Source organism: Manihot esculenta, chromosome 13 (assembly GCF_001659605.2).
Source record: "Manihot esculenta cultivar AM560-2 chromosome 13, M.esculenta_v8, whole genome shotgun sequence".
NCBI classification, from domain to species: Eukaryota; Viridiplantae; Streptophyta; class Magnoliopsida; order Malpighiales; family Euphorbiaceae; genus Manihot; species Manihot esculenta.
In genome coordinates, this window is record NC_035173.2 from 5,402,361 (window position 1) to 5,466,000 (window position 63,640).

Here is a 63,640-nt window from a genome sequence, read left to right on the forward strand (position 1 = left end):
ATCTTCACCTGGGAAGCTGAAAAAATCCAAAAATCAACACAAAATCAGGTAGCCAATCACACAAATCTAAAGCAGAGCAGCGCTACTGAGAAGAGTCAAGTACACGCGTCTTTGATATCACAAAGATTAGAAATAAACATACACTTCTCGATATCATACTTCATTTCGACAGAAGTCAGTCGAATGTACCCGACCTGCTCGGTGAGGCTTAGCTGGGGTAGGTCATTGCAGTCCAGTGGAACATCCTCCCATGAGAGCTCTAAGTCCCAGACAAGTCCGGACTCCCTCTTGAGCTCCACTACTGCAAAGCCCTCCATCTAGCCCTTTATCGAGTCTTTGTGACCCGTGAAAATTGAAAGCTTCCCATGAGGGGAAAAATAATAAAAATTTTGGATTCCCCTGACCAATCGAAAGAAGGACACAAACAAAGACACCGTGGGTGTAAATCCCCAACTCAGACACACAGATTCAAAAGAGGACATGAACAAGATGGAATTGGGGACCAACATCCGAGGGGTTATACGAAAGTGTCGGAAAACCTGGGTAAAGAAAGGCGAAAAAGGAAAGGTTAAACCTGTAACGACCCGAAAATCGGACCGCTACCGGCGCTAGGATCCAGATCGGCTTAAGGCCGCCGGGACCCGTAGCAAGCCTGACATGTAACCTATAAACCTGTTTAATCCCATACATGATCAACAATCAAACATAAAAATTAAAATTTTTCTTTCATTCATTTCTCATACACCAAACTCAACCTGTGCATGCACTGAACATATACATAATCATAAACTTGACCCCTCAGTGGGATCTCATCAATGCCCCCAATGGGTGGCATAACATGTGTTGAGTTGGTTAAACATAAACATCAATAAACGTTAAGATCATGTATCAACAAGGGATTACAATAAACTATAGTCAAGCACACTTCTAAACCTCAATATCATTATACATAACATAACTATTCAACTTTATATCATCTTACAATTTATCATGTCCACTATCTATCTATTACAAACATAAGACTTTACTCTTCTTGACTTCTCTGTCTAGCCCGTACCTGCAATCCTGGGGGATTAGGGAAAAGGGGTGAGCTACTAGAGCCCAGTGAGCAGAATAATAGAAATCAACATTTAGAATCTCATACCATCATGTAATGCAACACATCACAATAAATCACATCTCGGATGGTATTGTCACTAATAGTCCTCTACATTCCAAAGTGCCGGGACGTAGAATGGGTACAACCGGTCTTTCTCTTAACATAACATATCATACATACCAATGTGCCAGGGACGTAGAATGGGTACAACCTGGACTTTCTCTTACATAGTGCCAGGGACGTAGAATGGGTACAACCTGGACTTCCATACCATATCATGCCGTAGCATCATCATGCCATATGAGGACTAAAGGATCATTCAATAACCAATCCACATCAACATCATAAATGCAATGCAACATATTCGTGAATTCTAATGCAAACAACCTAATTCATCACATGGCATTCATGATGCATGAACATGCTCAACTGTATAATTCATTTGCTTTAAAAAAAAACATAAAGGTTTATTCTACTCACCTCTGGCTGAAGCTCTACTGACTCAGAAGCAGCTGAACTCACTGCTGGGGTCCTCGGTTCCTCGAGTCCGAACCTACACAGGTGGACTCAAATGAGGGACCAAACAACTAGAACATAACTCTAAAAATATCCCCCGAAAACCCCCTAAAACACCTCAAAACAATCATGCAAAAACATGCAAAGGAAGGCTGGACAGGGCACTTTCGACGGCAGGTTAGGCGGCCGAAAGTCCCTCCAGAGCCGAAAGTCAGACAGGTTCGGCGGCACCTTCGGCGGCCGAAACTCCCAGACAGAGGCGAAACTCATGCATGTTTGGCGGCACTTTCGGCGGCCGAAACTCCCAGACAGAGACGAAAGTCTCCTTTCGGGGGCAAGCTTCGGCAGCCGAAGGCTGCTTCCACAAGAGGGATCGGCGGCCGAAAGTCCTTTCGGCTGCCGAACCTGGTTTCTCCCAAAGGGCAGAAACTTGGTTCAAACATGCACAAATGCCTCCTACTCATACCATCATGCATTTAGCTCAACCAAAACATGCATACAAGCTCCTAGGGGTCTCAAACTACCTTAAACCCCAACTACAACACATCAAACAACACAAATCTAACATACATTGTCCATAAACCAACATAAACCCAAAAACTCATAAAACCCTACACATGCATTTCTACTTCAAGAATCAACTTAAAACTTGTTAAAAACATGTAGTGAGCTCAAGATCGGCCCTTACCTCTTGTAGATCGAGAGGAAGACGACCCTAGCTCGGAGATGGGAGAGATTTGAGTTCTTGAACCTCAAAGCTCCAAAACTCGCTTTAAACTCGAAAATCTTCAAAATAAAGTGAAAACTAGTGAAAATGGTGAAAGATTTGAAGGAAAGAACTCAAAGTTGGTGAGGAACGGCGGAAGGGCTCACCTTGGCCAAAAATGGGGAGAAAGCTCGCCCATTTCGGCTAAGGGGCTCTTTTATAGTGGCTGGCCAGGCCACATTCGGGAGCCGAACGTGCCTCCGCATGCATGCCATGTTCGGCGGCCGAACTTGAGGTTCGGCGGCCGAACCTGGGCTTCCCTCACTTATGCCTTCGGGGGCCTAAGGCTCACCCGAAATGCATGCATGTTCGGCGGCCGAACCTGAGTTTTCCTCCAATATTGTTTTTATTCAAAAACTCATTTCTTACTTAATTAAAACCATAAAACTCATTAAAACATTTTATGAAAACAAGGTTTTACCCTTCTAGAGGTCTCCGACACTCGAGTTTCCACCGGACGGTAGGAATTCCGATACCGGAGTCTAGCCGGGTATTACACATACTCCCTCTGTTTAGCGAAGAATATCAAGTTAAGACCCTCATGAGGATCAATTAAACCAGAGGGAGGAGGATCAGGAAGAACGATCCTTTCATACGGGAGGGGAGCTCGAATGCGAAAAAGGGGAGTATCTAAATACTCCCGAGAGAAAAAGTTTTTTAAGGAAGATGGGGTAACGTTAGACTTGATTCGGAGAACATCGGGAATTTTGGGGCTATCCATGGGGAGTGAAGAAGAGAAGCGTACCTTAACAATGGCCGAAGCTATGAGACGAAGTAGGCGAGTGGCGTAAGGAATCAAAGATGACAAATGCTCCAAGAAGGCAGAAAGAGTTCAAAATTCGAAACGGTAACAAGACAGAAGGGCGTCCAAGCGTCTTAGAAGAAACTGTCCTTGGGCGGCGCGGTCATGATGGTCCTCGATATTTACCCCCGCGACAGTCAGATAATAACTGCCGAGAGGGTAAAGGGGCAATTGATGACCGCGAGATTTCTTCGTCCGAATCAAAGACGAGGCCCACGATATCGGCCCATTACTCAAATATCTTCGAGCCCTTAGTATGAATAAGGTCTGGTTCATTCAAATGGTAAGGCCGGGCTCCCTCCTGACGCGCCTCAACCGGGATGGCCCATTCCCCAGTTCCGTAGGGGAGCCCCTCTTCAGCCCAATCTTGTTCCCTTCACCCGGCCCAGCCTGGCCGGTCCATCCAGGAACCCAGAGTAAGACCCATCCGTTCATCTTGCAGACCCGCCCATCCGTGCCCAGGGAGAATCAGAGGCCGTTACGCATAGGGCAGAGATTTGATTCCCACGTACGTCCGAATCAGCGTGGCAGGGACAGATGGTCTACTGGTACTCGTTCTTTTGGCACGTCACTAGCAGACAAAAAGAAACCTATAAAAGGAGGAATACTCTCTTCTAGGTTTAAGTTTGGAAGTTTTACAGAGCCCATTGTAAAAACCCTATTTTTCTGGATCTCAGATCATCTTTTTATTATAGATTGTGAAAAATAATAAAACTAAAAAATATATATTATTGATTAAGTAACATATATAATATAATACTAACAACTATATCAATAAATTTATAAAAAAAATAAGTATAAATAATATATTCAATAAATTTATAGTTAATCATCAAATCAAAATTAATCAAATCAAAATTAAAAAATTTAAAATTAAAAGCAGTAATATTAAAATAATTGAATTTCATATATTCGGTAAGTACATATAAAAATATGAAAAATCAAATTTTAAGATTTTTTTATCAAAATATATAAAAGAAAAAATTATTTTTTATTTACAAAAAATAGCATAATTAATAGATTCATTTCTCTATTTTTATAATTTAATATTTCAGTCTCTATCAAAAATACTATTAGTGAAAGAAAAAATAATTAAATTACTCTTTTTAAAACCTAACATTTTACTTTTTAAATTTTAATTTTTATAAATTTATAAATTTTTCTCTTAAAAAATAAATCAACAAAACTCCATTTATAAATTAAAATAACAAACCAAAAATTTTAAACTCAATTTTTACAAAAGAATAAAAATTTTAATAAATTCAAAATTTAAATTAAATAAATATAATAAAAATTAAGTATTCTTTAATTAGAGACATTACGAGTTTTTTTAAATAAAAAAAATGAAAAATCAAAGTATTTAAATTATAATTATGAAAATTAATTGATTATAAAAAAATTTAAATATATACTTTTAAAAATATAACAATCGATACATTATTTGTATTAAAATTTAAGAATTTGAGTTCATTTAAAAAGAAAAATAAAATATTTTTATATTTTTAATGATAAAAATAAATTAAAAAATTTATAATTTAAACAAATTAATTATAAAAAAATTTAAATATTTAATTTTAAAAATATAAAAATTAATGTATTAATTATAAGAAAATTTAAAACATAAAATATAAGTTACCTTTAAAAAAAATTAAAAAGACCTGTGGCTGTGGGCCAGGGCTCCCCTTTGCCCCATTGGTTACGCCCTTGCTAGAACTGAAAGGTAATTTTATCCTCCAGTTTTTATCTTTATAATAATTTATTTTAGTAAAAAATAGAAAGGACAAAAGAGTTATTTTATTACTAAATATCCATTTTTATCTTTTATTTTTCTTTGAAACATCCAAGCAGAAAAAATATTTATTTATTTATTTTTATTTCCTCTCTTTTATTTTCTTTCTCTTAAAAAGGTTTTCAAATATAGTAGATATTCAAAGAATTTAAAAATAAAAAAATTATTTTTAATCTTTATAATACAAAAAATTTTATAACTTAATTTTTCAATTTTAAAAAATATATAAAATTTTAAAAAGGAGATTGATTATCTGTAAATTTTAATTGTTAAATATAGTAAAAAATTCAGAATTCATTCAAAATAAAAAGATTAATTAATTAATATTTTTTATAAAATTAATAAATTAAAAAATAAATTTTTTATAATATAAATATTAAATAATAAAACTAACTAAAAATATTAATTAATAGAATTTTTGAAATTTTAGAAATGTGTGATATATTTTTTAAAACCAAACATAGAAACGGGACTAAGTAAATTTTTTTAAAAAAGAACTGTTATTGCTATTTAAGTTAAGCAGAATTTTGTGTAATTTGTTATATTTATATATATCATATAAAGTGATAGAACGCTGGGCCTCACTGTGTCGGTACGAGGCTTAGCTTATGATAGTGGGCTTTGATTCAAAGGTTTTGCTGCCTTCTTCATGAGCCGGCTTGAACCTCCCAGCCAAGAGCACGGGCCTCTCGCGGACCCAATCTTTTCATATTAAGCTCGGCCCGGGACGTGACAGAAAAAAGAACAACCGGCCCAATCACTTTGAAACCCTATTTGCACGTGCACCGGAGAAAATTAAATGGTCGCCTGTTATGAAAAGGGCATCTGACAGTTTCGTACGTACGGACCTGCATGGCAGAGACAAGTGACACTGTAGTAGAAAGGCCGCTAAGCATCACTAGCAGACAAAAAGAAAGGAATAAAGAGGAAATGCACCTTCTCTCACTCAAAACTGACCCAACCATTATAAACTCTATTTTTTTTAGATATCATATCATCATAAAATATGATTCAATGATTTTTTTAAAAAAAATATTTTTTCTCTCTCGATGATATTTATTAATTTTCTTTTCTCAAACTGTATTGAAATTTATTCCTTAATTTTTTGTTTAAATTCTAATTTTGAAAGAATTTAAAAGAAATAATTTTTTTTTAATTTTTATATTTGACAAAACTATTAGTATAAGAATTTAATTTTGGATAGAAATCATTACAAATGAAGAAATTTTGCAGCAACCTTGAAGACAACTTGAAGGTTTCATATGATAAATTTTTGAAAGCACTCTTTTTTATTTCAAGTTCTATCAAACAATGCAAAATTAGAATAAAAATTGAAATTTCTGGAAGAGCTTCAAACTGAATTTGAAGTTATTATTGCATCTGATGCTCAAAAGAATCCGGAGTTTGAGGAATCAATTCCAATGTCAAATGAAATGGCGGAAATTGCAAATCTTAATTAGACATTGAGACACAATTTTTCACAGTAGAGCAGAGGAATCCCTTTATATCTATGTTATGAATTTAATGAGTAATATATAAATTCTCGCGTAATATTATTAAATAACTTATATTAATCATTTTAAATTGAGTGTAGAAATAAATTTAAAAGTTATTTGAATTCGTTTGAATCAAACTATTTTAATTAGTATTAGAGCTATCTGATCGAAAAAATTATAGTTAGTGTAATTTTCAAGAAAGAGTTATTTATGAAACTTATTCATGGAACCGTCCGAATTACTAACTATTACAATATCAGTGATATAAAGAGTTCGGTCTTATCGCAAATTTAGCTGAGAAAGGGAGAGTTTGATTATTGAAATTAATTTGAGTCCATTTGAATTCAACATTTTAAACTAATGAATTTTTGTATAATGTATAGATTAAATAATAATTTTTTTATAAAATAAAAATTTATATGTGTTATTTAGTGTTCATTATTTTAAATATTTAAAAGTTAAAATAATTGAGTAATAATTTGTTTGATAAAAAGACTACACAACCGGAGTTTACAAATTAGAGGATGTTTTAGTTAAGAAATTTTGAAAAAAGGACAATAATACTTTTTTTTGAAAATTCAGGGAGCTTATACTAATTCTCCCTGATAACAACAACCATCAGAAAACCCTAGCCACCTTCCGCTTACATATAATTCAAAGAATCGGAGAGAGAGAGAGAGAGAGGGTGCAAAATGGTGTCCGGATCGGGGATATGTGCGAAGGTGGTGGTGGTGGATGCGCGGCATCACATGTTGGGGCGACTGGCGTCGACGGTAGCGAAGGAACTGCTGAACGGGCAGAAAGTGGTGGTGGTGCGGTGTGAGGAGATTTGCATGTCCGGAGGACTGGTAAGGCAGAAGATGAAGTACATGAGATTCCTCCGCAAGCGCATGAACACCAAGCCTTCTCATGGACCCATTCACTTCCGCGCCCCTGCTAAGATTTTCTGGCGTACTGTTCGTGGGTTTGTTCCTCCTTCGCTTTCCTATTACTTTGGGTTTAGTGATGCCATGTTTTGGAAAATGGAACATTGACCTTGGCATTAATTTGCTCTGCTAAGCATTAGTCTCAATTAATTGCTGCTGGTGTTAGAATGAATTTGGAATTTCTTTTTTATTGTGGGGCAAAAGCTCTACTTTGGATGATGAAAGAGTTTAGCTGCTTATTTGTTTCCTAGGAATCTCGATTCAGCTAAGTTTTTGGCGTTCAAGAATCTTGGACTCATTTGTTTTGCTGTTGTTGCCAGAATGATCCCACACAAAACTAAGCGCGGGGAAGCTGCACTTGCACGTTTGAAGACTTATGAGGGTGTCCCATCCCCATATGACAAGATGAAGAGGATGGTTATCCCTGATGCCCTTAAGTAAGTATTCATAGTCTAAGTCTCTATTGTGTTTGGTGTTCTTTCAATTTTCTATGTTGTTTTTGTTTTCCTAACTTAGTTATGAAAACTAGGGTGTTGAGACTTCAAAAGGGACATAAGTACTGCCTGTTAGGCCGGTTATCATCTGAGGTTGGATGGAACCACTATGACACCATCAGGGTGAGTCTATTGCTTGATTCTCTTACCATGCTCTTGTTCTTGGATTAATTAGCTAAGCATATTGTAGCTGATGTTGGCACTTGTCTGACAGTTTGTTTTTATATTCTAGCTGTTAGAATGGCAACGTTTGACGGATTTGCTGTATGTGATATTTGTCTTTATGTTCTGCTTCTGCTTGCAGCTTATTTTGTTTGGGAAACTCTACGATCTTGTTTGAGTTAATTGGTTTTTCTACGTCACTATAGATTTCACCTTGTCTCTGCTTATTAGTGTGAAACAACTAAGTTTACTTTCTTTTACTATTCTTTGCTGATAAATTTTATTGATATCAAAGCTGTTATGATATATGTACTTTGTTATGCTTCTTAGCACTTTAACTAATGTTATTTGTGGTTTGTAAGCGTGCCAATAGTGTCATTTTCGTATTTGGCATGTCCATTTTGTTGGCTGCATACTGTCTTATAGAATTTCGGCCTGATAGTTGGTATCAATTTTAATGGCGGAGGGTTGTTGCCTCCTCTTCTCCTTTCTTGCTATTGTGTTTGGTGCAAGTGATAAGTAATTCTACGTCTAATGATCTTCTTGTCTAAAGGAGCTGGAGAAGAAGAGAAAGGAGAGATCTCAAGTTTTGTATGAGAGGAAGAAGCAACTGAATAAACTTAGGGTGAAGGCTGAGAAGGTTGCAGAGGAGAAACTTGGTTCCCAGATTGAGATACTGAGTGCTGTTAAGTACTGAGTGCTAGGAGCTTAGCTAGTTGCTCACAATTTTGTTCAGGTTATCGCTTAATGGACATTTGCTATGGTTTTACTCATGGAAGAAATTAGATTTAGAATTCAGTTTTTTCTGTTTGAATGATTTTGATATGGGACTTGCTATATTTGCGAATGCATCTTGGTGCTAAAGATTCCTTCTCTAAGGTTAATTTTGTCACTATTTCAAACTTAAAAAATGCAGAATGTATTTTCTCGGAAAATATTTAAATGGTTTCTTAATTTAACGGTTATTAAATTTACATAACACAACACATTTTCTATGTTTTAATTGTGGCAAAATTTCTTAAATGAAGCAATACGTTTTCTAATATTTCAATGCAATAAACTTCCATTAATCCACTAGAATCAGTTGTCTTAATGTTGTTAAATGCTTCAGTTGACAAATTGAGTTCATTTATGCCATCATAAAGAGTTTCTCTTTATTTATAACTCGGAAAGTTTTTCACTTGAAAAAGGCAAAGGTCCAGCTAAATCTTACAATACAAAAATGGACAATTTGAAGCTAGTGAAAAGAAAATTGATTCAACCAGAGAAACCTACCAAGAGCAGACGCATTTTCCTATCAAACATAGACTTGTCTCTTGTTACATATCAAGAATCCGTCTCATTTTTTGATCCCCCAAAGAATAAAATTAGCTTCTCTGAAACCTGCAATAGCCTGTACACTGCACTCGCTCAATTGCTAGTGCCTTACAACTTCTTTGCAGGCCGGCTTGTGCCTGCATTAGAGGATCAAAATCGCTTCGAGATAGACTGTAATGGTGCAGGAGTTGTTGTTGCTACAGCAAAAACTAGCTCCACTCTGGGCCAGCTTGGTGAGCTTGTAGCACCCAAATCGGAGTTCATGCAATTTGTCGCTTTCTTGCATGAAGAGGAAAAAGAAGAAATGCAGCTGCAACACATGCCTCTTCTGCACTTACAGGTTCTTTGCTAAACCATATTAATCTCGATTTTTTCTAGTGCTTGATTTCTTCATTAACATGGCAATTTATTTATGTAATGGCAGTTAACAGAGATGAGATGTGGAAGCCTGGCATTGGCCTCCAGGTACAACCACTGTATCCTTGATGGCATTGCAGTGCGTGAATTTTCAAAGAATTTAGCTGCTTTAACTCGAGGAGATGAAATTGTGATACTGCCAAATCCTGATCGAACAATCTTCAAAGCAAGATACCCACCAAGAATCAGTCATCCACACCACGAGTTCTCCATGACAACATGCGAGACAGACAACTTATTCACAGTTTGTGGGACAAGTGGCATCAATGTCAGGGCCTGGTCGCAAGACAATAACAAGACTTTCTCGATCTACATGTCTCCCAGAAAGATTGCCAGCTTGAAGAAGGCAGCTCTCCGTGATGGGAAATTAGAAAAATGCAGCAGTTTCCAAGTAGTGGCTGCAAAGATATGGAAAGCAAGAAGCATTGCAATGAAAATGGAGGAAGAGACAAACAGTACCATGTTGTTTCCAGTGGATGTTAGACGAATTGTAATCCCACCAGCCCCATCTGGATTTGCTGGAAATGCATTGGTTCCTGGATTTGCAAGAGCAAAAGTGAAGGAATTGAAGGATAGAGAAGAGTGTTACCTGGTGAGAAAAGTGCAAGAAGGGATAGAAAGATTGGATGATGAGTATGTGAGATCTGGGATTGATTGGCTTGAGATTCACAGAGGGTTGCCTTGCAGAGAAAACAGCTTTTCAGTGGTGGCTTGGTTTAGATTGGGAATTGAAGAAGATGTGTTTTCATGGGGGAAAGTTAAATGCATTACACCAATTTTGACAAATCCTAGTTTGGTCATCCTCTTGCCAGGGCCACCAGGGGAAGGAGGCCTTCATGTCTGCCTGCAACTGCCCGAGGATCAAATGAATGAATTTTGTAGATTGTTGATGGAGGAATAAGGAGATATTCTCCAACTATACCCTTAAAAGTTTTTATATGTTTAAATATTTTCATTTTCACCTCTTTGCCAAATAAAAGTATGAATTTTACATAAAATATTATTTTTTAATATTAAAATCTTAATATTTAATATAAGATTTTATTGTTAAAATAGTTTATTAGATTGTAACTTATTTAAATATAAATGTAAAACTTAAATATAAGAGAGGATAAAAAAAATTAAATTCTCTACTATGAGTGGTCAAAATGCAAATAATAAAGAGTGAGGGGCAAATGAAACATTGTGTTGTTTCCTTCGCTCACCCAAGTTCTCTCCTTCTCTCTTTGCATTTTTTCTTCGGCTATTCTATAGTTCAATGCTTAGCACTTTTTTTTCCTCTTCTGTGAATCCCAATTGGATTTTCCTCTTGTTTAGAGGTTGTGCTCCTTCCATAGCACGAATCCTTTGTTTGTGGTTTATTAATCTTCTGTGCTTGCAGGTTTTGAGATTTATGGATCTTCTGTTTTGTCCATGGTTATCATCTGGCGGATGGCATAAAAAGCATGAAGCTAGTAGTATCTCGCGAGTGAGACGTCAAAGAGCTCTACTACCTCCACCCGTCGTCGGCGCATAGCAGATCTGGTGTTTCTCTCCATGGTTCATTGCTCTGTGGCTTTTACCTTGCCTTGCTTCAGCCTCTTTTTTCTTCTTTGCTCCTCTTTAGTGTTTGCTTGCAAGTCTGCTATCATCGGCAACTCCTATAGATGGCTTTGTTGGTGGCGCTTGTCTCCGCAAAGGGCCAATGGCGATGACGCCAGTTCGTTGATTTGTTATGCTTAGAGTTTCTTTCTTTTCAGTGGACTGGGATGACTTGAAATGGGGATGGTCTTCTTGTATTTGGACTAGGCTTGGGCTAAGCTTGATCAATACTGTATAATTTATTGGGGATTTGGTTTTTTGCCATTATTTTTGGTTTCTGTTTGCAAATTCGTTTGCAAAATCTAAGGCCCAACATAATGGCCAAGCCCATCTTTGAAAGAGTTTTCAATCATTGCAGAATTTTTTTTTTTGGCCTTTCAACATTTTAAACGTTAAAGTTTATATAAATTTAATTTAAGTTTTTCAAAAGAAAATCATAATTTTACAATTAAATACTTAAATTAAATAAATCTCAACTAAGTTTATTTTATTTTATTTTTTGATTAAATAAATTCACAACTTTATATATATAGCGAATATGTTTTAAAATATAAAAGATTAATTTTTAATAATAAAATATTATTTTTATAATTTTAAGTATCAAAACTTATATACTAATTTTAATTCTCATAATTTTTTTATTCAACAGGAAAAATTAAAATAAATTTAACTGAGCTTTTAGAATTTGGTAGAGAAATATAGGAAGTGATTGTTTTTGTTTTGGTAGAGAGCTTTTGCCTTCTAAGACACTTCCAGAACCGTTAGGAGAGGACTCGTTTTGCAACTATTAAAAGCCTGTTCTCATCTGTTACAGTCTGAGATTGATATGTCAGGGACCGATAAACCCAGAACGGTGAAGTTACTCTGCCCGTCTCTGTCCAAGACGGTGGCATTCGCCGCATGGGATGACCAGAAACTGGACTTGGGATCCATAGCCAGGGCCTTCGGGCTAGACCCATCAACGTTAAAGCTCAATGGTCACTTCCTCAGCAGAGGGGTTGATCTTGTATCCTCCTCTGTTACATGGAGATCGCTTCTCAGGTTCTTCTCTTCTAAAGGGTTATCTACTGGTAAAGACGATAAGGATGCTCTTATTGTCCATGGAAAGCTCTGCAAATCCGGGAGTAAGCGTATGTCTTCTTTGCTTTTAGAATTTGGGTTTCTTGGAGTGTTTGGTTGCTGACAAAATTGTGAGAAAAGAAACAAGGACTTGATTTATATTTCTTCTTTTAATTTCTTTTATAGAGGAGAGATACTAGAGTTAATAGCAGAATCGCCTATGAAATTTGGCAGACAAAGAATCCAAAATTTTGTGGGATAATTTGAAATTTATATAATCTTAAAGATTGTACTAAATTGCATTTAATCATGGAAAACTAAATATTGAAGAGGTCCATTTTCATTCTATTTTTGGATTCTTAACTGAACCAAACATGCCCTTGAAGAATTTGAAAGTTGGCATTTCAGGAGCAAATGACTCTCAAGATGCTGCTCCTTCTAGCAGAGTAAACTACAGGACAGAAACAGAGGAAGTTAGTACAGGGCCACAGCCTGAACTTGTTATTAACTTCCCCATGAATAAGAAGTTAAAGGACAACAATTCAGGTAAAGGTCTGAAGTTTCTGTCATTCCATAAGCCGGTGTTTCAATGTAATTGACAAATCTATGGTTCTCCAGGAAGCGAGGATAGTCATCAAGTATTCAGATGCAATGGTCTGGGCTTCAAGAGGAAGCAATTGTTGGAAGATTTCAGTTTATTCAAGAAGTTGAAAATAAATGAAGCCAACTCAGGTAATTTCCCATATAAGCTTCATCCTGTAACTTGGATGCTTATGAATATAGGGCATCTCATGAAGGGATGTTTACCTAACTTATAAACCTGTCAAACTAGTATTGACCTGTTTGTTTTAATATTTTTGATTTTATAAACAAAAAAATAAGTTGGAGAATTGGTTTTTCATTTTTGGTGTTTATAAGTACTAAATTTATTTGACCTAACAAATTACAATATTATCATCATTTAAATTAAGAATTTAACTACATATTTTATTTAATATATTTTTTAATAATTTTGATAATAAATGGACTTTTAAATTACTTATTGAGAAACGTATTAATTGCTTATTAGTCACTTATAAATATTTTATATTTATATAATTTAATTTTTATAAGTTAAGTCAAACAATCCCTGAAGGCAGCAGATACGTGTTACTCTTGATTATCCTGATTTCTTGCTGTTGTTGCTTTTGGCTTTTGCTTATTTTGATTTTTCCCTTTTTCACATGTGAAATGTTTTTGCAACACCGTTTCTGTTCAACGCCCTTTAACTTTCTTGATCCGAAGCTTAGCTCAGAATTCAGAATAACAATTTGTGTGAGCCATTTTCCAGAACTTGGAGAAAGAGGAAAAAGCTACCCCAGCTTTGTTTTAACCAGCAAATTGAAATGCAGCTATATGGGCAGCAATGTTAAACGGATGAGAGAAGATGAGGTGATCCTGGCTGCTCCTTGCAAAAGAATCAGATGAAATTTCCATTTGCTTAACAGTTCTCGGCTGCTGCTTATATAAAATGGGAACTTTTCTTGAAGATTCGTTGGGTTCCAGATCATCGGATCCCAAATTTGTAAATGATAAAAATTACAAAAGGAGGAAGCAATCTGGGTTTTGTAAACCTTGTATGCATTTGTTCTAGAAGCCACATTGTGATTGATTTGTGAATTGTGATATTGAATCATGCATGTGGAATGTGGAGATTATCTACTCAGAGAACTGGATTTCAAAAAGGTTCGTGTAGTATTCAAATGATACAAAATTGGCTGCAAATGAAATTTCACTCGACTTGGTGGTAGAAATAGGAACAATCTTTTTACGGATCCCTAACTAGAGTATACTTTCTGCTCTCTTGTGCTGCAAACTGAAGCTCTTAATTTCAGTAATTAAAGGTTTCATTCAAAATAGTATTGCCAAGCAACAGCTAACACAGCCACTAAAAAGATCTTCAACAGTAATTTAGAACTAATAAAGGATGATGAATTTGAGGGTGTCTCAGGAGTTTCCTGTGGTTTTCTTCTTAGCTTTGCGGATAACTTTGAAAGCAGTCTAGAAAGCCGAGTGGTTTTGCCAGCTACAAGCAGAACGACAAAAAGCATAGATCAGAAGCAGCAAAAATGAGCAAGTATTTTGCAGATATTGAAAGATGATCAGACTCGAGAAATAACTAAAGATTGTCAAGAAAACAATCAATGGCTGTACATAGGCGTAATTCTCTCACCCCCAAACGAAATAAGCATTTTTACGAGAAAATAATTGCCAAATCATTAAATAAATTAGCGTCTATCACATTAATTAAAAAATTGCACAATATGAGCTACTATCAATATTATAATTCTTGTAATTAATACATGAGAAGGCTGCTCATGTATCATTATAGACTCTTTTCAATATGAAGCATTTTCAACCGGATCAAAGAGATAAAAGTTACCTTTGCTTTTGAGAAGCCTTTCTTCCTCATTCACACGCCTTCGAAGAACATTTAGTAATGAACCAAAATACAACGCAAATACAGTGCATGTGATTGTGATGACATTGTATGGCATGCTAAAATCAGGCGTTGTTAAAGGCACGAGTAATACTTCTGTGTAAGAGAGAACAGGATTTTTTTCCTGCATCGCAGATCCATGCTTAGTTAAAATCCAAGATGATGCACATTGAAAACCAATAATATTCTGGAGATTAGCTACCTGAAATTTCATCAACACAGGTGACTTGTCCACAGAACCATTGCCAGGAAAAAACAAGCTGGTATAAAAGTTGGGAAAGCTTATTGCAGCTGATGGAATATCAAATCCTTGATTAGCATCTGGAGGATATTCGTCGATATGTAGGAAACCCTAATAGAGATATCATCAAGTAGATGAGAAACCGAATGCCAGCACCTTCATTTGTCTAGCAATAAAATTTTAAACATTATAATCTTCATTCTGTAGTTATATTTCTCAGTCATTAATTGTATTAACAAAATTCATCATCACAAAGAATTTTTAGTTTGTTTGACACCCAGGCAAAAGCATTTCTGTATTTGTATAGTGTTTATAAAAGTATATCAGTATTATTTTCTGGGGAGCACTAAGGACCATAAATGTGTTACTAAAAGCATACAGCAGCAAAATGCACTAAAAAAATATCACCAATGACATTTTATATCAATTATTAAAAATTTGGAAGGCCCAAAAAGGTTCAAAGAACTAACAAAAATTGTTGAAATTGATCTGTATATTGGTATAAATACAGATATCAGATGTGGCACTCCTGTGCCACATGCAAGGAGGAAGGTGGTGTTGAGGATGCTCCGGTGTCAAATGTATTTTATTAAATCCTAACCAAATTAAAATGCAAAGTCAAAGCTGACACAATTAACTGCCAATCGTACCTTATCAAACTCTAATGTTAAGACAGCTGATTTCACATCACAAGGAAATTGCAAAACCATCTCCATGACTCCTGGTGATATCTTGTCTTTGGAAGGTGAAACATGAATCTTCTCGATAACATCTCCAACTGCCTTTGGTTGGCCATTCACATACAACTGAAGAGTATGATAGTATACCTTAACATACCAAGGTACAACTTGAAAAACATCAACTCGGAATTTATATCCATCGCTACTGCTACAAGTGCCCAAGGAGGCATCGTGTAAGTCTGCAGATTTCAACAGGATAGCAATTGCACCCCTTTCATTCCCACTTCCCATCAAGAACCTACTAGCGTGTAATGGTGCTGGTTTGCATGACCATATTACAGGAAATTTCCATGTAAGGCCTAGATCAAAAGGCTGAGAGTCACTGTATTTATCAACAGAGAACTCAAAAAGGACAGAAGAGTCCTTTCTATGGCTGTTATTCTCTTCTTCAAACACCCTGTCTGGTCTAACTGACAATTCAAAACCAGTTTCACTCCAAAACCCTTCAGAAGCTATATTGTCAGCCCCTTTATTCTTGTTTTTCTTTAGTTTGGCAACTAGAGCTCTCTCCAGCTGAAGGTATACATTACTAGACTTGGCAAGAACACATTTCCCACTAACTTTCCTTCCAAATATGGAACTCAAAGACCAGCTTGGTTGAACGTTCTTTTCACCAGAAAAAGTCATACCAGTTCTCTGACTGTTAGGCTGAAGAACAACAGTAAGTACTTGTTCAAGAACTATGCCTGGGTTCATCCCCTCTGGACCAGATTTATTAGAGATCAAATGCAACCGCTGAGAATGATAAAAACTCCTATAAATTGATGGTCTGTCCATTAATGCAGAAATCCCAGCTTTGTCTCGACAAGGGAGGAGCTTCAACCATGGCGTTAGGTTCTCAGTGCAAACTGCTTCACGGGGTAGCATACCATACCTTATATTGCCTGTAGCTGGCCGGAAGCTCCACTGAGGAGCTGAATACATTGTAGAGGACTCAAGGAAGTTAATTGAAGCACAGAAAAGACCTGAAAGAGTGTGCGTTAAGTTCCTCCAAGAAGCATCAACTTGGTCTTGAGGGACATCAAAGACAGCCCACAACTCAACTCCAGGAGGCTTAGCATTGTTGCTCGAGATTGGGTCAAATCCACCCCATTTTTCATAGTTCCAACGACCTTGTGTGAAAGATAATTCCATTTCCTTAATCTGAAATTTTTGTACCTGTCCAAGTAATGCTATTCTATGCGTTATATGCTATGTCCAGTACCAAGGAAATATAACACATCCTGTCAATGGTTCAGCTTATTACCGCAACCTATGCTAGAACCAACTTATTGAAACAAAACAAAAAGGCAAAACATAAGTTAAGAGACTTAGAAAATTAAACAAGTCTACAAACTCCAAGCCTAAAACTAAGCAAGCAAATTGATTAATTGATTCATAGTTATAGTTAATAGGTAAAAAGATTGAGTCAGTTTTTCATGACTTGCTAAAACGGGTTTCCTGGACCGCGCAAGTTACAGGATGCCATGTCTCCGCAAAAAGGATATGGGTTTTTTAATAGACTATGCTTCTTCTGTGATCACTAGAAAAAATAGAACGAAAAATGGCAGGATGCAAATTATCCTAATAGAACAACTTAAACGAGGGCTAGAAGTATAAATCCCATACTAGCTCAAATTGAATACAAAATTTACTTGAAAATTATGCAAAAAAAATCTGAATAATCGAGATCTCAAAAATCCCTAGCTCTGCAGCTTGATACCATTAAGTTAAATAGAAGTAAGGATATTCAAATCCCTAATCAGTCCACTAAACTCCACTGGACAGAAATCAGCACCCTGTATAACTAGAAAAGCAAGGGCACAACCAAGTTTTCCTTTAACTAAAAAAACCCATCACCCTATATTTTCTCAGCAGCCAAACAAAAGAAAAGAATATTAAAAAAAGAAAGAACAAGTACCAGCTGAGAAATGGCTTTGGGGAATAGATGATGGTGGCGGCCATTGGAATTAGAAGGAGGAGCAGTGCTTTGGAAGTGGAAATGCGCCAACACTTTCCGATCAGGCAACGGCCTTAACAACAATTCTTCATAGAACTCTTCTCGTTCTTGGTCTATGGACGATCCAAAGGAGATTATAGGAGCAAAGATGTTGGATACAAGTATTAGAAAGAGTAAGAAGAGAGTCGATTTTAGTGGAAGCGCCATTACATCGATTGAAGTAATGCTCTAAGCTATAAGAGGGATGCAGAGTAGACAGCTTCCACCATTGCAGTGCAGAGCTCTCAGAACTAAACTTCGTCGAGCTTTTGGGCAAGCGTATGCTTAGATCTCTTCGACGTTTTATGTTTTGGGCTTTTGGGCCCTTTTGTTATTGACACAAAGATCCAACTATTTTAAAAAAAAAAAACCATAAATATTTAATACTCCTCCTACCTATAATTTTTATTTATTTTATTTTTTTATATATATTAAAAAATATATTTTTAATTATTTAATTTAAATTTAAAATATAAAATTTATTAATAAATTTATATAAAGATCTTAATAAAGACAATATTATTCCCAAACTTATTGAGGACATTCTGGTGGGGGAATAGGAAATCTAGGGTTATCAAGACAATAATCATAAGTGAGATGCTTGTTTCTAACATTGTCATAAGCCTTCTGTTGTGAAGAGTTGAGTTTCCAAAATTTGTCCAAATTCCACCAATACTTTTGAGAAAAACAAGGTAGAATGTTTGAGATGTCAAGAACTGAGCAACCACTAATGTCAAAACCTTGGAAATTAGCTTTAAATGGAGCATAGCTCCAATTAATCTTTGTTTGGCCTCCATCTGTTGCCCAACTATCTCCATCCCACAAACTTGCCTGTACTTGCATTGGCCTTGATGGGTAGCTTACTCCAATATTTGTTTTGTTCTTGAACACTCTTATGGGAATTTCATCCACAAAAAATCTGAATCATATTTAAGAAATCAACATATTACAAAACTGAGTAATAACATAAAATTTGCTTAAATTATTTCAGTTTCTTCCTTTATTTCTTTTATTGAGATTGAGTGTTCTTACACAATCTGATGTTGGTTCCAGAGAACTTGGTAACTGTGAAAATCGGCAGTAGGGTCAAACCAAAGATAAATTCTTTGCTCCCTATTACCCATACCGTTTGCAAACACATTGGTCTGTAAAGTGATTGGCTTTCCTTCGTTGTTACCCAAGAACTCAAAGTCCAACTCATCATGATTATTACCATGTGAAGACAGCTGCACATGCAATTGAAATTAAACCCACCAAACTGGATGCAAAAATTCTTGAATTTAAATAAATATTTTTTATTTATTATTTTATTAATTTTTTATTATTATTCTAAAATTATTTTTAAATTAATTTATTCTTAATTATTATTTTTTTAAATAAGTATTTAAAATATTTTTTAATATTTAATAAAACTTAATATTTTAAAAAAATATAATAAAAAATTTAATAAAATAAATTATTTTTTTAATATGCGTAAAAAATTAAAATAAATAAAAATATAAGATAAAAAATATACAATAAATATATATTTAAAAAATAAATTTTTATAAAAGTGAATAAACTATTATAATTAAGTTATAATTATTTTTATTTATTTTTTATCCATTAAAATATATTTTTAATTATATTATTATTAATATTTAAAAATATATTTTTTAATATAAGTTAATGATAAATTATTTATGATTTACTATTATAAAATCGATTTTTAATAATATTTATTATAAAAACTTTTTTTTCTCTCTGCTATGGGTGTAACATTGTAAATTCATTAAAAAAATATTAAAATAATACAATATTTTAATACGTAGTTTATTATTAAAATTTATTTTTTTAAAAAAAAATATTTTAACTTATTAAAATTATTTTTATATAATTTCAATTATAACTAAGTGAGATAAATAAAAAAATTATCACTTAATAATAAAAATAGTATATAAAAATAAATTAAATAATGGATGAATATTTTTAAAAAAAATTTTAATGGAGATTTAAATTTAAAATTTTGAAATTAAGAAATAAATTTTTTGAATCAAAAAATAATATAAAAAATAAGAGACTAAATAATAAAAATTTCTTCCACAAATGGATTAAAGAATTTAAAATTATAAAATATAATGATGAGTCGGTAAGTTCTTTAATCATATAGAGATTTGATGATAATTTTTTATATTTTAGAAAAATTACCTATATACCCTTAAAAAAATTCAAAAATTTCAGAAAGGCCATAGCGCTCTTGACCATGAGTGGCTCCGACCATACACCAAGCACATTATTGGTTTATTACAGTTCTGAAACACATGTCAGGATCAATATACATTATATACTCACATAGAAAGCAGTTACAACTCCTGCAGAATTATTCCCAGGTAGCTTCATCCTCAGATGAAAGAATCCAGAACCAAAATTTAGCTTCGACGCAAATCCAGACCCTGCATGCATTAATATAACCTTTTCATCCTAGTTTTCTGTTCATGCTACACTGAAAAACTATCCATAGACTCTCATAGCTCATGCATGCATACATACATACATACATACATATAGAACTCCATAAGGCCATGCATATGAGTGAAACCTTCTTTAAAGGCTCCTTCACTTGGTTTTACAGCCGCAAATATAGACTCAAAATCTAATATAGATGTTTATAGAGGCTCAGAAGTTAAGTAGAAGAAGAAGATATATAAATACCAGAAGAAGTATCCATGGAGAGCTGAATTTGGGTTCCTTGATTAAGAGATAAGACATGATCAAAACCCCAAGTAACCTCATAATTTTCATCAAAACTAGTAATCTTATAATTTGCGAAAACCCCACCAACCATCAGAACTGCAAGAATCAAACTTTGTAATAATGGGAAAGAAAACTCCATTAATATTCTAAAGAACGAGTTTTGCATTTGTTGGAATGTCGTATGAGTTTATATACATGTGTGTGTTAATTCCTCGAGGTTTCCAGTTTCCACAGGAAGAATGCATGAGAAAGGAGAAAGACAAAATTAAGGGACGCTGAGTTGATGGAGTTGGTCGCCATGCCAAGGGACTTGCTCGCACGCCACTGACTTCTCCATAACAAACTTCGTCATTAGGTTTTTTTTCTTTGGAAGCAACTTCAAGCGAAAAAAAACAACTCAATTTCTACACGTTGTTTGCTTTTCTATCTTTCTTTCATAATATTTTAAGCAAATAGTGAAACACTAGACTTCTTCTTCGATGATTACTTATTATTTTATGTATTTCTTTTTCAGTAAATAAGAGATCAACTAAAAATTAACTTAATTCAAAAATAACATATCCGACAATGTCATTCAACGGGAAAAATTTCATGTCGATAGCCATACTATCTACATAATAGTTAATTCTTAAATAAAATATGTATATATATATATATATAATTATTATTTAGTTTTTGTATTATAGAAAAAGTTACTAATTAATTTTTTAATTTAAAAAATATATTTTATTTTATTTTTTAAGCAGATAATATAATATAGTTCTTCCTTTTATATATATATATATATATATATATATATATACATTTTTTTCTTACATTTCTTGTACCTTTGAAATTGTTCCATTCAAAAAAATGGATAAAAAAAAGATACAAGACATATTTTATTTTCTATCCGTGAACTCTACGTATATCAGTAATAGTTCGTAAAAAGAAATTATAGGATTGAACATTTATCATCATATTAAAAACTTAAACGGTTAGTAGAGGTGCAACTCTAATTTTTTGTATTTAGTAAATTCAAGCGCCATGGTTCGAAAAGATTTGAGCAGGATATTGATCTACTTGACCAACAATCCCCTTCCCCATCACCTGCTAGGATTGGAGAATCCATAATCTTGACTCTAATATCAATTGTAAAATCGAGCGCTTGTCATTATGCTAAAAGTTTAATCTATTAACAGAGGTGCAACTCCAATTCCTTACAGTATAGCAAGTCTAAAGGCCATGATTCGAAAGGATCCAAGTAGAATATTAACTTATTTGATTAATAAAAATAAAATAAAATAAAAATCATATATTAAACTAGAATTTGAGATCATATATCCTTATAATATGAACATTTAACATATGTTAAATTTGGAGAATAATCTAGAATTCAAGAAAATATTAATAGACCTTACATATATTAAATTTGGAGCGAATGCAAAATATATTAAATATTAATTTATTTTATTTATAAAAGTGATTAAATTATTTTATACATTAAAATAATCTCAACCACTTAATATGATTAGCACTTTGACAATTTGAAGAGAGAACTAAACATATTAAATATTAATTCATTTTATTTAATATAAATAATCAAATTATTTTACACAGTCAAAATGAGCTAATTTATCCAATTACTTATATTATGAGTCAGAATGATCCATAAATTTATTGACTTAAAAAGTTTTATTTATTATATACCTAGAGTACTAAATAATTCGAAAATTTTTATTTATTTTTTATAATACGAAAAACTTATCGGTTAGGTTTTTTTAGTCTATTGAATAAAAAAATATAAACATTTATCACTTTTTATAATTATATTTTAATTTTAAAATTTTAAAAAATAAAATCAATTTTTTTATATTTATCTCAATTATAACTATTTGTCTTAATTAAATTTGATTAAAAAATTTATAATCATACCATGTAAGATTATTTCTCAAAAAGATCTATTGGTTGATTTGATATATTCAATATTTTTATTTTGCTCACCTATATAATAATTATATTTATGATATATATTAATTTATTGGTTGATTTGATAAAAAATTGTATAAAAAATTATATTTCATATTTAATAAGTGAAATATTTTATATTTTATATTATAATTTTTACATTTTAAATTTTTATTAAACTATAATATATGTATAAAAAATAAGAATGAAAAGTAAATAATGAAATTAATAAAAAAAACATTGTTGAAATAAAAATATATATTTTAAGGATTATTTTATTAGTCAAATAAAACTTTATGGACTATATTACAATTTTTTAATGACGTTTCATATTCAATTTATTTATCTTGGTTATAATTGAGACAAAATGAAAAAATTTAGTTTTATTATCTAAAATTTAAACTTTTGGATATAAATATAAATTAACATTAATGTTTTTTTTATTCAATAAGTTTTTTTAAGGAATAATCTTAAGGGTATGATACATGAACAAAAAAATTTTTGATCAAAATTGATTAAGTCAGATGGATAATGTGAAAGAATTGACTTTATTATTCAAAATTTTAAGATTAGAATATAAATATGAAAAGTGATAAATGTTTAAATTTTTTTATTTAATAAATTTTTTTATTATAAAAAATAAAATTAAACATCATTGATATTTTAAAAATTTTATTAATTAATTCATTTGATAATTTTAATTATTAAATGCTTACTATTTAATTTTTATAGCAGGCTGAAATTCATTAATAATTGGTTTCACATTTTAAAAATTACATAAAAATATTCTTAAAATTTTTTTTAAAAAAATCAGACTCCGAAAGGAATATTTTGAGATTCAAAACGGTGATGCTCCAAGCAAAAAAACTCAAATCAATTAGGAAAATAGAGTCATGCGGCAACTGAGGAAGTTCTAGTGGGTCGTTGAAGGCTAGACATTTGTCAACGGAGGGGAGCAAAATAAAAGGCTAGACATTTATCAACGGAGGAGACCAAAATAAAAAATCTATCAAATGACGTCTGTGAAAAGAATGCGTTGGTGGTTGGTGAGCTTTGGTGAAGGACTCATGGCAAAGAGATGTGAGGTTGAGGTTGGATTATAGATTTCAATGGAGAATGGAAGTGAGATCATAGGGCGTGAGTTCAGTGGAAAGAGATGAGTGTTTGGTTGGATTTTCTTTGATAGTCTTGAAGGGAATATCGATATAATCAGGTGAATTGAGATGTTTTCATATAAGTATGTAACGGGACCTGCCACGATACTTTTCATATAAAATTGAGATGTTTATATATGTATTTAGCCTATTTTATATAAAAAAATATTTTTAATGAAAAATATTTTTGATAAAACAACTTGCTTTCTATTCTTTAATTTCATTTAAAAAAAATAAATGATATTAATAAATTTTGATATAATAATATTAATAAAATTTTCAAAGTTTAAAAAATAAAAACATTTTTCCTAAAACTGATCTAATTTTCCATTAATTGAGAAAATTTTACTTTGATCAATTTTTTTAAGTATATCAAATATAAAAAATATTTTCATAAAAAATAATTTCCGTGAAATAAAAAAAAATGTAATTTTAAATGTAATCATTCAAGTGAAAGCTTGCAATAATGGCGATTCCAAGGTTTGAACTCTTAATTTGGATTTAAGAATTTGCTAGGCATGCAATACACCATCCAAAGGGTCACCAAAATGATTAAATTACTATTTTTTTAAAAAAAATTTTAAAAAATTCCATTTAAATTTCGATGTTTAGAACATTCAAATGTAATTTTAAAAATTAAGCAAGATACATTTACTTTTTTAATTTCACATTCATTTAAAATTTTAAATTTAAATAGAATTAAATATGTCAAATTTCAAATAACGGACTTCATAAATCAAATTATTATATAATCATATTATTTACCTTGAGAAAAATACTTTCTTAAATAAAATTATTTTCGATATAATTTGATCATAAGATACCAAAATTATAAAACAGTTTTTATTTTAACTGCATGTAAAATTCGGCTTTTTCTAAATAGCATTTTCCCCCCCTCCAATATAGGCTCTAAATATACAATTAAGTTCTCAACATAATAGCAATGCCCATATTTCAGAAACTGAGGAAGAAAAAGAAGACCTAAGTAGAGAAGAGCTCTTGCAGTGATTAAAAAACAGGCACCCAAAGCCAAAGGTGGCGGCATAGCCATAGCATCCATCATCTAAGATTTTGACGTTCCTTATTGGCAACCTGCGTTTTGAAATAAAACATATGCAATTACATATAAAACTTATCTAGTGATAGTGACAGGTAGACTCCTCGCAAAAATACCTGTTCAACCTTAATTATTATTTTTAATACTTAAACTCATCCGTGAACTGATTAAAATTTATAACTGATAGTATATAAAAATTATAAATTTATTTTAATTAAAAAGTCCACTAACGAATATGCTAAAATATATTCTCACATATCTCAAAAAGGTGAAAGTATAAAAAGAAAAGGGATTTTTCTTACAAGGGCTTCTTTTTCTTCATCCTCTCCAATTTTTAGTTTTTTTGCATTTTTTATCTATCTATAAACTCTTGATCCCTTCTTTAAATTGAATATTGAGAGACACACGTGATGAAACAAGAGAAAGGCCTCCTATCACCAACTATACAAACTCATCTCAAATCCAATTATTACTATCTGAATAATACTCAAATACGTTAATATAATATGTATAAAAATCATTTTTCATTGATAATCCTATTATTCTATTTTTTTTTAAATTAGAATATATAAAATTTGATAAATATTTCATAAAAATATTTTTTTATATTTAATTCATGGTCCTTTCACTTTCATGGACTGCTGAGAGAAGTGGCAGAAAGCAGGAAGGTAAGTCCACGTTATAAAATTATACACACTCCAGCATCAAATTTAAAGAGCATTTTTTTTAGGCTCCAGGCTTTCAATCCATTCTTTCTGCATTCTCATGAAAACCACCAAAACTTTTCTAATAACACTAGGGAAGTGCACTACCTGGTGATGGCTATGGCTTTCCAATTGAGGCACTGAACGATAACGATATTGAAGATGAGCCAATCGAAAAAGGTGATACCGGTGCTGAAGGACTGCTTTACAGTAGTTGTAGATGCTGCATATTCAACGATCTGTGGTATGAATATTCTATAGAATATGATATTGAATGCTTTCAACCTCAATAAAACATGCATCAAACATCCAAAGTAGTTATCTATGCAATATTTGTGAAGTTCACAACAACAACAACGGCCAAAACTCAGCAATAATCCCAAACTAATTTTGATTTGTTAAGTTCAAAAAAAAAATCCTGGGATAAGCCAAATGTTCAACTATAAAAAGCTCAATTCAGACAACTACCAATATGCAGAACACTTGCACACCATTGGATCTCCAATACCCAATTAATATTCACTTTTCACTGGGAGAATTTTGGAACTGGAATTGAAACTTGAACCATAACCATTTTCTATTGAAATCGGTTTGAACTGGGTTACCAATGAACTCACGGTTCCAGGCCGTGAATATTTTAGGCATTAGAATATAGAAAATTATAAAATTTAGTTTTATAATATATTATTTATTTAGTTACATAGTAGGAAAATTAAAGAAAATCAAATCAACCAATATAAAAGAATTTTTAAAAGAAAGTGTTTTTTTTTTTTGAATTGGGCTAAATTCAGGCCAATTCCTATCCTGGTTCAAGGAGGGGAGGTTTGTAAGGGATCCAATTCATGAATTGGAACCATTTTGACTGGTCCGGTTCATGGTTTGGAAGTGGACAGTTATGAATTCATGTACTTGATCAATAACTTGAAGAGATAATCCAGACTCCTGCTAAAAAATTCTTGCCAGAAAACATAAAGTAGCTTTGAACCATGAAGCTCTAACAGGAATGGAGAGATCAGATAATCTAGGCACCCGAGAAACAAATAAATATATAATTGGCCAGGTGGTTAAACCATGTCATTTTTCAATCACAGCCCTTTTTTTTTTTTTTTTCTATTTTAGCATGATTTTAAATGTTTGAATCATTTTTAGCCTGTGGTTAAAATTGAAAATTGGAGATACTAATGTGGTTGTTGACATGGCACCAATGTTATTATTTTATTTATGACTGTTTTTGTGACATAAACTCTACTGGTAAAATAATCCAAATCTTTTATTTTGTCAATTGTATCTCAATTTGAAGGGTTTATTTCAATTACGATCAACTAACTAATTTTGACCTAATTAGTAAAAAAAATGATGTTTTATTGCTTAATATAGTAAAATTTTAATTTTTTTTATTTTAGTTAGTATAATTAAAAACATAACATTTCCCCTTTTCTCTCCTAAAATTGATGCCATGTCAGCGGCCATATTAATACCCCTATTCTCAATTCTAACCAAAGGATAAAATCGAGTCAAACCTTTAAAATTGGGTGAAAATTGATTGAAAGAATTACTATATTTGAAAAATGACAAAAAGGACTAGCTTTTTTTACCATTTGGCCTATATAATTATCTATCAGCTATGCAAATTCATTTCTTTTGCTAAATGGTTGACTAACGTTGCAAAACCTCCCAATAGTGGCATTTACTTAGGTTAATTCCATGTTCATACTAAAGCTTACCTTTTTATTTCATTTATTTGCTTTTGAAAATCTTTATGATCTTATGTTGCTACAGTAGCAGAGCATACATCATACGCCTAACTGCCTAAGCAAGTAAGCAAGCTAACTCCTCAGGCCACTTGCTTAAAACTCGGTTTGTTCCGTTAACTGTATGTCCCTCAAGTACATTTACTACTGGATTAATCCCCAAAAGAAATTAATACAAGGAGAAGAGATGTGTTTACCTTAACCTATGTCTGTTGCAGGAAGTGAAGAATGTAACAAGAACACATATAATATTTTTAAGGGACCGGAAGACCTGTAAAACAATTCCAGAAGTACGTTTTAACTGAAGACAAGGAACTTAGACATGGAAAGGTATCACAACATGCATGCTATAAGACAAACCTTTGACAAGAGATCATTCCAAAGTAAATGCCAAAACGACATATCAAATGAGCTAGGCTTTACTTGAACAACACGCAAAACCAGGCCCTTCTTATTGGTAAATATCACCAAGATTCTTGAAAGCACTTCATAGATGTCCAGTAATATAGAAGACATATATTTTGCCAAATGAAGACAGCCATGAGAGGGAATCGCGAGCAATTCCCATACAATATCAAAGAGAGAAGAAATTAATGTGCCTGAAATCAAGAAAAAGGTTAAAAATTAGATCCATATTGGGGAAAAGAAAATGAGGCACTTCACCATTAACCAATTTATTTGGAGCTAAATATGAATACAAGCAGCAGAAAGTAGAAGATATTGATTCACCTTTTCCAAGTATATAGATGAATGAGGCATCTAAAAGTAGGGGTGTGCATCGGTCGGTTCGGTTCGGTACCGAATCGAACTGGCCAAAACCGATTTAACCGAATTGTTTCAAAATGTAAACCGAAACGAACCAAATAAGACAGAAAACCGAATCGAACCGAACCGAACTGGTTTGGTTCGGTTCGGTTCGAAATCAATTTTTGAGCTTTTTTTTCTAATTTCATTGAATTATATTATAATTTGGGCCTAATAAGAATTGATTTAAACCTAATATATTTAATTAATCATAAAATCCAATCAATTAATCATAAAATCCAAATTAATCAACAACTTCTAACCTAATATACTTAATCAATGAGTTGGTACTGAGCTTCACCAGCTTCTTTCATGGAGCCATTGGCTATTGCATTGCTTATTTTCACCTGTGAATCGGATGCTAGGTGTTGTGAATCACCTTTCTGTGAATCGGATGCATGATAGGTACGAGATGACGATTCAAGTTTTGTTCTATAGCCTATGAGAGAGACGGCTGTGAAACACTGAAACTTACAAACTAAACTTACAAGCTAAGTTCATGAAACTTACAGTGAAAAGAGTTTCGCGAGCGACGGCTATGAGAGAGAGACGCGAGCGATGGCCGTGAGAGAGAGACGCGAATGATGGAGAGAAGAGACTCTGGCTTTGGCGAGTGGGTGGCAGGGTGGGTGGCTGTGAGACTGGCGATTGGGTGGGTGGGTGGCCGTGGCTGCGGGACTGAAGCGGCAAAGGATGGAGAGAAGAGACTGGCTTTGGCGAGTGGGTGGCAGGGTGGGTGGCCGGTGGGTGGCTGTGGGACTGGCGACTGGGGTGGGTGGCTGTGACTACGGGACTGAAGACGCGAAGGATGGAGATTAGGGATTTGGTCTGAGAGAGATGAAGGTATGCGCCACGTGAAGAAGGACGTGGGATGGGAAGTGAATTGATATAACCCTATAATAAAACGCTGCGTTTAAGATTAAATTCGATCGGTTCGGTTCGACTGAACTATTTTGACTCCAAAACCGAACCGAACCGACCAACCCGAAATTTTTAAAAATTAAAACCGAACCGAACCAATTTTATTTTAAAACCGAACCAAATTATTAAATTAAATCGGTTCGGTCGGTTATTTCGGTTCTAACCGAACAGTGCTCACCCCTATCTAAAAGCATTAAGTGAAAGTTATTAACCATTGACCAATAATATTCATGAGAAGTGACAAGGAAAATCAATTCAATTAGGTATATTATATCTATATAATTTTCGTAGGCCTGGACCTAACTAAATCTTAAAAGCTAACTCAAAAGGAGATGAGTGCCAAGTCTTTAAAAGAGTCACATGACCCCTAACGCAAACCAATGTGGAAATTTAATACACACTCGAACCCAGGATCAAACACCTAGAGCATGAAACAGTCTGATAACATCTTAAAAAAATAAAATGGGTTTAACTCATCCCAAAAATTAGCTCAAGGAGAGAGTGCTCAAAACTTTATAAAGAACACATTACCTCTATCCCAGTTCTGATGTGAGAATTTAACAGATTTTTATATCTAAAGAAGTATAGCAGGGTACATCATTTTCCAAAAAGAAGATTTTCCATAGACAAATAAGTTCTATGAAGTTTGTACATGTAAATAAGAGCTGAAATATAATGCTTATGTTTCAAGCTTAGAAAGAAAATTCTGTCTATCTATTTGCTGAAAGATGCATAACAATAATGTAATGCAGAATCAAGCTTTTGAGAACAAGAAAATATAATGCATCTTTAAACAATAGTTCGTAATCAAAAGAAGTAGGGAAACACTAGTTTTCAGTCTTGAAATAAGATAAACAAATTTACCTAAATTTAGAATAAAGGAATATAGAAGCTCCAATGGTGAGAACAAAACCTCAGCAAAGACCAATAACATGCTGCTTAAGGGCTGTATCACAACCTCTGCAATCATACAGATCTTATCTCCTATCCCAGTGAAAATGCTCCATACTGGTAGAAGAAATCCTATCAACCGTTCAAGTGGGTGAATCAAAAGCCTTGCAAGCACCAATACAGGTAGCTTCATCACTTGTGTCTTCATTAGAAACAACCGAACTGCTTTCTCAAAAGTATGTAGGAACAACATTGTTCCAAGATACCAGATTCTTGAAATCATATCACATGATTCAATCCACTTGAAAATTGGCCAGGAAAGGTGTGACGCAGCAGCCTTCAAGAGTGGAACATTCTTATAGAGATCATAAAACCCAATGATAACAGTAATGGATGAGATTACTGCATAAAGGATTCTGAATACAGGGCGCATCCAGGGACGGTATACTCTATTGAAAAAGGGATACGATTGAAGAAAGATAACCCAAGAGGGAAGACCCGCCTCAAGTAAAGTGAGAAGCCTCAGATCAGAGGTAATAATTTGGTTTAATTTAAATGGAAGATTTCTGTCATTGAATCCTAATAGCAGAAATGCATCCTTGTATTCCATAGGCTCAAGGTTACCATCCTCCCATAAATTTTCTTTTCTTTTCCCATGCATCGACTCTTCCACTTGGTTATTCATACAAGACTTATCATTTGTCTCGATGGGGCATTCCCTAACATCAAAAAACACATCTTCAGAAAATAGTGCAGCTTGAGATGCATTAAACAGCAACTCTTTAGAAGCAATTTTGATTCCTTTGGAAGAAGAAGGAACTTTGTAATACAAAAAGACTAGACTGCTCCACAGGGTTTGTGCTTCAGTTTGAGTGCTTGAGAACCACAATGAAATACAACTCAATGCTTGATCAATGCCACTGAATTCCCATTTTCTCAGTGCTTTCACTTCTAAAGCAAGCGATGTATCCGTCTAGAGAAAAGATATACCATTGAAGAAAAGGTAACATGAATGGTAATTCCAAAAAAAAAAAAGAAAGAAAGAAAGAAATGACTCTACAAAATGACATCTTATTACATACTATTAAGCTATAACAGTATATGTTCACATATGAATACCTGAAGCTCATTCAAATAGTTGATACCACGTACGTCTTTCCAAGCAACTTCAAACACTAAGAAACCATGCAAAGCTTTGTACAGATTCATCATAGAAAATGGAGTTTTTTCACTGACACTAGCCATGCTAACATCTGGCAACCAATTAAAAAATTTCTTCTTTTCTTGGCTGGAGGATTTGTATGCTAAACTTGGCCACCTCTGCAAAGCTCTATTATTTTTAAAAGGTGACACTCTGTACTGTGGATATCACCAGAAAGCAGAATGGAGTAATCCAATATGGTAATATGTTAACCAACCATAGAGATACAGTTAAAAAAAAAAGGAAAGACAAAAAGAAAGTAACCTTGGTGATCACAAACTCCCTTAAGCGATTTGTTTTTGAATGCTTGCTTTTCCACCATGACTGATTGTCAACCAGGATCAGAAATTTATGGCTAGTGGGTGCAAAGTATAGGAAAGCCCGTGATAGATATGACTTTATATCCCTAAAAGAAAAAATTGAACATTATATATATATATATATATTGCATTTAGGTTCAATATTCCTCGATTCCAAGTTCATGCTTGAAAAGTTATCATATGAAATATTATGTTTTTAGCCCTTTGTAATCTACTTTCCCGAAAAATTATTGAAATACAGCTCCTTGATGAAAGAATTAACAAATAAAGTTCGATCCTTAAACATTGCACTGTATAATATTTGAACCGAAAACCTATCACCTACCCAAATTTCCATCCCTTCCCCCCCTGAACCAACAATCAATTAAGCTGCAGTGGCATTAGTACTCGCATTGAATCATTCTGGAACCAATTTACAAACAAGCAAATGAAGGTTAGCAAAAACTTGAACATCTACAATATTATCAAGTGAGCCTAATATAATAATGAATAATGACTCCCAGAAGATACCAATATAAACATGAGGATTAATTATTTGATTATAATTCACGACCTTCTCAATAGAAGAGATGCATTTTACTCCCTTAGGCATTACAATTCACTACCATTAACACTAATAACGATAATAAACCACAAAGAATTCTTACCCAATCTGCAAACTCGTCAAAGGATAGAGATCAGGACAAGATTCCATTTTGTCATACGCAGGTTGTTGCTTATTAAAACCTCAATCTTCTCCTACCTTCAAAAATCCAAATAAACCCAACCCTCGATAACAAACTCCGAGAAAAATCCAACAAAGAATTTCATTAACAACAAGCACCAAATTCAAACAAAGAAGAAAGCTAATTGAGGGGAAAAAGAATGAAACCTAATAAGAATAAGAAGCAGCAAAAATAATGATGCTAACCTCTCTTTGGGAATTGTGAATAAATGAAAATGATGAGAACAGAATAGCGGTGGAGCCTCGACGTATATGCCATAGTTGGCAGTTTCTTCATCTCTCTGCAGACAAAATCGGGGCGAGATTTCGGCTCTGCAATGCAAAGAATGGACGCCAAAGCAACGGTGATGACCAGAAGGGAATCCTAAAATCTAGCTGCAAAGATTCTTTATTAGCTAAAGCCTAAATTCTACATTTTGCGCTAAAATATGTTAGTGGTCAATACCCGCGAGCAGAAATTATTTATAAATTGAAAATTTATCAAAATGATTTAATTTCAAATTTTAATTATTTTATTTTTTAAAAAATACTATTCAGTATTGGGAAATTTTTTTATTTTGAAATATATTAAAATATTTTTTAACATTTAAAAAATCAGCTAATTAATTATTAATTATTTTTATCCATTAAATATTATATTATTAATAATTAATTAGTAGATATTTTATAATATTGAAACATTAATTAATATTTTTTTAGAATATTAAAATAAATAATAACTTATAATTAAAATTAATAAAATAATTTATTAGTATATTTCTAAAATTTTATAAATATTTTAATATATTTTTTAAAATTAAGAGGCTAATTAATAAATTTTTTAAAATTAAATAGTAATTTTTTTTATTTAAAATTCTATAATTCATTTATTTTATAGAAAATATTTGCATATGAAATTTTTTTTTTTAAAAAATAACTTTTGAAATTTAAAAAAAAAACAGAGTATTAATAAGAATTATGTATATAAAATTTAGTCTTTAACTGTTTCAAGATTTTCAAAACATAGAAAATTATTTCTTTGGAAATATGAACTTATTTGCTTTAATTTTTTTTCTTTAAGAAAATAAATTAATATATATAAAAATAGATTTTTTTTTATGGAAATATAAAAACAAGGCTTAGAGTAAACGTGAAGAATGGTGTTATAAGTTTATCAAAGTCTAAAAAAGTTTTTTTAAAAGTTTAATTTTTTTTCTTTTATTGTATAAATATTTTTATTGATTAATTTTTTTAAATGCATTAAACGTTAAAAAATTATTAAAAATTCTTAAAAATATTTCACCACAACTTAATTTAAAATTTAATAAGTTTAATTTAAAAGAAAAGTTCAAAAAAATAAAAAATAAATATTGAAATTTACTAATAACCTGTTTTTCTGAAGGTAAATTAGAAAAAAAAAAAAAAGAGGTGGGGCGACGACAAGACCAGACACTCATATCTGGCCCAGAGGACCGTAGCAGGGGTTCAGACATCACGATCGCACTCCAAATAATGAGTCCTATCACTTAATTACTGCTCGGTAAGGAAAAGACATTCAATCTTATACTACATGTCTAAATTGACGATGGAACTTGTAACGAACTCAAAATAGACCGTCTGATTAAGCTAAAATGAAAAGCACATTTTATAAGAAAAGAATTAAGATAGAAAAGTCAGGTTCGGTCGCCGAAAATGACATTCGGTTGCCGAACATGTATGATTTTCGGTTTTACGTGTGGCCGCCGAAGATGGTCTGGCCAACCACCTATAAAAGGCTCTCAGTCGATTGACACGGTAAGAATAAGTTTATCTTTTCACTTTCTGATGTAAGACTCTGTCTTCCTTAAGTTTTCTTCACTTATCCTTCTAGAAAATTCCGACATCCTGGATTTCACCGGACGACAGAAATTTCGATGCCGGACTCTAACCGGGTAGCACAGACCTTTAGTCCATCTCTATCTAAATAATTTAAGATTTAGATAAATTTCACAAATAATTTCACAAACAATTTTTATAATTTAAATTGATTTAAATAAATTTTAAATATTATTTTTTATTTAATTTAAAATAATTAATTGAAATTATTTAATAATTTTTTTATTAAAATTTATATATTATACAATTTTTCTTTCACTGCAATGAGATTTAAAATCTCACATCAACTTCTCCTAAATTCTACAATTTTACTTTTTAAAGGATTTTATAAAAAAATTTAGACTTCATTTGTTTTACATAAAATATTTTTTTAAAAATTTATTTTTTATATTTTTTAACGTTTAAAATACTCAAAAAATTTAATTAATATAAAATATTTTTCTAATTAAAAAAAATATTAAAACAAATAACTTTCTCTTTTCATATTCCACACCTTTACATCTTTATTAAAATTTTTATATATAAATCTTTTAATAAATTTTATTTTTAAAATTAAAATTAAATAATAAAAATTAAATTATTTTATTAAAAATTAATATTATCTTTCTCTCATTAAGATATCTTTATCGTTTTATAAATAATAAAATAATTAAAATTCTAACTCTTAAATTTATTGTCTTTAATCCTCTTTGTATATAAAAAAATTATTTTATTAAATAATTGCTTAAAATTTAATTTTCTTTTTAAACTCTTTCCTATTTCTTCACTGGGTTGCCATGCAAATCCAATTGGAGTTGGAGATTAAAATTCATTCCATATAAAGCCAATTGGGTATCCATCTTATTCAATATAAAGCCAATATAAAGAATCCAATAAGTATTCTCATGCATAAATTACTTCAAATCTCTTAAATCATAATATAGCATGCTTTAAATAGATAATCTTTTTCTCAATAAATTTATATTAAAATTAATTATAGATTGGAGCTTTTAACCTTATCTAATGTACTTATCATATTATGGCTCACATACACAAGACTTTTATCGAAGATTATAAATTTTTTGACTAATTCATAATAACAAAAATACTTTGAGTTAAAGGAAGTAATTATACAAATTAGATAACTCGTGCTTGTTACTCATTTTCGATTGTTGCTTTTTCTTCTCGCATTAGCATATTTTTCTATCTGATTTTTCACCGTGTCGCTTTTATATGCAATTAGTGGTTCCTGAATCTTTACACCCTCTTTCTTTCTTTCCGTCTTTCTTGTTATTTGGTTATTTAGCTTTTCTTTGTTTGCTATGTGGATCTCAATGGGTTTAGTTTTGAAACTCTGGCCACGAAATAGTCTCCTTTGTTTTTCTACGGACAATGCCACTTGATGGACCGAAATTCAATTGGGTGTCTAGATATGGATACCTGAGCAACGGTTCGATTCAATGAGTTGATCATTGATTCATGATTAATTTCGTTAGGTCCCTTCATATTTGATTTTGATGAAGGGTGTGACAGCCCGGAAACCGGTACCTCTCTGTAACGGCCCAAACTGCTCGGCGCTAGGATCCAAATCGGCTTAAGGCCGCCAGAACCCGTAGCAAGCCTAACCTGAACTCCAAATAGATGACAAAATCCCATACATGATCCGACTCGACTACTAGCTTTTTAATCTTTTTTTGTAAAACTACCAGACTTAACCTTAAAAACAATCAGATATACCAATCTGAACTAGCCCTCAGGGCTTACACCAGTAACTCTGTCCGTAGAGTCACGGGAATCAAACCCGGTCTTCCCTTACGGTCTGATCTTGGGTCAAGGGAATCAAACCATGTCTTCCCTCACAGTTATATTTTCACTGGAGTTGTCGAAACACAACATCTATTAAGTCTGGTTTGACTCATTTCTCATCAAGAAACATAAAACATGATACATGCATACACAAGGGATAAAGCATACACTAGGCCAAGCACATACTAAACCATAACACACACTGCCTTACTATCTATTACATGCCTTTACATATATCTCTTTAATTTACATTATGTCCACACTATGCTATTACACAAGCAATCCTTTAAACCATACTCTGCAGCATCTGACTTTCCAGCTAACTCTGAACCTGCAAAACTGGGATTAAGGGAAAGGGATGAGCTTCTAAAGCCCAGTGAGTAGAAAAACTGAAAACAGTTCATTAATTACACACTTTCATGAAATGCGTCACAACACAAACATTTCACATCTCGGATTAGACATGACCTCAAAACTCCCTCTGTCGGTGCCCGACCCTATGGACTCCCAGGTCACTACATGGACTAGTGCTCGGCCCCTCCTATGGAGCTCCCACAGGTCTTATCTAGCTATAACAGATCGCGGGCTATTGAAGTCGCCTGGGTCCAATCCCCACTATCAATAAATAATGCAATGCACCATATTCGTGATTCTAATGCAATCACCCTAGTACATAACATGGCATCCATGATGCATGAACTATGTTAAAGCATTTCATTTTCTCAGTATAAAAGATTAAGTTTAGTTCTACTCACCTCTGCTCCTCTAGCAGAAAACTAAATTGACTCTGCAACACCTAACACTGGTGACCTCCTCGATCCCTCGGGTCCAATCCTACACAAATGGACTCGAATGAGGTGTCAAACATACTCTGAACAACTCACCTCTGCTCCTCTAGCAGAAAACTGAACTGACGCTGCAACACCTAACACTGGTGACCTCCTCGATCTCTCAGGTCCAATCCTACACAAATGGACTCGAATGAGGTGTCAAACATACCCTAAACAACTCATAAACAACTTCCCAAAACCCCTCAAAAAGCTCTTAGAACAATCACATAAAGCATACAAAAAAAGGCTGGACAGAACACTTTCGACGGCAGGTTCGGCGGCCGAATCTCTACTTTCGGCTGCCGAACCCTTTCGGGGGCAAGGTTCGGGGAAGAAAACACACTCCAGAGACGAAAGTCTCTAACCTTCGGCGGCACCTTCGGCGACCGAATCCCCCTTCCAGAGCCGAACCTCAAAACTCTCGGGGGTGAACTGTGGTAGCCAAAGCCACCTCTCAAGGGGTTCGGCGGCCGAATGCACCTTCGGCTGCCGGTTTTGAGTTCAAAAGCTAAGGTTTGGTGGTTTGGTGATTTTGAGGGGGAGTTGCTCTAGATTTCTGAGTTCAGATCGTTCAGCTTCTTGTTATCAAGAGGTAAGTGAAGATTCTGAGCTTCTTTTGAGGATTTATAGAGGTTTGATGGAAGTTATGGGTAGAGATGCATGTTTAGGGTTTAAAGTATGTTTTTGGTGTTTTGATGATGAAAGCATGTTTATGTGCTATGTTTGTTGTTTTTGTTAGGGTTGTAAGTTAGTTTTGGACCCCTTTGTACATATACTTGAGTATATGTGTGTTAAGGAGTTGTGTTATGCATGTTTTGAGTGTGGGAATGGTTTGAGGAGCTAGGTTGTGCACGAAGCTGAGTTCTGGATGAACTCAGGTTCGGCAGCCGAAGGTGCATTCGGCTGCCGAACCCCTTGAGAGGTGGCTTTGGCTGCCACAGTTCACCCCCGAGAGTTTTGAGGTTCGGCTCTGGAAGGGAGATTCGGCCGCCGAAGGTTAGAGACTTTCGTCTCTGGAGTGTGTTTTCGTCCCCGAACCTTGCCTCCGAAAGGGTTCGGCAGCCGAAAGTAGAGATTCGGCAGCCGAAGGTACTTGAGTTTCGGCTTTGGAGAGGACATTCGGCCGCCGAACCTGCCGCCGAAAATGTTCTGTCCAGCTTTCTTTTGCATGCTTTATGTGATTGATCTAGCCGGGTATTACAAAGGGGACCTATAAGATAAAAAAAAGACAATCAGGGGTCAACTTTGTGACGCTCTGAGTTAGATAAAAAATTATCTTCTAATATTCATTAACATCAAGAGAAAATAAAAGTCAATAAATAAGTAAATAATAATTTTTTTAAAATGAAATTTTTAAAGGGTTTCCATTTCGAGGGAAAAGGAGTTTTCCAGAGAGTTTCCATTTTAAGGGTTCTTTTGTGTTTTTTAGGGGATTAACTTATTTTCTTTGGGTTTTAGTTCTTATGAGAGTGAGAGTTTGTAAGAACTTTAGAGATGAGAGAGATGGATTCCACGAAGTTATTTTGTTTTTTGATATTTGTATTTTGATTTTCCATTTTATATCCTATCAGATTGGATGGTGGCGTAATATGATAGGTATGTCAAGTGGTTAGTAGACGACTGATCAATTTCTTTAATCAAGCCCATACTCTTTGTTTGGCAAGTGTGTTAGGTGGTTGGACAGCCTTTTTACTTGCGCATTCAATATCTCGGAGTAAGATAAAATGGACCAACTATCTTCTGGAGGTCAGTTGACTTGCTCAAATTTATTCAGGTCGTGTCCGTTATGTATGATTTTCATTGGAATTCATGGTCTTTATATTTATTTTTAAAGTGTGGTATGAATACTGAGAAAGTCGTTATGTTCATTCTGAGTATTAGGAATGTCAAAAGTGTCGATGGTCTGATCTTTGATCTTTATAAATTGATTTTTTTTCGACTCGACCAAACCAATAAAACAAATAACTTTTTTTTAAAATCACACGTACATATGTTACTATTTAAATGGTTGTGGCTGTTTTTATACGTTATCATATATAAATTTTCACTGTCATTTTAATCTATAATTCATATAGATTTAATCTACATAAAATTTATTTTAATTGAGTTAATTTTGGAACCTTCTACTGGGTTGATTCTGAGTCATTAATGGGACTCTTATACCTTTTATTTCTTATTTTTAAAATCAAAACCGACTCTTATACTTTTGTTCAATAAAAAATATAAAAAGAAAGTTAATGAGTGATTTAACTCGACCACGTTTGCAGCCCCTGAAATTGGATAAGGAAGAATCTAATTCAAATTAAATTACCAATAAAAATCCAACGGTACACATCGTACTCACCCACATTTTAAAAAAGCATCCATCCACGACCACCCATTCATCCTAATCCTCACATTTTCCAATCATTCTAAACCGTCCGATTCTCTCCCTATCAAATTTCAACCGTCAACTTTGCCTTTTCATTACTTTTCTTTAGCCATGAAATCCACGATTCCCATTTCCTGGAATCCAAACATTTATCAAATTCACTTCATTCACGCGCCTTACTCCCCCAACTCGCGTTCGTACATAAAACAGAAAAACTCGCCGCTTCAAATAGGACACCTCATCACTAAGGGCATTTTAGAGAATTCACCGTGCAAATCTTCGTGCATATGAAGTCTTAGTATTGCAGTGACCAAATCGCCGCGAGTCTTTCAAAAAACCAATATATTTATATATTTTTAATTAAAATTTATTTATTTTATTAATTAATTGCGTATATATAACGCATTGTACTTTTGTCCGCGTTGTGACGTTTTCAGAGTATCTGTGGGCTTATTTCTATTGGCAGAAGGCCCTAAGGACCTCACGGAAAGAGTAGAGAGAAGCGAGGGAAAACACTCGCAAGCTGTTTAAATATGTCTGCTGCAGCCGGTGGTGGTGGTGGTGGTGGTGGTGGTGGTGGTGGTGGTGGCGCTGGTGTCGGTGCTCCGGAGGAAGACAAGAAGCCTATGGATCAGTCCGCTCACATTAATCTCAAAGTCAAAGGCCAGGTATGCATGCAAGGAAGAAAACTTTATGCGTTTTATTTGTGTTTGCATGTTGTTTGATCGGTTGTCTGTTTGGTCTTGTTGGAGTAAGATCTGTTGCATGCAGTGGAATTCAATTGTGGAAACTGTTTCCTAATGGTAGCAATTTTTCGGTGGCAGAATAAGCCGTAATCTTTTTTGGTAGATCGGTTCTCAGTATTAGATTATTGGTATTTTAGGTATTTCGTTAATTGACAAGGGGAAGATAATTTAGTCTGTAAAAAGTGCACTGTAGCTTTAATATAGTATGAAGACCACTCAATTCAATGACTAAATTTTGTGTATCTTAGTGGGAAGCTGCTTCTTTCTTTTTTTGGCTTCTGTCCTTGTGTTTTAGATTTTATTTAACAAAATTCTTTCTTTAGTTCTAATTCTAGTTTCGCGCTTGAGCTGTAAATTAGGAGTTGATCAGATAAATCTCTTGTGAAAGATAATAGGCTTTGGATTTCTATGCATGAGTTAATAGAAAATTGTTACTGCTATTGATTACTAGAATTTATTGGATAAATTGATTCCTGTTTGGAATAGATTACTCGTTGCAAAATGTTGTAGGATGGAAACATGTGTCTTTTTTTTTCACTTTTTTTTTTTTTTAATTGTTTCTGTGGGTAAAGATGATGTCTGAGGCTTCCTTCCTATTTTCTAACAATGCATGAATTGTCATAAGCTTAGGGAATGTGGGTTTGCCAATGATGGCTTCTCCAGTGTTGATCAGCTATTGTGGTTGCCTTTTACATCAATATTCAAGATTGGAATTGTCTTGTTAGAAGCGCAGGCAATATTTATTATTCGTTCATTACATAATTTATTGGCTAATTTGTGTATTTTAGCTTTTCTGTTATGCATGCACAATTCAATAGTTGGACCTTTTATCTTGATGCTTTGTTTTCTTTTAATTATTTTGCTATTTGTTTGGCTTTAGGATGGCAATGAGGTGTTTTTCAGGATCAAGCGAAGCACCCAGCTGCGCAAGCTAATGACCGCTTACTGTGACAGACAGTCGGTGGAGTTTAACTCCATTGCATTTTTATTTGATGGTCGCAGACTGCGAGGAGAACAGACTCCTGATGAGGTAAAATTATTCTACTTTTACGATTTGGTGTGTGTTTTTAGCGATTTGAGTTCTTCATCTTGCCCTCCTAAATTATTTTTAGGGAAAATTACTGTTAGGTCCCTAAATTTTGAAAAAATTCACTAGTTCTATTTCAGAATCAACAATAATAATATTCACAATTAATAAAATATAAATCTACTAACAATATATTGATAAAATCAAAATAAATTAACATGAGAGTTGATATTAGCATATATACACTTGTGTAAGAAAGTTTCCATTCCATCCAATCAATTTGAAGACTTTGAACATTTAAAATAGATGTTGGGTTGTTTAGTAGTATCTATTACTTTTATTTAATATTTATAAAATAACATAAAAATTAAAAAAATATAATTATTTATTAAAATAACTTTAATCATTTATTTTGAAATCATTAATTTTTTTAATTATTTATTAATTTTCAGTTATTTATTTAATTAACTAGTAAAATAAATGATAATTAAAAGAAAAAGTTATGTTATGGGCATTTTAGTCCACAAAATATTGTTAGGTAAGTTGTGTGGAATTCATTTCAAATTCCATCAAAACTTAAAGGAATTGGTTTTAGTTATAACCAATTCCATATATAATTCAATTCTAATTTCTCTCTAAAGCAAACACACAGAACATGGAATTCAATTGAATTCTACAAAATTTGAGGAATTAGAATTGAACCAAACATACCCTTAAGTGATGATCAATTTGTTTTAACCTCAAGGCTATGAATATTTAAAATTACACTTCTAATATAATAATGGGACAATGATGACATTTATTTCTAGATGGCATTTACCAATATAACTCCTTGGAACTAATCATTGGTTTCTATACAATAATGTCGTTATTTTAGTGGTTCTGCATGAATTACAAATTTGTTTAGTTGTTCGTTTTATTTTATTTTTTAAAAGTATTTTCTTTTTGGGGACACAGCTTGAGATGGAAGATGGGGATGAAATAGATGCAATGCTGCACCAAACTGGAGGCGGAAATGTATACCCTTGAGTGCTTGTTGAGACCAAATGGATACAAATATTTTCTTAGTCTATATAAATGCTAATGTAAATTAACTTGAATCTGATGCAGACGTTAAGAAGTTTTGTGTTTCTATTTAAATATATTCTGAAGGTTATACTGTATGAGTTTGGTTTTAAAATATTTTTGGCTTTATGGTATTGCACTATTTGTTATTGTATTACTCTGTGCTTCCCATTTCCGACCAGATTTTTTTTGTTTTTTGGGCAAATGGCCACGGTAGAAATGGATTTGAAGGTGTCATATGGTGAATTTGTGAGTTTGAAAATACAGATAGGTCGACTAATTTCCTCACTACAATATTCACAGGAACGGTATATGCAACTTGGTTTTTCTTTTCACCTGCTCAAGTCTATGAATAGTATATCTCGTAGCCTTGTAGGCCCAACTTAAACTTGCAATCTTTATAGTTGCCTCGGGCAACATGCAAATGTTAAGGTTCTTCTTCACAAACTTAAGAGTATGGAGCAAGCGTTTGAACTTTTATGATTTCTGGAGACAATTTACCTTCCCCAATAAACCTGGGAATAAACTCTGCAAAATAAGCATAACAAACTCATATAAGAATTAGGCTTTTTGACAGTAAACAAATCTAGATGTCCTCAAGTGTACTTGAGCTTTTCGAGCTGGTAATTAGAGCTTCTTGTTGTTTTTTCAGCTGCACCAGGGTTTGAAAATAAAAACACGAATGAACTCCTCCTTGATCAATAGCACATGTCAATTAGATACCATTATCTACCAAAGTAATAACATAAGAAATTAGAGCATAAGGCAGCGTTTGCACGATCCCATATAACCAAGCTGCAGGCAATGTTTCCATAAAGTAATGGTAGAAAGAGCCTCAGTGTAGGTGCTGCCTGCTTTTGAGTCTCCTCTGCCATGGTCGATCAATGTCATGATGATTAAAGAGAAGAGAGGTAAAAAGAAGGAACTGAAAGATAGAGAAAACCCTATGCATGAATGAGGTTTCCCGGCTAATGTTTATGTTATCGCATCTGCGTCTCACTTTTCATTGATAAAGTAAATTTATGTTTATTACTAATAAATGCAAGTTTAAGTGTTCAATAATAGATTACCAGAATAGTTGGAATATTTAATACGCAAAATTTAAATATTCACTTCATTTTATAATTTTTTTATACATATATTCATATTTTTAATTATATTTATTTGAAAAATATTAAATTTTATTATATATTAATAGATATTTTAAAAATAAAATAAAAATAAAAATAGTTATAATAGTTAATTTTTATGTTATTATAATGTAAAACATGAAAGATAGAGGATCTAAATTTAGATGTATAAATATGCATTAAACCATAATAAAATAACTAATATAATACAAAAATTAGTAATTTTATAGTTAACTTATACGACAAACATATTTTTATTAATTATTTTATATATTAAGCATTAAATCAAACTAAATCATAAAACCAAGCAGAAAAGGGATGTTTATGAGCCCAACCTTCATGCTTTCAGCTGAAATGTTGATTGAAATAAAAAAAGTTGATCAGACAGCTAGGCACATGGGCCAACCCTACTCCTTCCCCTGCACTCTAGCCTTTTAGAGCCATAACCACTTGATCACAAACGACTACACCAAAACGTTCATGGCTGAAAGCCCAACTAATAGCAGTCTTTAATTTTATTTTTTTTCTCTCAATTTTCAAAAGCAAGCCATCCCCATTCTCATAATCATAGCCTTTGTACCTCATTATTTTTCCACCTCCACGTTATGCTTAACTCTTTATTTCGCATATGAATCCTCTCAAGATCTGTGCAACAAAGATAAAATCAACAAAGAAACGGAGAAAAAAAGCCACCCAAAAAGCAAAACTAGAGATATATTCGTCCTCAATTTAGGAAGGCAGGGAAAGTAAACACTACTAAAGCAACAAGAAATTACACTTTATTAAACAAAACAACCAAATTTTATTGTTCAATATCGTGAACTAATTTAAAATTATTGAACAACGCCCAGAAGTTCAGGTTTTGCTGTTGAGAAAATTAGTTTTTTAATAAAATTATTTAGTAGTATTAAAACAAAAAAACAGTTCTTTTCAATGTTATTTAAAATTATTATTTTCCATAAAAGTAAATTTTCAGCTTCAAAACACAATACTAAATAAGCTCTAAATGTGAGTGCAACCCAACCGCACCTAATTTCACGGTAAATATAATTTTAGTTTAATAATTTATTTTTATAACGGTACATTCAAATAATTAATTTAATTGAAAATAACTTAAAGTATTGATTTTTTACCACAAATTATAATTAATAAAAAATTTTAAAATTATACTAAAATTGATAAAAATAAAAAGATAGACTATAATCGATAAAAAAAATTAACTGTAATTGAGAATAACCTAAAGTATTGATTTTTTTTTTAATCTATTAGCTCTATAAAGCATTTGTTTATAAATAAACATTTTAAGTTTGAGAAGGTCATAATAATTTTATTATCTAGAAACTTCATTAAAAAAATTTAAAATAAAGATTAGTGACACTTTACCTGCTGGTCCCTATCATAGGAGCCTGGAGATGGGAGCTAAGGGTTGACTTAAAAAAAATTAGCCATAATATTTTATTAACTAAATAAAATTTTGACCTTTTAAATAAAATAATTTCTTATATATATATAACAATTTAAATTTCAATTTTTAAAATTGTATTGATGCTATTAAATATTATAAATATAAATTGTATTAATATTTTTTTTTCATACTAGAAAAAAATTAAACGAATAAATTATTTATTTTCTATATAAATTATTTTATATAAATAAATAGAGTCCAAATAAAAAATTAAATAATTATTTTATGCCACCTTTTGATGGCAAAACAATGAATTTCTATATTTTCATATAAAAAAAAATTAAAAACTATAAATATATAACTAATGCCAATTAGCCTGCCAGTCTTCATCAGGAGAGCTTGAGGTGAGAGGACAAGGTCACGGGTAGCCCTCAACTTTCCGTTTATATTGACCTCATCAACCTTCATTTTTCTTCCAAGAAGCTCCTCCTTTCCTCAAGGATGTCTTATTCTAAAAATGTTATTTTGTTTGTTAAATAAAAATATAATTTTAAAATGGTATTAAATATAAAAAATCAAAATTTATATAATTAATTGAAATATATATAATTAATCAATAAATCTAACATACAAATATTTAATTTAATAAAAATAAAACTTATTTCAGACTTCTATATCCTCTTTATTCTCAAAATTGAGTAATTCAAATTTAAATTAATTTTAAAATTAAAAATTTGAATGAATATTTATGTCTTTAAAATATAATTATTTAAGAAAAAAAAATTATTTTATATCTTACTCATAAATTTAATATGATATTAAGTGTATCCGAGTAAATACGAGAAATTTTAAATTTTATTATTTAATATTTAATTTCTATTTAAAAAAAAGGTTTGTTCAATATCTGCTTAATAAACATATGATTATATTCATCTAAAATTGTGAAAAAAAAATAAATTTTAATTAGCTGTAATTTTTAAATTACGTAAATATTTTAATTTATGATAAATTATTAGAAAATCACAAAATTTTATGTTTAAAATTGTAATAAATATTATTTAAAACAATACAATTTAGTTTACATTATTTTTTAAAAAAATATTTTTTGATATTTAAAATTGAATTGAATTAAATTAATATTATAATTTTAAATTAAATTTAATATTAAAAATCGATAAATTGTGGGTTATTTTTTATGAGTTTTTCAATCAACGTATGTTATAAAAATTTGGGATAAAATATTAAAGTGGTAGAGGTTAGGGTTTTTTTTTTACGTGTAGAAATTATAAGATATTTTGTTAAAAATATTTTTATAATAAAATAAAAAGTAATTATAAAATTATAAAATAATTATAATTATAATTATATATATAATATTATAATGAATATTAAATATCCCACCCACGTTGAATAAAGCTAATAATTATAAAAGAGCAGCCCATGCCGAAATCCAGGCCCAGGACCAGGCCCAGGCCCAGGTTTCTCACGTCATAAACTTCTGTCGCGTCGTGTGGATGTTGTATCAACTCCGCTATGAAAAGAAATGATATGATAAAATAGTGAATAATTAGTGTGAGCAACTGAATAAATTAAAATTAAAATTTTAATATTTATAAAAATTAAATTAAATTAATTTTAATTAAAAATAAAATTAAATTCAATTAAGTTCGATTTAATTAATTTTAATTTTTAATAAATTTTTTATTTTTATACATTATTTTTAATATTTTAAAATTTAATTAAAATATTTTTATTTTAATATAATTTAATTTCTCTATATTATTAAAAATAATATATTATTATCACTAATCAATTCAATTTAATTTTTTTATTTTTTTAATTAAAATCGAATCGAACTGGAATAATTAAAATTTTTAAAATTAAAAATCAAACTGAAATAAATAAAAATCAAACTGAATTTTTAAATTATTTCAGTATTAATTTTTTTATTTGAATTAAATACTATTTACTTTTACTAATTAAAATTTTTTAATTAGTATAATAATTTATTTATTTATTATTAAGTGCACGAAAAAATAAAAATGAGTTATTTATTTATTTATTTATTTATTATATTTTATATTTTTATTTTATAATTTTTTATTGACTTTTTTATTATCATAAAGTTATTTTTTACCTCTTTTTTCACATATAATTAATACATAAATAAATTATTATAATTTATTTAATTTTATTTTTTAAAAAAATAATTTTTCATTAATCATAAAATTTTTTTTAATATTTAATAAAATTTAATATTTTTAAAATAAATATAATTAAAAAATTAATAAAAATTATTTTTTTTATTTTATAATTTTTATTTATTATTTAATTATAATAATATACAAATTGATTATTATAATTTTATTTTATTTTTAAAATATTTTTTAATATTTAATAAATATTAATATATTTAAAAGATTTATAATTAAAAATTAATAAAAAATTATATTTTTTAATATGTATAAAAATAAAGTAAATAGAAATAATGGGGTAGGAGAAAAAGACATGTTTTGATGTAATTAGATCGTGGTTGAATGTAACGTTTTACTTTGAAATAGGCAAGGAGCAATGTCACTTTCAACCACATGTCCCACACATACGCGCCACGTCCACCGGTTTTACCAAAACCTATAAAGTTATTGACAGTTTTCTTTGTACAATTGGACAGTTGACCCACGCGCTAATAGAGAGGAGTGAATGAAAAAGGCGCTAAATTATGGAAGGAAAATCTAGATTAATTCAAAAAGAAATTAAATACTAAATAGTAATAAAATTGAACTGAATAATATCTCCAAAGGAAATATAATTTCTCAACTGACGTAGCCTGCGGAAGGTCCGGTGGATGTAGTGGTCCTCTCCGATTTTCCCTTCTCTGGAATCTCTCCCTGTCTTGTATACAAATCCATCACGCACCGGGAATGGCTGGAATTAATAAAAGCGCACAAATAAGGTAAAGGGGAGACGGCGCGTTTGAGAGAGATATATATAGAGAGAGAGAGCACGTCTCAAGTAAAGCACACTTACTGAACTTTGTGTCTGCGTGTCTGTACGTGAGTGTGTATATATATTGTTTATTTTGGGTATCTCTGTGTAGAGAAAGCTGAATCGATCTCTGGATAACGGCTATTTTTTCTGATTGTTAAGTGGGTGAGGGAGAGAAAGGAGGATTTTGATTTCTGAGTGTGATTTTTGTTGAGTTGCAGAGATGGATTACAACAATGATGGGTAAATCCCTTTCTCAAATCGGTCCTCATTCATGGGTTGGTTTAGGAATGCGTGTTATGTGAAGTGTTTCTACAATTTTCTTTTCAAAAAAAAAAAAAAAAGAAGAAAAAATTTAACTGCCATTTTTTTCTGTTGTTTTGGTAGAGTGTTTTGTGAGATGGGTTTTCATTGACCTGCATGTATTTTATTTTTTTAATATCATCCATGGGAGATTTCCGGTCTACATTTTACTTCTATTTATGTATCTATTTATACATTTATGCTGGTTTTGTTAATTTCAATTTTTTTTTCTTTTTTGCTCTTTTTGTTTGTTGAGTTTGCTGGATTTATCTTGTACTGTTTGATGGTAAAATGATGATAATGAGGATGTGGGCTCTGAACAAATTGGTGGGTCATTCTATTTTTCTTTCCCCTTTTTCTTTTTTCTTATGTGTTTAGATAATTTATAATGAAAGCAAATTGCCAAAACACATATCATTGTCTAAAGTTTTCATCCTGCTTAGATCCAAACAATAAAAATGTTTTATGATTTTTCCTTTGGGCTACAAAATTGGATGCAATGGGCCGATTGTTAATTTTTTCCCAACTCTGGTTGATTTTGTCTGCAAATTTGGTGATTATGTTTCCTTTTACTGGAATCATTTATGTTGACTTGAGGTTGATTTTAGGCTTAATTTACTAAATTTAGTAAAGTGCAGAATGAAACCTAATTCTAAGCATGATATATATGATGCTTTCATCCAAGGATTGCATTCCTTGTTGCTTGCCCATTACTTTGTTACTTTGTTAGGCTTTACAGATGTGTTTTGATAAGCCTAACATTCTGAATCCCTTCCTCATTTTATGAAGTGGCAATGGAGAACATTGGGATTGGCAAGGGGAGGATTATTGTCTTCAAAAGGACTCCAATTATGGTAAGTTGTTGCATGGTTTCTAACTTGCTTGTAAGTGAAAAATGTCACTGCAGCCAATGATTGGGCCAAGCAAGTTAATGAAGCACATCTGATGTCTGCATGGTGTTGATGTTCTCAGCAGATGGATCTCAATGTTTATGGAAGGAAGTGGCTCTGAATGAGGAAGATCTTTCTTACATGTTAGATGAAACAACCCCAGTAAAGGCTTGTGGGGATTTGGCTTACAATGTTAATAATAGTGGTATGGCTTTATTCCCCATTTTTTAATATTTTTTTTTTCTGGTTTGCCTAATTGTAAGTTGCCTGCTGCCATTTCTAATCAGAAAGAATGTGTTTCAGATAACATGCAGAAGGAACCAGAAGAACGAAAAGAAACCTTTTCACAATTAAAGAGGCGCCGGATGTTACAGTTTGATACTCAAGCCGTTGATTCCCCTTTTTGCAATGAAGAGATGCTGTCCGTATTTCTATCAAATGTAAATGCCATATATCCCTTTAATTTTCTGACTTTTCATCATCTAAAGCTTGTCATCAATGTTGGAGATAGTTGTGGTCTGGAATCTGGATCTTTAAAGCTGAACTTGGCTGTTTTCTTTAACTAGCTTAATTCTGCCTTTGGTCAATCAAACATTTTACCCTTTTAATTCATCTGGCCCTGCATTATCAATGGATTACTAAAGTGTCTAAAGGATTTGTGTCAGTGATTAATGTTTTGGGTTCTATGTTTAGGGGAGGGCGGACTCACTTGATGAAGTATTACTGCAAGCATCCGATTGGGCTCCTGGGTTTTCAGGTTTGTCTCTTTCAAGGATCAAGATTCAATTTGGAAACCAATTGAAGTTGGAGTATCTGATTTTTTAGCTCAGTACTTCAGGATTTGTAACAATTATGTCATATGTTTAAGCAGATGTTTCCGCCTCCAGTTATGAGGTCCTGGATCAGTCATCTGAGAGGTGGCTGTCTGAATGCCTTAATGACACTGAGATGCAGTCTAGTCCCAATGATATGTATGCTTCTTTAAACTTCAGACTCTAGTTTGACTATTATTCTACAAAAAGGCTGACTGATTTATCATGTGAAACGTAGGAATTTTGCTGGCGTATCTGATTTTCAAATTGATATTTCGGGTATACTGCATTGTTTTCCATTCATATAATATGCATAAATATGTACAATTGGTCTTTTTGTCTCTCTGTATCATGTAAAGTGCAAAATGACTATTATGTAAAGTTTATAATATTAACTTGCTGCTGTAGAGTTCTGCAATGGTCCACTTGGAAATGAAGCTAATATGGCTCCAAAGCATGTTGCCCAGACTCCGCAGAATGTAGTTTTTAAAGGTATTCCTCATTTCTCAATGTTAAGTATACAGACATAATATGATGGATATTTTGTAATGATATTTGAATTTCTCACTTCTGGTCACTTTAGTGCAACGAAGTTATTCTTTTTGTTCCACTTTCTGTTGATTGGTTTTACATCTGGAATGCCTGCCTTATTCTTACTAATGGGGGGAAAAGGGAAGCAACATTAGCCATCAACATTTTCCTTATTAATGAGGGAACAAAGGAAGCAACGTTAAGTTGTAACCATCAAAATGTCACATAACATGTGGATTATTGCATTTTCTAGAAAGTAGATTATGCTTTGCAGGTTGTTTAAATCATTTTATAACTTTTTTATCCCTGAATTTCTTTTATGCATCTTAAGGAAAGAAGTCTTTTATACGAACGCCCTCTAAGTTAGCTTCATCTATTGTCTATCCATTTGCCTTCATCAAACCCTGTGGGTTCCATGGAGATGTTACTCTGAAGGACATAAACCAACGGATCCACACTCCACCATCCAAATCAAAGCAAAATGATGAAGATCCTGCTGCATTCCCTACTTCAGCTTTCTCGGGGAAGCCTGTTGTTGGCAAAACAAAAATTCGTACTGAAGGTGGAAAAGGAAGCATAACAATTATGAGAACCAAAGGTTGACTAGCTAAGTGTCTTTCCAAACTTCTGGTTTGCTGGCCCAATGGACTTGTCCCATTATGTTACTGGGTCGAGTTCTTTTTCTAAACCTACTTTTTGCTCTGTACTATTCTTGGGCTTTCAAGTATAATAGTGAAATTTTTGTTCAGGTTGTTCTTGGAATTCATACATCACACTAAAGTGTGTATGTTTTCCAGGTAATATTTTAGGCATCAATGGCGGTTGTGTCATACATATTTGACCCTTTTTTTAGGACTAATGAAAGAATCCTGTGTAGTTTTTCTGTCGTCTTCAGAATTGCCTTGTTACTGCTCTCTCTGAACTCCTCTAGCACTACATGTGCAAAGCTGTGTATTTGAAAGTTGTATTTAACATGGATTAGAAAGCACCAATCTCGTCTCGCATTCAATTCACAACAACGCAATTTCTATGTGTTCCTGGTCATCCATTGATTTAGCAATCATACATGTGCAGTAGTGAATTAGATCATCCCTAAGAAAAAGCAGGTTTCTAAGTTTTTAAGCTGCTTAGGTTAATGTTTTGTTTGTTGGATCTTCACATCACTCTCAACACAGCAGAGCACTATTTCAAATGGGTAGCCATAGATTTGTTCCTTTTTGTTTGCGAGCACAATTTGTTTTTGATGCAAAAGAAGTTGGTTATTATTTTTCCTTTAGAATGTGCAATTCCTTGAATATTATTATCAGTTTTAGCTATTCTTTACAGCTGAAGAATTGTGTGATGTTTCTGCAATCTCTCTTTGCGTACATGCTCTTGTGAGATGTTCTTAGATCTTTGTTGCATACTGAATCAAAGATGATGTATTGTTTTTCTAGTGACAAGATAATTTAGTTATTTCAATCTAATTAAATCAAAGAAGATGTATTGTTTTTGCGATGACAAGATAATTTAGTTATTTCAATTTAATTAAATTAAATCATGATAACCGTTGGGAATCGAATCTTGGTAGAAAAGCCAGGTCCAAAATCCATCAAAGCTTACTACATAAGCTGACCATTAATACACCATTCAATCTGCGATTAACATAGTTCGGTCTACATAAGCTGACCATCAATACACCATTCAATCTGTGATTAACACAGTTCGGGTCCTGAGTCAGTCCAGCCGACTCTTCTAAAACTATACAATAATACGTACTGATTATAATAGGTTTCACATAAATTAAAACCTAAATTCTCTTATAATTAAAATAATTAATTCATAATAGTTTTATGTATAATGATGGTATAAAATAATTTTTTTCACTTCTCCCTGTAAAAACACACAATCTCTGTCATGCCTTGCTAGCCAATTTCACAACTTTGGTAGGCAACCATTTTGAATTGGTGATGTTCCCCAAAACAACCAAAAAGGAAACTTCCTATTCCAATTTCCATCCAACATAGTACTTGTCATCATTCCTTTCACTATCATTTGCCTCTAGATATTATTCATATTATTGTTTGCTTAATATACAGGGGAAAAAGTTATGCACCCCCAGTTGGAAATAAGAATAATATTGCTGATTGTGAGAAACAATTTAGTCTTTTACGTTTTATTTTTATTAATAAAATAATTATTATGTTAAAAATACTATAACAATTTAGTAATTCAAAATTTATTTGTTAACAATTTAGTTATTTTAGTTTTAATAATTTACAACAATTTAATCTTAAGAGTTTTAATATTTATAATAATTTAATCTTTTAATTTGAGTGACTTTTTTAATTTACACTTGATTAATAATAAATTTAATAAAAAAATATTTTATTAACAAAATAAAATATTAAAGATTAAATTATTCAGTATTAAAAATATAGATAATAAATTATATATTTTGATAAATCTCATTAACTATTATGTAAATTAGCATTGGCTTTACGAAGGTGTGAAGCCCGCCAAGGTCGTTGGCTCATACGAGAGTGCAACGACTTTTAACTATCCCAACACATAAAGTATTGCTCATTGTGAATTAAGGAATCTACACTCCTCTTTCTTCTTTTTCTATGCTTCCCAATCCATTTTTCCTTCTCTTTTTCTCTTCTGAATTCTCTCATGCTCTCTCCATTCACCCCTGCAATTTTATCCTTTTGTTTTTGTGTGTCCATGGTCCATGGAACTTCCTTGACGATGGCATTTCAGGGATGCTCTGTTTTTGCTTCTCTTCTGATCAGAACTTTGGTTCTGCTTCTACCTGCTGTTTTTTTTCTCCATGCCAAGATTCCTTCCATTTTGGATGGCCCGTTTCAATCCATCACTGTTCCTTTTGACGTCATCTTGTGTGGCAACGCCATTGATTTGCCTGCCACCGATTCCCGTGCTCGCCGCCGAGTCAAAGGATTTGAGCCTGAGCAGATATGTATCTCTCTATCTGCTTCTTACGATTCTGTTTGGATCTCCTGGATTACAGGTTCTTTTCTCTTCTGGATATCCTTTATTTGCTAATTTGGTTTATACTATTCTTGCTACATGGCTTGCTGAGCGATGCAATATGTCAGGGTCATAGAGTTTTTAGGGACCAAATCTGTAATTTTTCAACAATGGAGTTCCTAGAAAACAATAATGGAATAAATTCGTAGAAATTATTAGGAAGATAAGGGTCGAGACAATTTGTTGTAATTCCTTTTCATGTATTTATTTTGGGGTGTCCTATGAGACATGTTGATGTCTCCTCCTACCACAAGTCAAGTTGTTCCTAAGACTCTTTAGGGGGAGCGACTAGTTAGCCACCAACTGGGACTGGGCCCAGTTGGCTACCGTAGGCCTACGAAGATACCAAGTGTGCCTTCACTCCTTGTAGATCGTCCCCCTGTCTACAAAGGAGGTGAGAATTATTGTAACGATTGCGTCGATGATAATGTATAATTACTATTTTGCCTCCGGAATAAAATAAGTAGCATGTTTATGAATTCTCATGTTCAATTCTTTTCTTTTGTGCCTACTGTGAGGCTTCTAATGGAATGCCGCCTGTTGGCTTCGCTATTCGCTTATATAACTTTGACTAATCAGAGTAATCTTGTTCACAGGGTATCGGGTGATTCTTAAGGTTGACTTAGCTTGAAGGTGTTCAAGTCAAGTGCCGCACGGTTCCTGGCGATTGCTAAAATCTAAAACCGTGATAATTGGTATCAGAGCAAGAAAGATCTACAAGCAATATAAAGGAATGACGAAGTTTGGCACATGCACGAAGGCCCTTGAGAGAAGGGTGAGAATCGTGCTACCTGGTTGGATGTCTATGCCACCTAAGAGGGGAAGGCGTTGGAGATTGAATCTGGTTAGAAGTGCCTTGAGGCACTACAGAGGGAAAAAGGAACGTTGTTGGCTATGATAGCCAAATTGTCGAGAGATTGAGGCTACCCAAAACCTCTTTTATACGAATGACACCCGGTGGGATGATCATGAGTGTAAAGTGATGAAAGGGGGAGGCAATGAACTCTCAATTATGAAGCTACGAGGAGTAGTAGCACGTTGTGAGGCAAGGAAGACAAAAGCTTGAGCCTTCGGTCTAGATCGGCCATATTAACTAGAGGTGCTGCACGCTCCACTAGGGACACCATTGGGAGAGAGGTAATGACCTAGTATTGCACACTCCATTGGAAATGTCTTATGGAGAGAGGGTAATGACTAGGTGCTACATACTCCCTTTTGGTGGCCTTTGGAGAGAGAGTAATGACCTCAGGGTATAGTGATAAGGGGGAGAATGAGCCAATAGAGCTTGAGGCCATCTGAGAATCCCAAGACAATTCTACTCAAAATTGAGGCAAGAGGCCTCCTGAGACATAATTGAGGCAAGAGGCCTCCTCAGACAGAGTTGAGGCAAGAGGCCTCCAAAGACAAAATTGAGGCAGAGGCCTCTCATGTATTTTTTTTTGCTTACCAGAATGCTGCAAGAATATTAAATATGACATAGGAAAGACTATGAGCAATAACTTCAGAAGTGAACCAGAGGAACACTTATCAATGGCGTGAATTACAAGCTAATGCCTATGAAGTAGGCAAGGGTGGAATCCCAGAATCTCAATCCTTGTCGTGGGATGGAGGTAAATAATTTTCTCTTTAATATGAACTTCTTTATTAATATTATTGGGAATTGTGACTGTGCAGATATATAAAGAACAACATTTATGTGATCAAACTATAAAGCTAAATTTATTCGAAAAATGAAAGTGTAAAGTCCTATGGATAGAGGGTGTTCACACTACACATGAGAAAAGGGATATGAAATGGTAAGCTTCAATTTTACTACAAGAATGTAATATTTGTTATTCAAGAGAATTGGTAAACTCCAACAAGGTGTTCATAAGGAAAGTACATAAAGGAACTGTTTAGCATCTGTGGCTGACACAAAAGAATGTGGCACTTGATTTTAATAGAGTAAGTGGATTGTGACAATAAATTCAAGAGACATGATTGAGCTTAAAACCTTCTTGAATAAGGTCAAAACTTGGACGAATATGGGGTAGAGAAAAGGGTGACCAAGATTGAGTTGATTCTATTACCAAGGAGTTAAAGAGATGTTCAACTCCGATATCTGATGGATAGCCGCCTAAGAAGATGGGCTAAAAGCAGTAAGTGGGGGAGCGGTCTGAAATATTGTAAACAATATGACATATAAGTGGCATAACTAAGCAGTATGAAAGGTTTTCTATGAAGAAAGCCATATTATTCTACAAATTGCTTGTGTGGAAATGCTTCCAAGGTCTCAAAGGACTTGCTGAGTAAGGGAGGAAGGAACATAAGGTATAAATCCTAGAGTTGTCAACTCTAGATTGTTTACACTTTCTTGTTCCTCCCTATCTAAGGTAGTATTGTTGCGTGAAGGGATCAAGCATGATGGAAATGTTGTACGAGTATTGTGTCAAATAAGGGACATGGGATGGAGGAGGAGATCTTTAAAGTCTCATCGAGGATTCTAAGAGAAGAAATGAGAATCAGAGCTAGGATAAAACAACATATCGCTGCCCAGTGTCAGGTATATTGGAGTTGATGCTACAAAGCGGGTACAGATACAAGATTTGTGGACTATTTACACAATTATTAGAATTAGGACTAAAACTGAAGTGGATGATATGAGGAAATAAAGATAAAGCATACAACTTGAGTGCAGGGATTAAGGTGAGCATGTCCTGTGACAAACTCGCTTAATCAAGGACATCGAAAAGTAAGATGGACTTCACAATTTCTCTTTGTAGCGAACCCGAGACGTTAATAGATGTGGCATCTCCCAAAATGACACAAGTTATCTCTGTTTCGACCAATAATTGTTCCTTGATAGAAGGAGAGGTAATCGAGAGTAGTGAAGAAGAAACTAGTGGCTATCCAGCAAGAGGGGGTGCAAGAGTAAACTCAACAAAAAAAATAGCATTCAAGAAAGTATTATCTATCTGTGCATAAGTGGAACAAAACAAATAAATAAAGAAATAAATGTGGTAATTATGAGAAATGAGTACAGTGGTTATCAACTGTTATGATATTCTTTTATAAATTACTTGATCTTGATGCGTAACTAGTGAGCAAGCTATTGCTCCTATAACTCTTGTTATGTTGTGTAGCGTTGTTAGTGCAGAAGGAAAAGTTTTGAGAGATCCATATGAAACACTGGTAGGGATGAGATGGTGATAGATCAAAGGTGGTAGTTGCCTCATCTCTCAAAACATATCATTTACAATGATACAGAAAACGAGCATCAAAATAGGAAGGGCGTACCCTAAAAAGAGAAAAAAAAATGGAAAAAAAAAAAAAACCAAGACTAAGTTTTGCAATGATGAAAATGAGTTGAAAAGTGGAATAGATGGGAGTCCAGAGGGGATAAAAACAAAGTAACAATTACAAGAGTAGGAAACAATGTATGATAAGTGCCAACCAACTATGATTGCCGAGCACATGTTCATTCTCCTTGAGGTAAGTAAACCTTTTGATAAGACAACCAAGAGGAATGTAAGGTAACATTGGGCGAGAGTTGTATCAAATGTCCTTGGGAGCAACAGTGTTGTGAAAGCAAATAATTCACTCATCCTAAGACAAAAAGAAGGAGGATAAGCAAAAATTGACAAGAGTGAGGACTATTAAATTAGTCAAAGGAGTGTGGCGCTCAAGGTAATGATGAGAGATTGAGATCCTTAATGATAAATCAGTATGAGAGAAAGGAATTTAATGAGAGGGAACCCTTTCACAACCGATGAGTATAATGTTTTTGTATTTTCTAATATCATTCTTTATCTTACTTTATTTAGTTATTCATTTATTTTGAGATATTTTGTGTATTATTGAGTCAGGTTCCTTGTGATATGAGACTTGACAAGTTGGTGCTAACAGATATTGTGAACATATAAGGAAAGTGACCTAATGGCCAAACAGAAGTTTTCACAAGTGGATCAACGTGGAGAAGGACCGAGATAGGTCGAGAAGTACAGGTTGCTTGAGGCAAGTTGGAAGTTATGATGAAAGCGGTATAATAAAGGGAGTATCTTCTAGTAATTTCTTAGTGTCAAATCATAATGATGATATTAATTACTTCATGTATAGTCAATCTTAATAGTTGTTTTAAGTAGATTTCTGCGGCTTATAGGGTTCAACAAGAAAAGGGCACTTTTCAGTGGTCGTGGTTATTTTGTGTGTAATGCGTGTCGTTTTGTAGGCATTTGTATAAACTACATTCTTAAGGAGAGAAAAAGGAGATAAAGTGAGCATAATACTAGAGCTTATGAAGGGGGGGACCGTAAGACGTACAAAAGAGAAAGAGAGTGTTGAGCAAACTCTTTTGACAATGGGGACACCGATTTCTTAGGAGTATTCGCCGAGCTTCATTACAAGTGGAATAACGTAGTGTTATGTCAAGGGGATGGGTAAAGGCAGTTCAGGTCTTAGTGGTCGAGTGCTGTTGGCACACCTGTTGATTTGTAATGGGTTGTATTCTAGATGACTTGCTATATTAATTCGTAATTAAATCTGACGTGGTTAGCACTAATCTTTCTTATAAGACTATTATAGGTTAATCATGATGTCGTGTGGTATGAGTGTATGCAGGTTGATAGATTTGTGGCACGATGGAGTTGTGCTTTTGAGGCAAAGAGTAAGGTCGACAATTAAAGACAAGTAATGGCGAGACATGTTTAGGATAAAAGAATCAGTGATCAATGAGTTCAAGCAATAAGTTCGTGTAGAGAAGTAAAGTAAAAATTTCTCACATCATTTGCAGTAGACTAAGGAATCAAGGGCATAACATTTACCACCAGAAGATAGAACTTTCGTAGTTTCATCATCATAAATAACTAACAGTTCACAGAGATACAAGAACTGAATGACTTCAGACAAAAGGAGTAAGGCTGTCCAGTAATTTAATCAACTAGGACTGGGATCAGATCTCACTGCGATCAAGCCTAAGAGCGTCGGACTCGAATATTGAAGAACCCCAATAAACTCAGTCGACGAGGACGTCGACCGTTTAAGTGGGGGAGTGTCAGGGTCATAGATTTTTCAGGGACCAAAGCTGTAATTTTCCAACAATAGAGTTCCTAGGAAACAATAATGGGATAAATTAGTAGAAATTATTAGGAAGATAAGGGCCGAGATAATTTGTTGTAATTCCTTTCCATGTATTTATTTTGGGGGGTGTCATATGAGACATGTTGATGTCTCCTCCTACCACAAGCCAAGTTGTTCCTAAGGCTCTTTAGGGGGGAGTGACTAGTTGGCCACCAGCTGGGGCTAGGCCCAGTTGGCCACCAGCTGGGGCTAGGCCCAGTTGGCTACCGTAGGCCTACGGAGATACCAAGTGTACCTTCACTCCTTGTAGACCGTCTCCCCTGTCTACAAGGGAGGTGAGAATTATTGTAACTATAAGGGAGGTGAGAATTATTGTAACGATTGCGTCGATGATAATGTATAATTACTATTTTGCCTCCGGAATAAAATAAGTAGCATGTTCATGAATTCTCATCTTCAATTCTTTTCTTTTGTGCCTACTGTGAGGCTTCTAATGGAATGCCGCATGTTGGCTTGGCTATTCGCTTATATAACCTTAACTAATCAGAGTAATCTTGTTCATAGGGTATCGGGTGATTCTTAAGACTGACTTGGCTTGAAGGTGTTCAAGTCGAAGGTGTTCAAGTCAAGTGCCGCACGGTTCCTGGTGATTGCTAAAATCTAAAACCGTGACACAATACTTGCAGCCTGCAAATTGGGTTTTAGTATTGGACCTTGCATGTGTTTGTGACTTTGTTTCTTGCTTAAAACTATGATGGGTAGATGTTGAATTTTTGAAAGGAATCCCAAATTGGTTACAACATAAAACCACTAGACCCTTCAAGTGTTGCCAGCATTGTTCATTATGGAACCTTAAGCTTTCCATTGGCTCATGAAGCAAAGGGTTATTTCCTTGTTTACAACCAGCTTTATCCCTTTGAAAGTCTCCGGAACTACACTTCTAGAACCATCCACCATGTTTGTCTCACTGGTAAGCTTATTTCGTGTCACTTGATTTGCCTCTCTCTGATACTTTTTCCTTCTTTATCCCATTTCATTATTGTTGCTTTTATCATTTTCTATCAATTCCAAGAGAATATTTAACCTTGCCAAGACTACTTATGCTGCTAGGTGTTTCTGTTTCATGGTATATTTACAGGGTTAAAACCTGATACAAAATATTACTATCAATGTGGAGATCCTTCTATAGAAATCCTGAGTGGTATTTACTCTTTCAAGACTATGCCGGTTCTTATCCAAGTTGATATCCTAACAGAATAGCAGTTGTCGGAGATCTTAGGCTACATTTAATACAACTACCACAATCAGTCATGTAATTGGTAACAAACATGAACTTGTTCTGCTGGTTGGTGATGTTACCTATGCAAATCTGTACCCCTTACAAATGGAACTGGTTCCGACTATTATTCTCGCTCATTTTCAGAAACACCTATACATGAGACATATCAGCCTCGTTGGGATTACTGACGAAGGTTAAATTTTTTGGTATAGCTATTTATTTTTCTCACTTTTTCCCTTCCTTGAGCTTTTGGATAGTTTCCAATCACTATCTAGCTTTTTGAAGTATAAAATCTTGACATTAGTTCTGTCGATCATTGCTTTATAGGTTTATGCAGTATTTAGTTTCTAAAGTTCCCATAATGGTGGTAGAAGGGAACCATGAAATTGAACCTCAAGCCGGAAACCAAACATTTGTCAATTACAATTCTCGATTTGCCTTCCCATCTAAAGAAAGTGGATCTTCAACAACTTTCTACTACTCTTTCAATGCTGGTGGGATACATTTTATCATGATTGGAGTATGCATTGCTTATAATAAATCAGATAAAGCGACTTTTGTATGCTTTCACATTCAGTTCTTGAGCGCACTTGAATGATCCTCCATGATTTCTAATCATAATATTGATCTTAAATAAAGATCATTTTTCGACTAAATCAAAATCATTTGAAGTGGTTAAATCTAATTTAAAGATCAATCTTCTTAGAATTAAGAACTTCAAATGATGGCTTTACAAATGACACTTTGATCAAGTTTCTTTTGCTTTCACTATAACAATTGAGTTAGTTTTTGGGTGAATTAGATCTACCTAAATTTAACAAGGCCAAATACAGAGACACACAAATGGAGCACTGGCGGAACTAGTGAAGGGATCACTTCAATTGCATGAGTAGCCTTTTGGCTTTAGTATTTTGAATTTAAGATGTGAGGAAGTGAGCCATATTTATGAGTAGAAGCACACAGGAAGCTAAAACTTCAAAGAGTTTTTTTATTATATGTATCAAATTATGTTTAGGTCTTTGTTTCGTTCACAGATGATCAATACAAATGGCTGGAGATAGACTTGGCTAATGTTGACAGATCTAGAACTCTATGTGTAACACCCCTTACCTGTTTATAAAATAACTCAGTAAAAAATGTCACATATTATATTATATACAATTATATATGTGGACTTAAGTTAGCTTTTATATTATAAATTGTTATTTAGTTTGTTTAAATGCATATTAATTCACAAAACAATTTAAAATGGAGAAACTGCAAGAGTCTCCCCTATTTATTAGCAATTATCCTTATGAAAAATAGTCATAAAATCTTTATATTTACTCATTTCACACTATTAAAATCTATAAATAGAACATATTAACTTAAAGTAGTAAACACATTTGTTTATACTTGTACTATTTTCAACACTCATTTACAAACTCTTGGTAGACTACTAATATACATGCCAAACATAAACAACCTCTGTACAAAACTTGTGAATAACTGGTTATGATGATGTCTTTGTGCTGATCAGAATCAGACCTCTTAATTGTTGCTTCCTTTAGCTATTACCTGCGCATGGAAAAGTCCAATGCGCTGAGTTTATACGAAGTGGGTGAATAACAATATATATATTCATTCAAGTATGATAGGAATACTCATGATAGTCACAACGAAATTATTTTATGAAAACGAGTGAAAATTTTATATGTCAGTGGGTGAAAAGTGGAAAAATTAAGTCATGTAGTTGTACAACTATAAGGTTATTCATATTATGGTAACCATCTTGTGTGTATACTTGTAAGGTATTAACAAGTCATATAATTAAATCTTAACCCCTATAAACTCTTTGCAGGATCAATTAGCTAGATGAGGGAAAACTGTGTCTGTATAGCACAAAGTGCCAAACTGTATGGCCTGGGGGCTGAATATTATGTCTGTATAGCTCAAAAGCCGAAAAACTGTATGACACATAGTGTGTCGAAAATATCATATCATGTAGCACATTAGGGCGCAATATTGCTAAACTGTATATGACATGTCATATCCTTATTCTGTATATGACTTCCACCGAGATTTACTAGGGTCAAGAATGCATATTTATATGTTAAATATTTATTTGTACTAAAATTATTCATTTAGATGTTTAACATGTTGAAACGAGTATGTCAAACTATTTATTCATAAGCAAACACGTCGATAAAATGAGTCCTTAAAGGCATACATATGTATATAATAGACCATAATTAGTCATGAACATGATATTCAGTCATGAATATATTACTACTTCATTAAGAACATGTGTATAAAATTTTAGTCTATTAAGTTAGCACGTGCCTAAAGCAGGCATGTCAAGCTAGCATGTACGTAATTTGGCCGCAACATGTCAATCCTATTTAGGTCAACATTTAGATTTAGGTTTGTTTCTACATGAAATTGTGTCACATTTATAAGTGTCTTATGGACATAATTAGACTCATTTTTCTTCATAGACTTTGTGCACTTATATCTTAGCTTTCTAACAATATATATTACATCTAATTTTGACCTTTCGAATTTAAGTTATGAATTTTTCTTTGCAAGCTGCCCAATCAGGTTCTGACCAGTACAGTTTTGGTATCCGTTTTTAATCTAACAAAACATATCGTATGCATACAGATTCAAGTTTTAACTTTTTTGTACAAAATTTTAGGTATACTTCTCAGGGTTCATTTGGTATTGGTCTGAATTCATTTCAATGAGTAAATCATTGGTTATGATCTAAGTGATACAGACTATTCTGGATGCACAATTCCCTGTGACCAGTTTAAGTTTACTAGTAATTTATATACAATTAGCTACAGATTCAGAATTTGGTCCCCTTAAGAAAGTTTTAGCTTTTTGTCTTAACTTTCATTTGGTATATGTTAGGCTTAATTTCAATGATTACACAATAAGTTATACGACTTCCAACACAGGCTGTCCTGTTGGAATCTATTCTGACAGTTTTGTGTTTTTAGCTCCCATGTTGTATTTATTTGCTTTAAACCTTCCAAACATCATTTCAACATTTATATTACAAATCCATACAATCAAAAGAACATTTCTATATTCACACTTTAACCTACTAAATTTTTTCACATGTTTCAATTTAGTTTTTAAACTTTCAATTTAGTTTTCAAATTTTCAATATTCATAGATTGAGATGCTAAACTTACACTTTTATCATTTAGAAGTTCATTTTATTTAGGTAAGTATGTTGGTTTTAACAAGCACCTCAAGCTAACACGTCGGTAAACCCTTAAGCACCTCTCGAAAGTAATTTGATTCCGACCTGTTTATCACATTAGATGCTTTATTTTAAGATATGTCTGTTTTTTTATTTAAACTTTCTATGATTCAGTTATTATATTTTAAAGATATTAAAATATTATTACTAGTCGTTCTTATTTTAATTCTGTCTATAACTCTATATGAAATGCAAGTTGAAAGTTAGCACCTTCCCTAATTAGCTCGGAATTAAGCTAGCACTTCCCCTGAAACTTTAGAACGGTACAATTTAAAATTAATAGTTTTTCTATTTCTATTCGTAGGTCTTAGAATGTGACATTATGGCTAGTAGCTGCATCGCATCCACCTTGGTATAGTTCTTTGTGCAATGAGCTTTACAACAGGCCCAACAAACGGTAAGTTCTGTTGGAACCGACAACTAAATTATAGTGCTTTCTGGAAAAGTAGCTGTGGCCATGGAATTCTCGAGGCATTATTCTCTCATCCTCTTTCTCTTTGCAAACATGCAAACACATCTACTTTTGAAGGTTATTCATCTTAACTAAGTTTTCTTGTAGAAATGTAGCATGAGTCGACACAGTTGCTTCATACTTAATTCTCAGAGGTCATTTATTTGAGCAAAATTTACCTACATGTCTGAAAGCAAACTAGTTTAAATTATTGAATGAGGATAGTGAAATCATCTGCAGAAGTTTTCATGTTATCTCTCAAGGATTACAAAAAGAAATCAAAATGCCCTTGATATGAGATATATATTATATATTTCATCTTTCATTAGTCTTTTAAATCTTTACAATCTTTATTTTTACGATGAGAAAATGTGAAAATTATGGGATTACATCCACATGCAATGATGTTATCAAACTTAAAACTTCAATTTTCATGCTGGGTTTTTTATGATTTTTAAATTATCATTATTCGTTAATAGCGGAATAAAATAAAATATATTTTAATAAAATTTGAAGCAATAAAAAATTAATAAATAATTTTCTTTTCACTTTCTAAAAAATAGAATATAATTAATTCAATCAACGTATGTAGTACAAATTTGGGATAAAATATTAAAGTGGTAGAAGTTGGTATTTTTTTTTTTTTTACTTATTGAAATTATGAGATATTTTGTTAAAATATTTTAATAATAATAATATATATAAAACAGCCCATGCCGACATCCAGGCCAGGTTTCTCGCCCACCAAGGTTATTTTTTTTGTCGAATC

General features: G+C 32.9%; 8 protein-coding genes across 24 annotated transcripts; 5 read left to right on the plus strand and 3 right to left on the minus strand.

Annotated features, from left to right (window-relative positions):
* The first annotated feature begins 7,053 nt into the window (after positions 1-7,053).
* On the plus strand, positions 7,054-8,914 carry LOC110630565 (60S ribosomal protein L13a-4). The gene is made up of 4 exons (XM_021778103.2): positions 7,054-7,432; positions 7,715-7,831; positions 7,924-8,011; positions 8,604-8,914. Exons 1-4 carry the CDS (start codon positions 7,161-7,163, stop codon positions 8,745-8,747), a joined length of 621 nt encoding a protein of 206 aa, XP_021633795.1. The 5' UTR covers positions 7,054-7,160; the 3' UTR covers positions 8,748-8,914.
* Positions 8,915-9,066: 152 nt separating this feature from the next.
* LOC110630564 (omega-hydroxypalmitate O-feruloyl transferase) lies at positions 9,067-11,632 on the plus strand. Its single transcript, XM_021778102.2, has 2 exons — positions 9,067-9,707; positions 9,792-11,632. The coding sequence occupies exons 1-2, from the start codon at positions 9,273-9,275 to the stop codon at positions 10,683-10,685; spliced, it is 1,329 nt and encodes a 442-aa protein (XP_021633794.2). The 5' UTR covers positions 9,067-9,272; the 3' UTR covers positions 10,686-11,632.
* A 357-nt stretch (positions 11,633-11,989) lies between these two features.
* LOC110630256 lies at positions 11,990-14,148 on the plus strand. 5 transcript variants are annotated; one of them, XM_021777664.2, is made up of 4 exons: positions 11,990-12,489; positions 12,833-12,970; positions 13,043-13,156; positions 13,719-14,148. In XM_021777664.2, the coding sequence occupies exons 1-4, from the start codon at positions 12,192-12,194 to the stop codon at positions 13,889-13,891; spliced, it is 723 nt and encodes a 240-aa protein (XP_021633356.1). In that variant the 5' UTR covers positions 11,990-12,191; the 3' UTR covers positions 13,892-14,148. The 5 variants fall into 5 exon arrangements, with proteins under 5 accessions (XP_021633356.1, XP_021633355.1, XP_021633358.1 ...); XM_021777663.2 differs by having other exon boundaries at positions 12,002-12,495; XM_021777666.2 differs by having other exon boundaries at positions 12,006-12,495; positions 13,714-13,875.
* A 29-nt stretch (positions 14,149-14,177) lies between these two features.
* LOC110630253 (GPI transamidase component PIG-T) lies at positions 14,178-18,147 on the minus strand. 3 transcript variants are annotated; one of them, XM_021777655.2, is made up of 5 exons: positions 17,785-18,147; positions 15,795-17,042; positions 15,106-15,255; positions 14,847-15,027; positions 14,178-14,489 (listed from the first exon to the last, which is right to left on the minus strand). In XM_021777655.2, exons 1-5 carry the CDS (start codon positions 18,028-18,030, stop codon positions 14,311-14,313), a joined length of 2,004 nt encoding a protein of 667 aa, XP_021633347.1. In that variant the 5' UTR covers positions 18,031-18,147; the 3' UTR covers positions 14,178-14,310. The 3 variants fall into 3 exon arrangements, with proteins under 3 accessions (XP_021633347.1, XP_021633348.1, XP_021633349.1); XM_021777656.2 differs by having other exon boundaries at positions 15,795-17,151; positions 17,785-17,967; XM_021777657.2 differs by having other exon boundaries at positions 15,795-17,056; positions 17,785-17,923.
* A 229-nt stretch (positions 18,148-18,376) lies between these two features.
* Positions 18,377-20,833, minus strand: LOC110630255 (xyloglucan endotransglucosylase/hydrolase protein 2). The gene is made up of 4 exons (XM_021777662.2): positions 20,554-20,833; positions 20,194-20,294; positions 18,895-19,088; positions 18,377-18,781 (listed from the first exon to the last, which is right to left on the minus strand). Exons 1-4 carry the CDS (start codon positions 20,759-20,761, stop codon positions 18,394-18,396), a joined length of 891 nt encoding a protein of 296 aa, XP_021633354.1. The 5' UTR covers positions 20,762-20,833; the 3' UTR covers positions 18,377-18,393.
* Positions 20,834-24,517: 3,684 nt separating this feature from the next.
* LOC110630254 lies at positions 24,518-32,502 on the minus strand. 5 transcript variants are annotated; one of them, XM_021777659.2, is made up of 9 exons: positions 32,256-32,502; positions 31,993-32,083; positions 31,290-31,431; positions 30,944-31,183; positions 29,798-30,797; positions 27,569-27,807; positions 27,406-27,479; positions 25,566-25,680; positions 24,518-24,788 (listed from the first exon to the last, which is right to left on the minus strand). In XM_021777659.2, the coding sequence occupies exons 2-9, from the start codon at positions 32,037-32,039 to the stop codon at positions 24,756-24,758; spliced, it is 1,890 nt and encodes a 629-aa protein (XP_021633351.1). In that variant the 5' UTR covers positions 32,040-32,083; positions 32,256-32,502; the 3' UTR covers positions 24,518-24,755. The 5 variants fall into 5 exon arrangements, 4 of the variants coding, with proteins under 4 accessions (XP_021633351.1, XP_021633350.1, XP_021633353.1 ...); XM_021777658.2 differs by having other exon boundaries at positions 31,993-32,087; positions 32,256-32,501; XR_002490365.2 differs by lacking the exon at positions 27,406-27,479 and having other exon boundaries at positions 31,993-32,087.
* Positions 32,503-39,338: 6,836 nt separating this feature from the next.
* On the plus strand, positions 39,339-41,845 carry LOC110630303 (small ubiquitin-related modifier 2). 2 transcript variants are annotated; one of them, XM_043949989.1, is made up of 4 exons: positions 39,344-39,577; positions 40,281-40,388; positions 40,536-40,685; positions 41,640-41,845. In XM_043949989.1, the coding sequence occupies exons 1-4, from the start codon at positions 39,443-39,445 to the stop codon at positions 41,709-41,711; spliced, it is 465 nt and encodes a 154-aa protein (XP_043805924.1). In that variant the 5' UTR covers positions 39,344-39,442; the 3' UTR covers positions 41,712-41,845. The 2 variants fall into 2 exon arrangements, with proteins under 2 accessions (XP_021633424.1, XP_043805924.1); XM_021777732.2 differs by lacking the exon at positions 40,281-40,388 and having other exon boundaries at positions 39,339-39,577.
* Positions 41,846-47,065: 5,220 nt separating this feature from the next.
* On the plus strand, positions 47,066-50,793 carry LOC110630300 (protein XRI1). 6 transcript variants are annotated; one of them, XM_021777723.2, is made up of 9 exons: positions 47,066-47,235; positions 48,360-48,424; positions 48,543-48,665; positions 48,764-48,900; positions 49,154-49,217; positions 49,332-49,431; positions 49,511-49,551; positions 49,681-49,764; positions 50,135-50,793. In XM_021777723.2, the coding sequence occupies exons 1-9, from the start codon at positions 47,204-47,206 to the stop codon at positions 50,404-50,406; spliced, it is 918 nt and encodes a 305-aa protein (XP_021633415.1). In that variant the 5' UTR covers positions 47,066-47,203; the 3' UTR covers positions 50,407-50,793. The 6 variants fall into 6 exon arrangements, with proteins under 6 accessions (XP_021633415.1, XP_021633416.1, XP_021633417.1 ...); XM_021777724.2 differs by having other exon boundaries at positions 48,546-48,665; XM_021777725.2 differs by having other exon boundaries at positions 47,082-47,510.
* The last annotated feature ends 12,847 nt before the right edge of the window (positions 50,794-63,640 follow it).

Bases quoted from the DNA above. Each gene is read 5' to 3' on its own strand.
- LOC110630565 (XM_021778103.2), top strand. From the start codon at position 7,161: ATGGTGTCCGGATCGGGGATATGTGCGAAGGTGGTGGTGGTGGATGCG. The intron at 7,832-7,923 runs GTAAGTATTCAT...TATGAAAACTAG, and splicing joins GTTATCCCTGATGCCCTTAA to GGTGTTGAGACTTCAAAAGG. The intron at 8,012-8,603 runs GTGAGTCTATTG...TCTTGTCTAAAG, and splicing joins ACCACTATGACACCATCAGG to GAGCTGGAGAAGAAGAGAAA.
- LOC110630564 (XM_021778102.2), top strand. From the start codon at position 9,273: ATGGACAATTTGAAGCTAGTGAAAAGAAAATTGATTCAACCAGAGAAA. The intron at 9,708-9,791 runs GTTCTTTGCTAA...ATGTAATGGCAG, and splicing joins TGCCTCTTCTGCACTTACAG to TTAACAGAGATGAGATGTGG.
- LOC110630256 (XM_021777663.2), top strand. From the start codon at position 12,192: ATGTCAGGGACCGATAAACCCAGAACGGTGAAGTTACTCTGCCCGTCT. The intron at 12,496-12,832 runs GTATGTCTTCTT...TTGGCATTTCAG, and splicing joins CTGCAAATCCGGGAGTAAGC to GAGCAAATGACTCTCAAGAT. The intron at 13,157-13,718 runs GTAATTTCCCAT...AGCTTAGCTCAG, and splicing joins AATAAATGAAGCCAACTCAG to AATTCAGAATAACAATTTGT.
- LOC110630253 (XM_021777655.2), bottom strand. From the start codon at position 18,030: ATGGCGCTTCCACTAAAATCGACTCTCTTCTTACTCTTTCTAATACTT. The intron at 17,043-17,784 runs GTACTTGTTCTT...TTACTTGGACAG, and splicing joins CCAAAGCCATTTCTCAGCTG to GTACAAAAATTTCAGATTAA. The intron at 14,490-14,846 runs GTAACTTTTATC...TTCTGCTTGTAG, and splicing joins AAGGCTTCTCAAAAGCAAAG to CTGGCAAAACCACTCGGCTT.
- LOC110630255 (XM_021777662.2), bottom strand. From the start codon at position 20,761: ATGCAAAACTCGTTCTTTAGAATATTAATGGAGTTTTCTTTCCCATTA. The intron at 20,295-20,553 runs GTATTTATATAT...TAATGCATGCAG, and splicing joins CTCCATGGATACTTCTTCTG to GGTCTGGATTTGCGTCGAAG. The intron at 18,782-18,894 runs GTAAGAACACTC...AATATGATTCAG, and splicing joins TGGAACCAACATCAGATTGT to ATTTTTTGTGGATGAAATTC.
- LOC110630254 (XM_021777659.2), bottom strand. From the start codon at position 32,039: ATGGAATCTTGTCCTGATCTCTATCCTTTGACGAGTTTGCAGATTGG. The intron at 27,480-27,568 runs GTTTGTCTTATA...ATTGTTTTACAG, and splicing joins GGAATGATCTCTTGTCAAAG to GTCTTCCGGTCCCTTAAAAA. The intron at 24,789-25,565 runs GTAGTGCACTTC...TTCAAAACGCAG, and splicing joins AAAGCCATAGCCATCACCAG to GTTGCCAATAAGGAACGTCA.
- LOC110630303 (XM_043949989.1), top strand. From the start codon at position 39,443: ATGTCTGCTGCAGCCGGTGGTGGTGGTGGTGGTGGTGGTGGTGGTGGT. The intron at 39,578-40,280 runs GTATGCATGCAA...AATTGTCATAAG, and splicing joins ATCTCAAAGTCAAAGGCCAG to CTTAGGGAATGTGGGTTTGC. The intron at 40,389-40,535 runs GCAATATTTATT...GTTTGGCTTTAG, and splicing joins TTGTCTTGTTAGAAGCGCAG to GATGGCAATGAGGTGTTTTT.
- LOC110630300 (XM_021777723.2), top strand. From the start codon at position 47,204: ATGGCTGGAATTAATAAAAGCGCACAAATAAG. The intron at 49,432-49,510 runs GTATGCTTCTTT...TGTGAAACGTAG, and splicing joins CAGTCTAGTCCCAATGATAT to GAATTTTGCTGGCGTATCTG. The intron at 49,765-50,134 runs GTATTCCTCATT...ATGCATCTTAAG, and splicing joins GCAGAATGTAGTTTTTAAAG to GAAAGAAGTCTTTTATACGA.